This window comes from Heteronotia binoei, chromosome 2 (genome assembly GCF_032191835.1).
Source record: "Heteronotia binoei isolate CCM8104 ecotype False Entrance Well chromosome 2, APGP_CSIRO_Hbin_v1, whole genome shotgun sequence".
In the NCBI taxonomy this organism is placed as follows: Eukaryota; Metazoa; Chordata; class Lepidosauria; order Squamata; family Gekkonidae; genus Heteronotia; species Heteronotia binoei.
In genome coordinates this window covers 54,147,340-54,218,926 of record NC_083224.1, presented here as the reverse complement: position 1 = coordinate 54,218,926, position 71,587 = coordinate 54,147,340, and the positions used below count along the sequence as shown (strand labels likewise).

At 43.2% G+C, this 71,587-nt stretch overlaps 2 protein-coding genes across 4 annotated transcripts; one reads left to right on the top strand and one right to left on the bottom strand.

The window, feature by feature from the left end:
- Window positions 1-6,751: 6,751 nt before the first annotated feature.
- Window positions 6,752-12,784, bottom strand: PXMP4 (peroxisomal membrane protein 4). The gene is made up of 4 exons (XM_060230991.1): window positions 12,530-12,784; window positions 10,580-10,642; window positions 9,374-9,572; window positions 6,752-7,096 (listed from the first exon to the last, which is right to left on the bottom strand). The coding sequence occupies exons 1-4, from the start codon at window positions 12,718-12,720 to the stop codon at window positions 6,833-6,835; spliced, it is 717 nt and encodes a 238-aa protein (XP_060086974.1). The 5' UTR covers window positions 12,721-12,784; the 3' UTR covers window positions 6,752-6,832.
- Window positions 12,785-22,361: 9,577 nt separating this feature from the next.
- On the top strand, window positions 22,362-57,147 carry ZNF341 (zinc finger protein 341). 3 transcript variants are annotated; one of them, XM_060230988.1, is made up of 15 exons: window positions 22,362-22,493; window positions 32,104-32,214; window positions 33,926-34,113; window positions 37,756-37,905; window positions 41,781-42,011; window positions 43,760-43,955; window positions 45,661-45,745; window positions 47,169-47,359; window positions 49,890-50,083; window positions 51,596-51,804; window positions 52,615-52,711; window positions 52,945-53,077; window positions 53,833-53,944; window positions 54,960-55,030; window positions 56,100-57,147. In XM_060230988.1, the coding sequence occupies exons 1-15, from the start codon at window positions 22,463-22,465 to the stop codon at window positions 56,612-56,614; spliced, it is 2,514 nt and encodes an 837-aa protein (XP_060086971.1). In that variant the 5' UTR covers window positions 22,362-22,462; the 3' UTR covers window positions 56,615-57,147. The 3 variants fall into 3 exon arrangements, with proteins under 3 accessions (XP_060086971.1, XP_060086970.1, XP_060086972.1); XM_060230987.1 differs by having other exon boundaries at window positions 37,753-37,905; XM_060230989.1 differs by lacking the exons at window positions 22,362-22,493; window positions 32,104-32,214; window positions 33,926-34,113 and having other exon boundaries at window positions 37,751-37,905; window positions 41,786-42,011.
- The last annotated feature ends 14,440 nt before the right edge of the window (window positions 57,148-71,587 follow it).

Here is a 71,587-nt window from a genome sequence, read left to right as displayed (position 1 = left end):
TTTCTCTTGCCTTTCAAAACAGTGGGCGGGGGAAAGGGGCTATAGTGCTTCTTTTAATGTCTTTTATATATGTCTATGTGTGTTGATGCAGATTTTCCTAACCAGAGGTCCTAGCCTATTTCCCACCCAGAACAGACGCATTGAAACAGCCTTGGGGCGTCTGGGGCTTTGGGGATCTTTAGCTACTTGTGTTCGAACTATACTCACGGATTGGGGCGGCCTGCAATCCTTGTGGAATAGTCGGGGCGTCTTGCTAAAGATCCTTGCAAGAGGTGAAATGGGGAAGCCAACCCACAAAACAGATTTGCTCAACTAGAGCCACTCACTCACATGCATTCACACAGTTTTAATATCAGTCTTTACAGCCAAATTCTGGAGCTATTCCACTGAAAACCTTCCCTCTACGTTCTGAGCGCTGAAAGACACATGTGCACTCGTGTAATTCAGACATTCAGGAAATGCCCACATTTGAACACCAATTTGTTACCAGCAATGCTTTGAGTCTCTTATGTTTAATGGGGAAATTAGCTAAGAGACTTGGTAGAGGGAATTAGGAGTGAAGGATCTTTGCTTTCAATGATACGGAGTTTGGATTTTCAGCCAAGAATAGTCCAAGCAGTTGTATTTTATAATGTTTTACTTAAGTATGTAATAAAAGGATTTACACTAATAGGTACACAAAACAAGCACTCAAGAAACTAGGAAAAATAGAGGTTATCAATAGAGGAATTTAAGAGTCGTTGAAGCAGGTAATATTCACCTGATCCAGAAGAGGAGATGTCCTTTCAGTGGAAAAATGGGGAGAGAGAGAGAGAGATGAGCACGACCAGTGTGGCACACCCTATAGACCCAATTACAGGAGTGACGGGGGGTACAGACTGCAAATGGCACCCTACAGAATGCACACTGAAATGGATTTTGACCCATATTATATAGGGATCCGTCGGATGGGGATTGTTGTTTCTAAGGAGTCATAGATGGCTCAGTGATGGCTTTCTTGAATGGATACTTAATTAAAACAATAGATCGGGAATTCCATGCATTTACTAGAATGATGGGCTGTGATTGAATGATTTGTTACTGATTTTGGCTGACCCTCAGGAATGGAGTTTTTAGGAAAGACAAAGACCTTGAGTGGGAGGATGGGTCTTATCATGAATTTGAATGGAAGTCGCAGAGTGGAGATGATGGGTCAAAGACTGAGGCCATCGACAGGTAGCAGAAGATCAGAGTGAGAAAAACACTTACCAGCAGTTCCCATGTTATTATGCATCCTGTTTGGGTGGAGGCGTTGGGGGGGAATAGGTGAGACTACACTGAGAGGCAGACTTCAGGCGCCAACCAGAACAAGCTCTCTGCTATGTCCACTCCACTTTAGATGGAGTGTTTTCTTGGCCTGTTTCTGATCAGACTCCGTTTTATTTAACAGAACTAGGAGCCCCACTCTCTCTAGGCACTGGGGTACTCCATTTTATCAGGCAGCGCCTCTCAGTAACAACTCCCACTTCTGCTCTCACTCTTCCTCAAGATAGTAGCATCACCTGGACTTAATGCTATCTGGTTTTTGGGAACTGAAATGTTTTTATTGTTATTTAATTTGGTTTTATCTGTTTCTGGAATGCAAATTGCCGTGAACCACCCTGGGCCCAGCTATTAGAAAGGGTGGTCAAAAATTCAAATAAATAAATAAGACATGTCATCTTTTCAAACAATGGTGTATTCCACACATACTGAATTAGGTAGTTAAGGTAATATGATCATTTATTGTTTACTAGTTTGAAGGATCTGGAAAACAGCAATAAAATATAAAGGAGCAAGTTTACCCAAACAAATCTAAACATTTTGGATGTATTTATTAACTGATTTGCAGAAAGGCAAACTGGTATTTTCAAGGCACTTAGCATTGTCAAAGGCTCACTTGTTCCACTTAATTAGTTCATATATATATAACATAGCAATTACCTACCAACCAAGACTTGAAAATATCTGTTGAGAAGCTCATTCTTACTACCTTTACAAAAATACAAAAGGGCAAAAATTATCTTGTAACACTTCAGACTTCTGAAGAGGACCTTAATGAGGAATACGCTCTAAGACTATAAAGGCAGCTATTGGATTTCCCTAAAGCATTATATGGATGCAGTTATTTACTTGGTTAAAATGCCCAACACCAAATTCCTTGAAACAAGTTTGAAGTACTTTGAACAGCATCTTCAGGAGGCTCCTTGCAGTATTCTTTCATTTTGCGGAAACAAATGCTATTCAAGTGCCACAGAGTCATGGCAAATCAGATTGGGGTGAATATTCCCCCCAGCCTTACTGGGAACCAAGATTTCCTGTTGAACAAAACACAAAAGAGCTAAGCACTCAATGAGAAGCCACAGTTGAGCTTCTGTTAACACACAATTCATGTGCGTGTCTCTTTTGCTCTTCAGAGAGGGGATGCTTGGGACTTGCTTAATGTTGACGTGATGGGCTGCTTGGGAGGTGGATTTTCAAACTGTCTTCTTATTCCTGTTTGTATTTCTTTCTTATTAGCATTAGAACCAAACCAAAGACTTAGCTTGCTAAACAATACAATCAGGGAGGGTGAGGAATGGAACCTACGTATCCAAGAGTCTTCAGACATACCCATTATTTCTAGTTCACTTCCCTAGCACACACTGGCATTGTTCAGACACATTAGTGGCAGAAGGGATTCGACCTTGCCTATCAGGCTGTAGGAACATTGGTTGATGTTAAACATTGTCGAAAATTATTCCCGCTACCTCCCTGGGAAATTGACTGACTTTATAGCATAGCATTCTACCCTTACACAGCAGGAAAGCAATCTTTTAAAAGCACAGCTAATTGCCCCAGACAGATATGTAAAGCTCGCTGCTGTGGTGGGATCCCAGTTTGATTTGTTTTATGGCAGATTTGTGCCTGTGAATTGGAGATAGTTACAGTCTCAGACAGTTTGCTTGAAAAGACTGTGTTAATATTCTGAGTAGGAGAACAGCAGACACATGGACATTAAAGGGGAAAAACAGTAGAAGGTTTTATGTTGAATCTCTAGGTGTCAGCAAGTTAAAGGAAGACAGTGCCATTGCATGGAAGCAACTCAGTGAAGTGAGGTAGTGGCAGGGGGGAGCCGAAGGAGAAAGTCACTGCCTTCAAATAACAAGAATGTTTTGATGCAGGATGCTGTACATGTCTGTTCAAATGTATATGGAAGGGAAAGACAGGGAATTTGGTGGTGGGGATGGTGGTTAATAGATTTTGAATCAGGTTTCAGAGGTGCAAGTGAATAGAAAACTGAACTCGAATTCTCAAGGACACAAGGTGATAGACAGGGACCAAATGAAACACTGCAAAAGAACACAAGCAAGCATTTAAACCAGCACTACTATGCCGGGGTGCAAGGGGGGGGGCTTCTTCATCTCCCAGAGATAAATAATATATTAAGAAAACAGGCAAGCAAGGAATGATACACAGTAACAGATCCACAAAGCCCACAAATTAACTTTATTTGTTTTACTTTGTAATCAACATTTTCCCATTACCCTTAGATTTGCTTGAAATTAAGTTCAGTCCTCTTACACAATATATGTTAAAAGTACGTTCCATTAAAATGAATGGAATACTTCAAGTACTGTGGAACTTCCTATGGCAAGAGGCTTTTGTAGATTCCTCCTTCCTTGCTGCTGCAAGCCCCTTTTTCGGCCCTTTTAAATTTTATCTCTTAATGATACTGTGCTTCTCTCCCCAGGCTTTGTGCAAGGCTGGCATATGACAAGCCCAGAGGATTCAGTGGAAGACTTTTACTTTTCTGTTGTTATTTGGCTTGCAGTCTTAAAATTCTGTACGACATGGTGATAAAATGACTGTTCTAAATCCATTTGGCACTTCTGTGAAGGTACTTTAAGGCATCAGGTTGCCAATCAAACTGCATCTTAATCAGAGGCCTTCTTATGCATGCTGTTATTGGACTCTGGACAAACACGGTTGCATATTTTCTTGCAAGAGGAAGAAGATGAGCTTAAGGGTAAAGGCAGATTGCATGTGATCTAATGATTAAGGTGGAGGCCTGGGTTCAAATCCTTGCATAGTCACATCTCTCTCCAGGTAACCTTGGGCCAGTTTGTCTATGTGACAAACTGTGAGGCTATATACCTCATTGTGAGTTCCTTGAAGAAAGGTGGCATAAAAATGTAATAGGTAGACAGGCTCATAGTGCTGCAATCATGCTCTGGGCTTTCCTGAATGCTAACTGGCCTGCCTCTTCAGCTGAATCATCTCTTGTCTGAGGCAACCCATTCTCCCAGTCAGGAAAAAGGGGGCAAAAGAGGTAGTAGTGAATACAGTTCATTGTAGCCAATTGCCTGAAAGCAGGGTAAGAGAGCCCCCTGCGGCCAAACTCTGCCTCTGCTGACTCCACTGCTGCTTTTCCTGGGAGTGGGGCTATAGCATTCAACAGGGGTGGCCAAACTATGGCTCAGGAGCCACATGTGACTCTTTCATACATACTGTGTGGCTCTTGAAGCACCCCCCCAGGCCGGCAGCTGGCTTGGAGAAGGCATTTATCTCTTTAAATCACATCTTCAAGTCAATCCAGCTGCTGACTTGGAGAATGCTTTTAAAGTTAAAGTTGCTTTCTTTCCACATCCCCCCTCTACCTACCTACCTTCCTTCCTTCTCTCAAACATCTGACATTCATGTCTTCCGGTTCTCAAACATCTGACATTTATTCCATGTGCCTCTTCCTTTAAGCAAGTTTGGCCATCCCTTTTATAGAATAAGCCATTCACTGCTATGCTGTAGTAAGAGTGAATAACCTGTCTAGCGGTGGCTCAGCCTCATCAATTTCCCACTAAAAAACCCTTTCTCCCTCTCCCCATACAGTTTTCATTGTCACACACACACATGTGCATGTGTTATGAATGCTCAGGCTCAAGCAAGGCAGCCTGTCTCATAGGTATTCAGAAGTGCATTCTAGCTACACAGCCATGTCAGGTTCTCTCTATGCCTACATGAGATCATAAAATGGCTTACTCTTCTCGGCATTGCCAGTTTTTCAGTCCTTTCTCTCATGAGGTAAATATCTTTTGTATTGTTTTCATTTCTCTAACTCACTGGCTACTTTTAAAATCCTTTCTCTCATCAGCCAAGAAGACATTTCTGCCAATCTTGATTAGGCACACTTTCAGCTCTGTAGAAGGTACAAAATAAGATCTCTATTCTGATTCAGGGAAATTTTCTTCTGCCTGGGAACATCCCAGTTGGAACTGAGTTTGCTTGTGAGATAATCTTCCAGAGTTTGTTGTTCTGGAACTCCATGTAGTCAGGTGCCAAGGGAGCAAGCTGACTGCTCTCACAAGCACTGAAATTCTTGGAAATGGCTTGAAACCCCATGGAAGCTTGAATTTAGCTTGGGCTAAATCATGTCAGATGATACTGGAATCTTGTATTTTTCTAATTTTTTGACTGTAGTTTTCCTTTTAAAAATATTTTCCCTTTTACTCTTAAATACCATATCAACTCTGATTTTCTTAAACGATTTTTTATAACAATGCTAAGCCTTGAAATTTTTACTCCATATGCCATCTCCCAGCTAGGTCCATATTATAAATTTGCTCTCCAGATATCACAGGGAGAGACATTTTTTTTCCTGTAATAATAAGTTTTATAAGAGAAGTTGTGAGGCTTCTCGGAAGACCTGAACATCCAGTATAATGGTGTGAACACATCAAAAGTTTTGACAGTGCTGGGCCAGCAAGATAGGGCAGAAGGTCAGAAATACCTCTGCTCTCTTCCTTCTACCCCCAAACTACTGTCTGATGTACATCTGTCTGCATGCTATAAAAACTATTAATTACTTCCATAAACACAGATAATCTGGTATTTCATACTACTCCTATACTTTCTTTCACCCTGTTTTCTTTTTAAAACCTAGTGCCTTAAACCGTTATGCACCTACTATGTTTATGTCCTACACATGTTGGTGACATATTTAAAAGGAGCCACAGTTGTGCTGAAAACATATCACAATTTAGGAAGACTTTTTCTGTTAGTTTAGTTTTTAAATCTCTTCCCTTGCCAAATACTTTTTTAACTAGCACTATATTGTTATATCTTAAGAGGAACCAGTAAGCCCACGAATATTACAAAGACATTATCTCAAAAGATATCCAAGTATGAGATTTGCACACAAATGTTCTGAACTTAAGCTTTAACATGCCTTGGAAAGAACTAACCAATTTCTTCTGTTGTCAATAAAGGACATGTGACAGTACTCTAGCACAGGGGTGGCCAACGGTAGCTCTCCAGATGTTTTTTGCCTACAACTCCCATGAGCCCCAGCCAGCATGGCCAATGGCTGGGCCTGATGGGAGTTGTAGGCAAAAAAATCTGGAGAGCTACTGTTGGCCACCCCTGCGTCTAGCATATCAATGCATTTGGAGTGTTAACGAAATCATTGGGTTTTCCAACATTATACAAAATATTTTCAGTGTGTTATATAAAATACATCCAGTATTTTCTTTCAGTCTGTTTGAACTTTTTCAGGTCAGTGAATTTACAGCTTGTTTTCCCACCCCAAAGAAATCCCATGGCTGTCAGTGTGGGAAAGTTCCCTTGCAGAAAACAGGGACTTTATAAGAAACTGCAAGATGACAGCTTTCAAGATGGGCTTTCTTAACATTTATCCCACAAAACCCACCAGATTTTAGAATATTTAGGCTGGGACACAAGGAGAGATTTACAAACCATATTAACGACTACAAATTTTTAGTCAAGTGTGTTCAGGAAAAAAAATTAAGCAGTGCTGCTGGAATGTGCCACATTACAAAGACTACTTGCTAGCAGATCTTTTGTTATATATGAGAAAGTCAGAAACATCATGCCAAACATTACTGTCATCATATAGGTAGGTCATGGAGGACTGCAGAGAGGGCTGTAGAGTGTGGCGGTGATACTCAAAGAGCCACAGAACAATGCCCCAGACCAAGGCAGCAAAAAGTGGAAAGGGATCTTGTTTTGGCTGTGGGATGTAACCTTTCTCCACTGCAAGTCGGGACAGGCCAAACAGGATACGAGACAACAGGTACATGTTTATCTAAATGGAGGAAGAGTTGAAGTCATATTAGACAAGAAACATATTCCAAAAGAATGATTATTTCAACTAGTCCTCATGATAAGAGACCACTATGGAAGGAATCCTAAACAGGTCTACTGAGATATAAGTCCCATTTTATTCCATGAGGAAAGAGTTTTTAGGACTGAGAGGGTCCTCCATAATAGGATGATTTTGTACTCTTTCAGCTGCACTGCTTGCATTTTAAGAGGGCTGAGCAACAGGTCACATCTGTTACAAAATGCATTTCCTTCAACGTGAGCAACTTCCTCTCAATTGCTGCTTTACCATACTGACAGCAAGAACAGTCAAGTCCTACTTGGAGTCCAGTCTGTTCCTGATTCCACGCAAACTGAGCCCTTCTATATTTCCCCCCTTTTTCATGTTGCCCATTGGTAAAAAGCATTTGTTGAGGTAGGAACAGGTTGGTTTATGCATGCTTTTTTTATGAGATTAGGATTTTAAATTTTGCTTTTCAATCTGTTCTCTCTGTTCCCCAACTGTGTCTTTTATCGTGAGTGCATGTATGTTATAGATTGTGTTTTATTGAAAAGTGTTCTTTTTTAAAGTACTGCATTTTACAATGTGTGGAAGGTGTAGCTCTCTTGCATTTTTGCAGTGCTCTCTGACTCCTTTAGGGATCAGTTCCAGGGTCATGGGACCTGCATGGAGGACAAGCTGCAAGAGCTGTGTGAGCTGGAGTGAGGAGGAACAACAAGCAGTTGACATTGCTCTTCCTACCCATTTGGCATGCACGGCTTAGAAGAGAGGCAGATTTCATCCCCTTGTTCCTCCTTAGAAGAAGGGTTGGTTTTCATACTCTGCTTTTCTTTATCTTAAGGAGTCTCAATGCAGCTTACAGTCACCTTTCCTTCCTCTCCCCACAACAGTCACCTTGTGAGGTAAGCGGGGCTGAGAGAACAGTGACTGGCCCAAGGTCACCTAGCAGGCTTCATGGGGAGGAATGGGGAATCAAACCCTGGTCTCCAGATTCGAGTCTGCTGCTCTTTACCACTTTACCCTGATGGCTCCTTGCCACAGCTCACCAACCATCATGGGAATGATATTTCTGTGATTTTGGGAATGATCTTTCTGGTGGGCAGAAGGAGTTGCAGTGATGGGGGATAATGTGAGAATAATGTGCACCTATTGCACACAGATAGGATGCTGCCACTTAGAACCACTTTGGGGACTCTAGTAAAAAGATAGGCTTCCAATAGAATGTTGCTCTTCATTCTGTGCAAAAGTAAAGGTAAAAGGTAAAGGCAGTCCCTTGTGCAAGCACCAGTTGTTTCCGACTCTGGGGTGACAGTGCATCACGACGTTTTCATGGCAGACTTTTAATGGGGCGATTTGCCATTGCCTTCCCCAGTCATCTACACTTTACCCCCAGCAAGCTGGGTACTTATTTTACTGACCTTGGAAGGATGGAAGGCTGAGTCAACCTGGAGCCAGTTACCTGCATCCAATTTCTGTTGTGCCAAGGGGCTCCTCATTCTGTGCAAAAACTCAGCTATATAAGAGTGCTCTTATTGCCATATCTATCAGATTCCATGAAATCACACATCTCACTATCATCCTCATCACAAGTGTTTCGGGGGGTTTTATTGTGAGCAATTTAGATATTATAGAGTATTCTCATTAATACAAAAACACAAATTTGGGATCATCCAATGAAATGAATAGGAAGCAAGACTGAAACAAACAACAGAAATACTTCATAGAGTTTCATTGGCCTATGACTGGTAAAGAATCAATATCACAGTACTGGCTAAGTTGTGTTTTGTATTTTCACCAAAAGTAACATCTTGGTCTTTATTTGACTTGTTTAGATATTCTGATCTCATTTGGCTTAGCACTATTCCTCATCATACCATCTTCTTTACAGCTGGCATTTCTACAGGATGTACTAAGATGAATCAGCATAAGGCTTATTGCATGTACCACAGAGAATGCATGGGCTCCCTCACCTGTTTTAAGGAACACAGAGTGTGGCTGCAAGGAAGAGTCCAGAAAACTCTGTACTGTCATAATACTATTCTTTCCCTCTCATCATTTTCTGGAGCACCTCATTGAGTAGAAGTTACAAAAGAACTGGTCTGTAGCTAACACTGGTGCTCCTAAGAGTTTTGCCTATACAGAAAGTCAACAAAAGAGAACCACTATGGAGCAACAAGCATGATTGTCATCACTTCACGTTCTTTATGTATCTCACTGGTACAAACCCAGATTAGTCAGCACACAGACTTTGTTGCTTACCTGACTGTTGATATTATTATTTTCCCCAAACACTAACCAGCCCCCGATACAGGCTGCAAGGAAAGAGTGGAATGGGATCTTCTTTCCCTGTATTCGGGACTGTAGGGCTCTGAGTCCCTTGTATGTAAATACAAAATATGCCAGGTTTCTAGAATGTGTGTACGTTGCCTGGGCAATTGCTTTCAACTTCTCCCTTAAGCTGAAGAAAGAAAATGAAAAAATGCAGATAATTCTTCCCTTCCCAAAAACATGTTCAGTCAAAAACTGATTGCCAAGCCACTGCCCACAATCCACTTCAAGAAATCATAGTGAGAATTCATATCTATCCATGCTCTGCTTACATTCATATGGGCCTGTTGCTACATGCTGTAGGTGGGGCTGTTCTGGAAGATGGTTCAGAAGGTTCAACTAGTTCAAAATACAGTGGCTAAGACAGCTAGCAAGTACAGTACAAGTTACAGAGACCCTGGTGTTTTCCAAACAGGGACAGGATTTTGTGACTTCCCTGCTGCTGGCACACCTGCAGATGAAGCACAATGACAATGGGACTTCCATGTGGCAGGTTTCCCTGAAGTTCCCTTGGTGCAGTCCCCCAACAGAGGCTGCCCTCCTCCCCTTGGCCACCAAGACTTTTCAAGTTTTTTTTAAAAAAACCTTTATCCTATAGGAACCTGCCTGTTTGTTAAGGTCATCATCAGAGGTTCTACTTTGTCCCAACCCCTGGCTATGATTAAAACAAAGTGAGTTTGCACCAGAAACAGGTCTGTCTTGCAGTGGCACTAAGATTGTGGAACTCACTCCCCATGCCAAAATTACAAACCATGTGAAAATGTTTTTATTTCCCCAAGCTTTTAGATAAAATCTTTTTGGGGGGGGGGGGGGGGGCGGGGTTGCTTTATCAGTTGTCCTACTTGAACAATCTGGGGGAGATTTTAACTCTTTTTACGCAGCTGGCATTCATAGAGGGCAGAGGCAATGGAAGTATAGGGAACATTTCTGTCTGGATGCTTTGTTGCCACTGTGAATGTCTCCATGTTTGCAGCAGTAATGGAAACTACACAGAAAATAGGCACTACTGTGTGGAAACAGAGTCTTATATGCTCACATAGCTTTTTAAGAAGCGCAAGAGCTGGAACTTATGAAATCTCATGACTTTATAAAGCAATGATATAAGTAGCTGAGAAAGAGAAATGCCTAGAAATGTACCTTCCACTCTTGAACAGAAAAGTCATCACCAAAGCATGGGGGGCACGAATTTTTGCTCCATACCTGTCACAGAAAAAGAAACAAAGTAATAAAACACATGCAAACTTTTACCTTTGAATCCAGTGTTTGACTCATTTGCCTTATAAGCCATGAAGCAGCCAAAAGAGATTGTAGCCTCTGGCTTATAAAGCACAATACATTCTCAAGTATTACCTACCATCCTCCACTATGTGTGGGAGTTGAACATACAGATTATACAACCTAGCTAGTTTGCCTTGCATGCAACCGTCTCCATAAAGGGAACAAAGTCGACCTGTGCCAACCTAACTTTAAAATGGATGGATTTTAGATGCGTTATTTATTAAAGGTACAAATGAAACTGAGGCTCTATGCCTAGGCACCAAAAAAGCCCACAAGTGATGCTGGGTTTTCCTTCCATTTCTGGTTGCAAATTAGAATGTACTAGCCAAATCTATATTCCAAAAAGTCAGTTGAAATCTTCCAAGGTACAGTAGCTGATAGTCGACATACAGGTCTTTTAAAGATGAATAAACATCCTTACTAGCTTTTGAACCTTCCACTATTATAAATCACTGTAACCAACAGAACAAGCTCTGCCTGTTCGTCCTGCAGCAGAATACCTTGGCTCTCCTGCACAGAAACGAAGGCACCTGATCCAGCCTCACTTTTGCCAGAAGAAAGAGATCTCAGCAGGGCCATAGCCAGAATTTGGAAGAGGGGGTATTTACATTTTTACATTTTCCCCTCTAGTGGGTCCCTCTTTGTCTGCCTCTCTTTCTTCCCACCGCCCTCCCCTCCCCTACAACCAACTTGCTTCCGGGCTGGGAGCAGAAGTAGTCCCCAGCCCCCAGGCAAGTTAAAGGGCCAGCAGATCAGCTGTTTCACGGGCCCTTTAATATGCGTGGGGGGGGGGGGCTGGGGACTGCTTCTGCTGCCGAACCACACGCTGTTTTAGTGGCAGGGAACGGAGGACTGCAGCGAGCTCACCACCACCCTCTCTTCCCCATCAGTAAAATAAAGCATGGACTGGCAGCAGAAGCAGGCCCACGCGGGAGTTAAGGGCCTGTGAAACAGCTGATCCATGGGCCCTTAAAGTACCGGGGTGGGGGGCTGCTTCTGTTGCCAGGAGCAGCTCCAGGGCAAATAGGCCCTAGGCAGGCAACCCCCCCAGTGCCCCCCAGCTCGCCCCCACCTGTCTCCATGGCGCTCAGCTCGCTCACCCCCACCCACCGTGCTCTGCTCGCCCTCCACCACCACGGCGCTCCCCCCGCCATCCTCCCACTCACCGCAACTGCTGCCAGTCTGCACGCTGTTCTGGTGGCAGGGAAGGGTGGGCTATGGCAAGCTCACCACCATAACCCTCCCTTCTCTGCCCCCAAAACAGCGTGTGCGGCGGCAGCAGAAGGGGCCCCCAGCCCTCTCAAGTTAAAGGGCCCATGAAAAGTTGATCGGGGGCCCTTTAACTCAGGCAGGCTGGGACTGCTTATGCTCCCCCTCCCCGCCCCAGAAGCAACCTCTCCACTGCCCTGGAGCCATGGCAGAGACCCCAGGGGCTGGTTGGGGCCCCAGAGTCAGGGGGCCTCTTCCAGAAGTCGGGGGGGGCTGTGTCCCCACAGGCCCCCTCGTAGCTACGGGCCTGGATCTGAGCGACCATATGTTCCTAGCCCCCCATCTTGTAGTACAGTCCTAGAGACTCAGTAGATTTGGAAGGGTGTCAGTGTACAGCTACAACATGCAGAAGCCTGATTCCACCACCCCATCCAAACTTCAAGCGGGAAAGACATCTTATCTTTCTGTTGTTGCCCACACCACTTAGCTCAATTCCCGCCCTGATAGCAAGGAAGCCCCCTAAATCTCAAAGCAGGGTAAGGGATAGGGTGGGAATGCAGATGGGCGAGGCAGAACCCCCTCAACTCCGTCCCGGCTTACACAGCTCCGTTACGGAAGCCCTTGACGACGGCCAGTGCAGCCCTGTATTTCTGCTCCTGCAACAAGGAATTGATGGTGTAGAGCAAGGTCTTCAACATTGCTTCAGCGCTCATAGCTACACAGTGACAGGCTCCAACACCAGCCGGCAGAGGCGATTTAGTTAGAGCACAGAATACATAGAGACGGAGCATGGAGAAATCGCGTCCGGATGGAAAGCGATTCCCCGTAAAATAGTTCCGCTCCTGCTCGAGCAGAGAACGCAGAGCACATCATCCTCTCGCTAGCAATATGCGCCAACAACACGGGACTGTGCCATTGCTTCATTCCCATCCACCCTCAAAGTACAATTTGAGGACAATGGCTATTACTCCCCCAATTCACACAGCAGTTTGTATTTTTAACAAGCCTTTTAAAAAAACACATAGTGGATTGAGTTTAAAGGAGTTTAAACTTGAGTTTAAAGGAGCAAGAAATCTCCTTTTATTGGGCAGGAAGAAATTATGCAACAATTAGGTCTTCAGTCTTTCCGTAATCTTCCTGTAATGGTTGCCACTGTGACCTCCCTCTGGCAAAAAGCTTCAAAATAATTAGGAAGCCTGGTCTGTAGTCAAAGAAAGTCAGTACTGTTTAACACCTATGGTGCTGGTTCAATATACTTTATATTTCACCTAGAGAAGCAGTTCCCAAAGTGGACAGTACAGCTTCCTGGGGCACAGTAGGATTACCTGGAGGGGTGCTAAGAGGCAAGGGAGCTGTTTTTCTGAAATTTTTTTAATCACTATTCTTCACTATGGACAGTTGTTAAGAAGCTTCTTGTTGCATTTTTAAGGCCATATTTGGTGGAAGGAACATGGTTTTACTGCTGGTCATCCAACGTCTAACCAAGCAAAAAAACTGAGTGGATTACTAAACATGGTGATTTAAGACTACTGCTAAGTGACCATTGGAAAACTGTTAGCAGTTCATCAAATCCATCCATTGCTTTGAGAATTTACAGAACAGTGAAGTAGTTACTAAGTGTGTCTAAGTTGCTTGCTAAATGAAAATCAGACTTTGAAAAGCTGGGGCTCAGAGTAGCACAAGAGGCTGCATCAGTTTTATATAATAAATTAAACTAAAAAGTTTTATTTGAATTTTGAATAAATGTGTGATTGTTTCCATTTTGAATTTAATTGCTATTATCTTACTTAGTGGGTTGTGCAGACTGCTATTTTGAATAAGGGTTTTTATATGGCGCAGAGTGGTAAAGCTGCAATACTGCGGTCTGAACTCTCTGCTCGTGACCTGGGTTCGATTCCGGCGGAAGCTGGATTCAGGTAGCCAACTCAAGGTTGTCTCAGCCTTCCATCCTTCCAAGGTCGGTAAAATGAGTATCCAGCTTGCTGGGGCGGAAAGTGTAGATGACTGGAGAAGGCAATGGCAAACCACCCGATAAAAAATCTGCCGTGAAAACATGATGTGACGTCACCCCAGAGTCGGAAACCTTTCCTTTTCCCTTCCTTTATATGGTAGGGTAGGGAATCACTGACCTAGACCATTGCATCTACTTATCTTGTATTCTGCCATTATGCCCATATAATTATAATATATATATTCTGGGAAAGAATATATTGCTATCAGTCATAGATATGCAGGTGGACAATCTGACTTGTGAATTTGAAATGTCTTGTTCTTACAGAGGTGGTAGCAAGCACCATATGCATATTGCTGTTTTACACTAAGTTTTAAAAGGGTGTAATGTTTTGGATTTCATGGTTAGAGTGCCTCCCAGTGGATTATCTGCCAAATTTTATTTTGTAAACTAACAGAGGAGATTAACTCATTTTTTACAAGACCAGATATGACTCTGTCGGGCGGGGCCATGTGTGCCATCATACATGCCAGGGTCTGGAGATACAAACTTTATAAAGTCAAAGTACAGCTGCCTTGTCGGGGAGTGAGAATATGACTGTCCACCTCTCTCTCTACCAAGATATAAGCAGCTGTTTCTACGCATACATGGACGCACCTCTGCTCCCTCCTTTTTCATGGGATAATGAGTGCTTGGACAGATTCATTTATCAACAATTAGGAGGAGTCACTAAGATAATATCAGCAGTTAAGAAATATTATCATTATTTTGCCATTATCCACTCCCCAATCACGTGTTCCACTTTAGGCCAAGCCCACAGGTAGGGTTGCCAATTCTGGGTTGGGAATATCTGAAGATTTTGGAGCAGAGCCTGGGGATAGCGGGGTTTGGGGAGGAAAGGGCCCTTAGCCGGTTTCAGTGCCATAAAATTCACACACCAAAGCCAGAGGAAGTGATTGCTGTAGTATGGAAATCAGTTGCGATGCTGGGAAATCTCCAGGCACCACTTGGAGGTTGGTAAATCTACTCATATAATAGAATCAGTCATTAATATAACTCTTTCCCTCCAAATTCAAGCTGTGCTATAGTGACTTAGCAATACTTAAGATGCAGAAAGTCCTGTTGTGAATTATCCAAGTGGGCAGCTGTGTTGGTCTGAAGCAATTGAACAAAGCAGGAGTCAAGTTCTGTACCTGATCCCCTCGTCTGAAGAAGTGTGTTTTAGCACACGAAAGCTTACGTTCTGAATAAAACTTGGTTGGTCCTAAAGGTGAACTTGATTCCAGCTTTGTTGACAATTATGTCTAACAGCTCATATGCATGCTTACTCAGAGTAATAAGTAAGACTCCCAGGCCCAGGTGCATGTGGACAGGTTGGCAGCCAAACAGTTACTGGTGTTCTCCTTTAATGAAAAACAAAACCAGGGAATCACTAGTCCAGCATAAAAGCACATACTGTTCTGGTGATCTAATTCAGTTACTCTCTTCAAAACTCACAAAGACAAAAGGCCTAGTTCACTAAATGCACACAGTTCTATTTTTTGAAGATTGCAAGGCTTTTGAAATCTCATGACCTCATTCACAATAATTATGTTTACAGCTGACAAAGAAAGATGCTGAGCAACATAAATTCCTTCATGAAAATCATCACCCAAGTGGGAGGTGGGATGCTCAAATTTTTCACCCATAACTGCTGAAGAAAGGAAATGATTAAATACATACAAATGTCTATGTGTAGAATTTTCTAATAGTCTTTCATTCTTTGCATTCAGTCATTTATTGGTTCTTTTGACTCTTTAGCCATGAAGTAGCTGCCTGTGGCACCTGTCGCATCAACCATCACCAGTGGTCTGACCTAGCCTCAGATCGCAAAGCATGGAGGCACACCATCCACCAGGCTGTCTCTTCCTTTGAGAACGCACGTATAGCTGGTCTTGAGGACAAAAGGAGATTGAGGAAGAATCGCACTGCTACAGCACCAACCCCAAATCAGACCTTTCCCTGCAGCCGCTGTGGCCGGACCTGCCTGTCCCGCATTGGTCTTGTCAGCCACCAGCGAGCCTGCAGCAGACGTGGACTACTGCACCCTTCTTAAATCTTCGTTCGCGAAGCCAAGCCGAGAGAGAGCTGCCTGTGGAGTGCAGCTCTTGGGCTACTAATCCCTTCATGTCTTAACTGTGTACAAAGACACAGACACTCACTCAGAAAGTCCCAAGTAAGAGGCCCCCACCAACTTTTCTATGGTAATAGCACCCTACTCCTAAGAGCCTGATAGTGCAAACCTGTACATGTTTATGCAGAAGTAAGTTCCATTTTATTCAATAGGGGCTTACTCCCAGGTAAGTATTTTTAGGATTGTAGCCTAAGGGTGTATAGAAGCCAGACAAAGCAATAGAATGCAAACTTCAAAATGTTGCACCCTTTAAAAGGTGGGCCAAAGGTGAAGGAAGTGGCCAGCAGCTCTACATTTAAGAACATAAGAGAAGCCATGTTGGATCAGGCCAATGGCCCATCCAATCACACAGTGGCAAAAAATTTTATATATACACGCACACACACGCACACTGTGGCTAATAGCCACTGATGGACCTCTGCTCCATATTTTTATCCAATCCCCTCTTGAAGCTGGCTATGCTTGTAGCCGCCACCACCTCCTGCGGCAGTGAATTCCACATGTTAATCACCTTTTAGGTGAAGAAGTACTTCCTTTTATCCGTTTTAACCTGACTGCTCATCAATTTCATCGAATGCCCACGAGTTCTTGTATTGTGAGAAAGGGAGAAAAGGACTTCTTTCTCTACTTTCTCCATCCCATGCATTATCTTGTAAACCTCTATCATGTCACCCCGCAGTCTACGTTTCTCCAAGCTAAAGAGCCCCAAGCGTTTCAACCTTCCTTCATAGGGAAAGTGTTCCAACCCTTTAATCATTGTCGTTGCCCTTTTCTGGACTTTCTCCAATGCTATAATATCCTTTTTGAGGTGCGGTGACCAGAACTGCACACAGTACTCCAAATGAGACTGCACCATCGATTTATACAGGGGCATTATGATACTGGCTGATTTGTTATCAATTCCCTTCCTAATAATTCCCAGCATGGCGTTGGCCTTTTTTATTGCAATCGCACACTGTCTTGACATTTTCAGTGAGTTATCTACCACGACCCCAAGATCTCTCTCTTGGTCAGTCTCTGCCAGTTCACATCCCATCAACTTGTATTTGTAGCTGGGATTCTTGGCCCCAATGTGCATTACTTTGCACTTGGCCACATTGAACCTCATCTGCCACGTTGACGCCCACTCACCCAGCCTCAACAGATCCCTTTGGAGTTCCTCACAATCCTCTCTGGTTCTCACCACCCTGAACAGTGTCATCTGAAAACTTGGCCACTTCACTGCTCACTCCCAACTCCAAATCATTTATGATCAAGTTAAAGAGCATGGGACCCAGTACTGAGCCCTGCGGCACCCCACTGCTTACGGTCCTCCACTGTGAAGACTGCCCATTTATACTCACTCTCTGCTTCCTATTAATTAGCCAGTTTTTGATCCACAAGAGGACCTGTCCTTTTACTCCATGACTCTCAAGCTTTCTAAGGAGCCTTTGATGAGGAACTTTATCAAAAGCTTTCTGGAAGTCAAGGTAAACAACATCTATCGGGTCTCCTTTGTCCACATGTTTGTTCACCCCCTCAAAGAAATGTAACAGGTTAGTGAGGAAAGATCTTCCCTTACAGAACCCATGCTGCGTCTTCCTCAATAACCCGTGTTCATCAATGTGCCTACTCATTCTGTCCTACCCTACAGAGAATGAGAGGGGGAACATAGACAGGTCAGTGTGCTCTCCATCTCAAAGTAGCACAAGAGGCTGCATGAGTAGGAGGAAAAGCTACCAGGATTGTGGGGTAGGGTTGCCAAGTCTAACTCAGAAAATATCTGGGAACTTTGAGGGTGGAGCCAGGAGACTTTGGGGGTGGAGCCAGGAGACTTTAGGGTGGAGTCAAAACTTTCCCTTTCCAAAATAAATACATATTTTCAAAATAAATAAATATTTTCAAACAAGAATTTTTCCATTCCTTGAATGAAGTCTTCACTCCCTCCTCTTTTTTCCTTTCCCCGCTAACTAAAAGTGTCATTTGTTGTATCCCACAACCACAAGCCCCTTGTCAGGCCCTGGTAGCATTTCCAAGCATGCCTTTATTATGGGACACACACACTGCTCCATGCCTGCTTCCCCCGCCCCTTTCCTGTTGCAGATTTTAAGGCGCCTGCATGGCTGGTAGGAAAGAGACTTCTCTCTCTGTCTCTGGTAGTCATTTCCAACTCACGGCAGAGGCAAGAAGATATATCAGCTGCATCCCGGGCTTGTCCTGGCAGGATTGGGGGCTGCTGAGAACTGGGGGGGGGGGGCAGGGCTTAGCTGTCCATGAACAGAGACTCCTGGCTGCTCTAGCCTGCCTGCCCACCCTCCTCTTTGCTTTAAATTTTTTTTTACTAGCTCTCTGCTTTCAAAACGGGATCCTGGGATGCAATAGGTGGGGGGGCAGCTTTGGGAGCTGCAGAGGAGACTTTAAAGAGCCACATGTGGCTCCTGAGCCGCAGTTTGACCACCCCTGCTCTAGTTCTAAAGTGGAAAGGCAGGTGCTAGCTGTGGGAGCGGGTCTTCCCCCCGCCCCCGCCAGCCAGCTGACTGGGGGCCAGAAGGAGCCTTCAAAAGTGGGGAATCCCCCGCTGGGACCTGGAGATTGGCAAGCCTATTATGAGGGCAGGGTAAGCAAGAATGTGGGAAGATTTGCTGAAACACACAGTAAGACAATACATTGCAGCAAATTTAGAAAGTCAATAATAGCTCAGGCCTAAGCAGTCCTGCCCTTCTAAGTCCATTGAAGCCCATTAGAAGGGTGTGACTCTGCTGAGAGTTGTACTGTAAATCTTATTATAAAAGGAATTCAGAAATACATTAAGTATAATTAAGGGAGTTTTTCTCAAAGGTGGATGCTAGTTACTTAATGCCAGTTACTCAAAGCAGGGGTGGCCAATGGTAGCTCCCCAGATTTTTTTTTTGCCTTCAACTCCCATCAGCCCCAGCCAGCAAGGCCAATGGCTGGGGCTGATGGGAGTTGTAGGCAAAAACATCTGGAGAGCTACCGTGGGCCACCCCTGACTTAAAGAATAACCAAGTTTGTATGTGAAAGATAATTTGGAAATAAAGATATGTAAAATGGCAAGAACTATCATGTAATGACCACATAGATTTTTTAAAAAATCATGTGAAGAATGTCAAAAACACGAAAAACATCAGCTGTATGCTATACTAGTACAGAGACCATGATCAAAAACAACAATAATTTGAATATTAGATGCATAACTATGTGGGTATTTCATCATTATTTGAATAATCTAGTTTATTATTCTACATAACACTATTGCATATTTTGTTTTGTTCATTTACTTCCATTTGCATAGCCTTGTGATGGTAGTATTTCTTATGGCAAGTCCTATTTAATCTCTAATTAACGTATTTGTTAGATTTTGGAAACTGAATGTTTGACTTAGATTCTTTAACAATGTGAAGTTGTAAGTATTTCATATTCTCTGATATCACTCATGAAAATCATAGATTTTCTATATAATATAATATATAATAATTTTATATAATTATATAATTTTCTGACTCATTTCACACTAAGGAGAAAGTTGAAACTGTTCCTTTTAAAAATTCAAACAATAAACATGTTATTTTTATCCTGAAAGATGCTAGCACACACAAAAAATGAGCCTGTCAGGGGAGGGCGGAATATAAAATAAATAAATAAAATGTTCACACTTAAGGTATGTATTTTTAGTAATAGCAGATTTAATTGGAGGGTAGCTTCTGGACTATTTCCTGTTCGGAAAGTTTTCCTTTTCAGTCTACTAGGGATCAATTGACAGGGGTTCACAATTTATCTAGTTCTGGCAATAAGGTAGAATTTGTGCTGTTTTTCTTGTTAGATGAAGTTGTGCCTGTGAGATCACACTAATAAACTTTGGAGATCCTCCAAAGCCCTCCTCTGCTCTGACTGAAGGAGATGGAGCTGAACCTTTTCTCACTGAATTACAGAGCACACTTCTTCCCAAACCATAGCAACAGGGGGAATCCCCACTTCTCCAAGTGATTTCCCCCACCCAGGCAAACTGATGACTGTTTATGCACACCAAGAAACTCCAGATTAATGGAGTCTACACTGCTATCCAGATGTTATTTTTTACTTTCTTAATTAAGAAAGTGTTGTTTTTGAAAAGGGAGATGATGCGAACCTTCTATGTGTAATCTGGGAAGGTCAGATTCATACATGCAAAATCATCACAGTGCTGTAGTCATGATGGAAAAGACATGTATGAACCCACACAATATACACTAGCACTACATGTTTCCAACAGGAGCTAGGCTGACAGTGAAGAATTTGAAATTGTCAGAATTTCTATTCCTTGGCTCAATCATCAACCAATACGGAGACTGAAATCAATAAATCAGAAGGAGACTGGGACTGGAAAGTGTAGCCATGAAGGAACTAAAAAAGATCCTTAGGTGTAAGTGCCACTGGAGACCAAGATCAAGATAATTTATACTGTAGTATTTCCCCATTGCTATACATGGATGAGAAAGCTGAAGGAGTCTGAAAGGAAGGAAATCGACTCAATTTTATTTATTTATTTGATTTTAAGACTACCCTCCCCTGTGCACAGGGCTCAGGTTGGTGTACATAATATCAATAAATACATTCATGAATCAGGCATAAATCAATTTAAGAGTCAAAACAATTAAAACAGTAATAAAACTAAACTATTTCAGAATGGCATTTTAAGGACACTTTATGTCTTTTCCCATAATGGGAGGGGAGAGATGGAGGCCAACTGAAATGTGATCTTGTTTAACAGATACCATGGACTGCCCAAAAGACAGCTGAGTGGATTTTAGATTAAATCAAACCTGAATTCTCCCTAGAACCTAACTAAACTAAGGCTATCATCATTTGATCATATCATGGGAAGACATAACTAACTGAAGAAGACAATATTGCTAGGGAAAGCTGAAGGCAGCAGAATAAGAGGAAGACCCAATATAAGATGGCTTGACTCAATAAGGAAGCCACAGCCTTTAGTTTGAAAGACCTGAGCAATACTGTTAATGATTAATGATAGGTTGTTTTGGAGGTCATTAATTCAAAGGGTTGCCATAACTCAAAAGCAACTTGATAGCACGTAACACACACGCACACTGGTATGACGTTGTTACATTATCACAACTGTGATAAGCAATTTATAAAAGCTATGAGTCCTGCGCAGAACCTCATCTTCATGAGTGGCACTTGCTTCTTATATTCGAGTTTACTCACAAATAGGTTCCATTAAATCCAATGAGATTTACTCCCTCATAAACAGGAACAGGACAGCAGCTTTTGTTTCTTACAGCCAGACTAATGGTAAAGGTTTCTCAGTTTTGTGATTCCTGATGTCAGATTTGTGTTTATTTATCCTTTGGTGTAGGGTTTGTTCTGTTTGTCCTGTATTCTGCACAAGACCTAGAAACCTGTAGAACACTTCAACCTTCTAGGACATTCAAGTGACCTCAAAGTAGCAGTTTTACTGCAAAAGAACTTCAGGAACAGACTGGAAAGGGAAACTGCTGAACTACAAGTTATTATAACTCAGAACCTCCCCTGGGACTTAACAGGGATATTGGTTTCATATCTCATTACATATGCTAAACTCATTCAGTCCTTACATATCTATTCTGGTCAAAAAGGGCTACATATCATCTGTATTTTGGTGTATTTCTTTTTTTGAAAAGTATATTGGAACAGCGAATGTAATGTATGTAATGGAATAAATATTGGAATGTGTTCTCCTGACAACACAGCACCCCACCTCAAAGAAAAGGATGTTGTCAGCTAACTCCATGCTTCACAGGAGACAAACGGAACACAACAGAGTCTCAATTACTCTTAATGGTTAAGAAAGCTACTTTTACACATTAGTCTCCTACGCTAACGTATTTATTGCTCCACTGGTTTCTCCCCATAATTAAATACTATGACCTATAAACTTAGCTTATTACTATTTAGTGTTTTCATATGTCAAAAAATCTTCATTAAGTTGTATACTAATTTGCTGTTCACCATTTCTATGTATCTGAAAAACTGTGCCTGCACACGAAAGCTCATATCTTAATAATAAACTTTTGTTGGTCTTAAAGGTGCCACTGGGATAAATATTTGTTCTTTCCATAACTGTGACTCACAAAAGCTTATACTCCACAAACATTTTTGTTAGTTTTCAAGATGCTCTTGGATTCTTGCTCTTTTCTACTGTGCCCGGGTATTAAAGATGGCTTTTGGGGCACAACGCGCGCGCACAAACCCGGCACCAATTACATTCTCCCACAAACAGGACCGCACGCATTTTTCCACAGAGAGGCTCTTCCCTCAGCCAGCCTCTCCCCCCCGATTCGCCGGCGCGAGCTCCCCCTGGCGGCCGAGCCAGCCTCCCTTCCCACAATGCCCGTTTAGGCTGCTCCACCGCGGCTGCCTCGGCTTCAAAATGGCGCAGACGATATTCGAGGCTTTGGAAGGTAGATATCGGGTAGTCGGGCGGGTTGAGGCCCAATGCGCGAGAGCTGAGGCGCGACAATCAGAGCCGTGGCTGTTCTGCGCCGGGTGCCTCCCCTCCCGCCGCTGCGGACGGGATAGGGGCTGAGAATGATCCGGGGCCGCCCCAGGGGCCGAGGGAGGGTTCCCAGAACAGCCGGTGAGGCGGGCAGCAGCCTTCTGTCACCAGCCCGGCTGCAAGGCGCGCCTTTTTGCCTTGCTGATAGTCTTTTTAGGCGACAGACCGGGGCTTATAGATCCTCCTGGAAGGCTTCCCCCAACCCTAAGGAGAGCTACCCGCCAAGTCTCCATTGACTCGGCCATCGTTGTTGGCTCCTCTTGTCCTACTAGGGGGTTTGAGGCAGGATGCTAAAAAGAGGAGATTTCATCAATCATACCTTTAGTTGGCCATGGCAAGCTCAGACCTAGCCCTTGTTTAAATGCAGTTTTGACAGGTGTTCTCAGTCCCAGGTGTGTGTTTGCATTATAGCATTAGGTGAGAAGTTATGCATTTGGCGGTGCTGGGTGATCGAAAAAAAAAGAAGGAAAGGGGGGGGGGTTAGGAATATGGCCCTGCATGTCCTGAGGGTGAATTCCTGCCCATTCCTTTAGAGTCCAGTCGCACTTTAAGTACTAACAACTTATTCTTATGTATATTTTGGTGAATCAGAACCCCTATTTTTCACATCTATTGAGTCTATTAGGTTGATGTTTTTATAAACACATTTTTCCCCTGAAAGTTTATACTGGAATAAATCCTGTTAGTCTTAAAGGTAACTGGTTTTACTTTGCTGCTACAAACATGTGGAAATATTAATTCCTTAGTAAATTAGTCTGCTGCCCCCTCCCATTTTAAGGTATACAAGTCAGATTTTGTGCTCTTTGTCATTCAAATACCCATATTTAAAAATGGTTATGGATTAAGATAAGTGTTATAATATCATCTGAAAGTTCCCTATGATGGGCTGAAGATTGTTAGCTTATCTGAAAGAAAACCCAACTGAATATGAAAACCAATCTTGCAGCACTTTGAAGACTACCAGTTATACTGAACACAACGTGACTTGGTTTGGGATAAACATGCAAAGGGCCAGTCAGGATGTGCTTTGTAAGTCGTTAATGCAAAGTTGTGATAAGTTGCCATCTTGAAATGTGTATCCTGACTTGTGTATCTCCTTATCATAGTTATGTGCAGGACTGTTTGTGATGGGGAAGAATTCTGCCACATGGTCGCATCAATTTTATTATGTGTTCTATAGCTGTGCTAACACATGCTTTTGTTAAGCTAGGACATTAGGACCCCACCTTTAAAGTGCTCCCCATTATGATCTCTAATACAGGGCATTAATGCTCTGTTGGTCCAAGAGAATGAATCGTAAGTGGTAAATAAGTTGGGATCTCTTACGAAAACATCTTTTGGTGTAAGAATGGTTGATTTAGAATATTCTTATTATACAAAGCCCTTCATCAGGGAGAATACTAAGATACCTGATTTGGTCAAGAATTGGTAGTGTCACTGCAGATCTTCCCCCTTTCTACTATTTTTCTTGAACATTGCTGATAATAGGATATGGGATACAGATATTCCAGAGGACAAGCAAGAACTTCTGGTTTTAGTTTGTGATTAACATTCAAATGATCACTAAATTTGGACTCAAGAACATGTTTTCCCCAATTCAGAATGAATAGTGATTTGTTCTCCCCTAACAAAAGTTTATATATTTATAATTTTTCTATAACCACTTTTCCTTATTTCTCAACGTATTTTACAATAAAACAAAGCTGACCAGAAACTTCACATATTAAAACAAACGCAATTAAAGACCTTTAGGATGAGTCTGCCATAGAAAACATTTTTGTTCTGGCAACTGGAGATCTGACCTCCTTTATAGTGAGAAAATGGAGCAAACCTTGTGAGGATATTAAGGTCCATCCAGGCTTATGTGGGTAGAGGTGGTCCTTTAAGTATTAGGGACTCAGACCGTAAAGGACTTTAAATGTCAAACCCAGACTTTGATCACTTTAAATTAGATCTGGAAGCTTAATTTAAGATAATTGTCTGGTTTATTTTATTAAGCCACTAGGAATAAGGCCTGTTGTGGAAAAAAATACAACAGGTTCTAGAAAGAGGCTCGGGTGAGTGCCCCCCACCCTTGCTGTCTTCCCTCCCACCCACGTGAAGGCATTATCCCCCCCCCCCCTCAAGGGGAGAAGCAAGGTTGGTTGCCTTTTACTGACAGAATCAGCTTGGCTGGCTAACAGCAGCCACTTGGATGAGACACAGGAGTGGAGTCAACTAATGAGTTTTTCCTCAAAGGCCCAAATAGGACTTGAAAGGGTTTCACTTGCTGCTTTTTACTGAGAGAAACAATGTTAGTTGCCTAGCAGCAGCCACTGCTAGCCGTTTCCCCAGAGGGCCAATCCTCATCTGTCCTGAGGCCAGTAGTGGGTGGGGGAGAGCAGATTCAGCCAATGTGACACAAGAACAGTTGATTGATGGTTTGATGGGCCAAAGGTTGATGCACAGTCTCAACCAATGAGGGTGCTCTGTTTTGCCTTTTATTATATAAAGGATGCATTATACGCTATACTACGAAGAGTAAAATCCTCTACACTCTTCCTAAGCGGTCTGTTTTGATTGAAAACATGCTTACTGTTTTCACCCAAAGAAATTGGTCAAATATGTTTCTTTTCCATTTTTTTGTGTGCTAGTGGACTTGTGTAAAAGAACTGTTACACTTTCTTTAATGAACTTGGTAGAGTCTTGCTTGTGTATAAAGAAACAGATAATTAAATATTTACTTCAGGTTTTTTGCCATCAAATCGCTTCTGACTTATGGCCACTCTGTAGGGTTTTTAAGGCAAGAGACATCCAGAGGTGGTTTACCATTGCCTGCCTCCATGTTGTGACCCTGGTATTCCATGGAGGTTTCTCATTGAAATACTAACCAGGGCTGACAAAGTACTATAGGGATAAATATTTTGAACAAGCGGATGATTCAGATAAAGCAGAATCTTTGACCTCAAGAATTTCTTCAAATATATGTCCTGTAGTATCCAACAATACTGTAATTAAGTTTATAAGCATTTATTTTTGCCAGCATTACAACGTTATGCTGCCATTTCACCTCTCTGAAGTATTTACAGCTCTGGCATTCTCAGATATATGTTCTGGATTGCTTTTTGATGGATGAAGTGCAACATCGAGAAAGGGAAAGAAGTGGTTCTTTTAGTGGAGGATTTTTACATTTTCCACCCTTGGGGTCAACAAGCCTCCCTCCAGCACCTGTTGAGGATCTTAGGACATGTGTGTAGTCAGCAGTGGATGCTAAGTCTTGCTGTTGCTGCAGCCGTGCAGAATTTGACCTAGGACACAACACTTTCTGTTGATTGCATGTTGCAAGGGAAGGTTGTGATATCAAGGTATTCTGCTTTGCTACAGTTTTCAGGTCCATCAACACAGCAGCCATTGACAAGATAAAGTACCTGATTCTAGTGAAACTTCAAAATTGGTGTAATGGTAACAGAAACAGCACTGGAATGGTTTGTCTTTTCTACCTTATGGAGAAAAGGCTGTATCCTGTGACCATGCTGCTTTTCTACTTGTGTTCCCACCATTATTTTAAAGGCTGTATGATGCAAGCTATGGCACAAGGGTGAGGAATAAGTCATCAAAGAGAGGCTGGCATGGAAGCTTTGACCACCTATGAGCATCAACTAGGCCTCAGTAATGACTTCTGGAATACTTGCCTACCCCTCCACTTGTAAGTAGAGATTGTCCACCAAAACAGTCTCTGGTTCTTAACTAGGCCTGAAGCTAGAATGGAATGGGCCAAGGTCAGATGAGTAATCCAAGGAGCGCTACTGTTGCTCTGCCACTGTCCTTTATAACCTTACTCAAAGGCATGTTTGAAGCCTTCCTGTACATGGTCACAATATTTTAATCTGAAAAGGATTCCTTAATAGAGAAGGTATTAGTGCCTCCTTTAATGCCCTTGGGGAAAAACACCTTTGGATAATGAAATGTTAATGATTTTCTTTAGAAGCTCCTTCATCTTATTCTGGCAAATACGTTGTAAATACTATCCAGGCAAGTCAAGGAACAAGGGAGTGGCAAATACTACCACTACAAAAAGTGGTTTGTGTTAGTGTTTGGCGTTCGCAACATGCAGCAGCCTGTTTAGCCTGAGTTTGTCAGCGTTTGAGAGCTCAGAAGAGTTGGCTATGGTCAGTACTTGGATGGGAAACCTCCAGGGAAAACGGGTTGCTATGCAGGAGGAGACAATTCTGTTTTCTTGCCTCGAATGCCCCATGGTTAGGGTGTCATGAGATTGTTGAGACTCGATGGCACCTTCTTCACAACACTTCCCCCCACCATCCCCCCAAAATTATTTGGGTGCCATCAGAAGAGCATAAATCCCAAGCACATTAATTAGGAACCAAGTCTCATGGAACCCAGTGAGAGTGATGAGAACTGTAAGGTTGTTTAAAGCCTACTGTAGCAATCAATCCAGAGGAATTAGCTGTGTTATTCTATTGCTGCAAAATAGTAGAGTTCAGTAGCATCTTTAGGACTAACAAATTTTATTGTAGGATAAACCTTTGAGAAACACACCTCTCTTCATGATGAAGACAGCTGTGTTTCTCGAAAGCTTATACTATAATAAAATTTGTCTTAAAAATGCTATTGGACTCTTTGGTACTTTGTAGTAATCAAGATATGTATATATGACTTTCTCTGGATTGCTTTCACAATTAGTCTGAAGACTTAAGGGAAAATTCAAACACTACAAAGTCCATGAGGACTTTGTGTCAGATTAATTCTGGGAGTTCTGTAGGTCTCTGGTGTTTACAGGACTGATTCAGAGCTGGACCTCAGGGAGAGAGGGGGGTTAAGCCTCCCCATCCATGCTGTTTTCGTGGCCTGAAATGACTCCAGGGAGCTGCTATGTACTCCATTGGGTAAACTTACATGTAGTCTTCAACTTAGTACATGAAGGTTTCCCCTGTGAGGCAAATAGTGACTTTCTGGGGTTGTTTCAGTTCAAGACAATGGAAGGGGGAGTATTTAAGCCCCCCCTTTCTATGTATGATTGATTCCAGTCTCAATTGGGTATATTCACATATAGAAAACGTGAACTCTGAGCACTCATCTGATCCACAGTCCTTACAACAGTCACAATTTCTTTGTGATGTATAAACTGGCCCCCACTGGAACTATGTGAGTAAGAAGAGAAAATTGGGTCCAGAGAGTCATAAATCACAAAGCTAACTTCTCCCATGTTTTGGGAATATTGGAGATAGTGCAGTGGTTGTTTGCCCATCTTATTATTTGCTCACTACAGTGTCATGAGGTTTTCACAGTAGCTGTATGTGTTTGGAATACTGTTATGGAACAGCATTTGGGAATAAGAGTGGCAAGCAATGAGGTAAATAGAGAAAAAGTTCAGGGTGATTTCAAACAGTCCTGAAAGTAAAGTTGTAATTGTGGATTGTACAAACTTAAGTAGGGCTTAGAGCAAAGTTGGAGTTCAGTAGCACCTTTATGACCAACAGTTTTATTGAGAATGTAAGCTTTTATGTGCTAAAAGCACACTTCATCAGACTTACATTCTGAATAAACCACTTCGTTGGTCTTAAAGGTGCTCCTGGACTCCAACTGTTCTGTTGCTTCAGACCAACACAGCTGCCCACCTGGATCTATGTACGTAGGTAGGGGTTGGACATGCAATGAAGTGGTCACATGATTGTTTTGCACCTGCCAAATCCAAGGAATCTAAGTGGGATTGCTTTGCAAAGCTAAAACCCACTCTAGTGGTAGCAGCACTGTTTTTGAACATGCAGTTTGCAGGCATTTCACAGTGCCAGTGGCACTGAAGAAGTCCAAGGTAGCATTTAAAAACTATCTCAATCCATACAGATACTGTGGAAACCTCTCAGTTTTCTCATCAGCGCATTGCATTTCAGGACTCTGGAATATTCTAGCTCTTCTGGACCCAGCTTCTTGTCAGCAACTCTAGTGTCTGTTTAGTTTACCTCTCTGGTAGTGAAGTCCCACATCTGTAATTATGTGAATGGTATGATAAGAATGGTATTTTTCCATGCAAAGTTGCAGCTTGCCCTAGTATTGTTTTATTTATTTATTTAGAAGTAGGTGCTTATCTTGCATCGTGGTTGCTGTGGTTGGTGGCAAAGACTCACTGCAATTCTAGCATTTTCTTTTGATTGTAAAAACGGGGGGTTTAACCAGACATGCACATTTCCTAGGGTTGCCAAGTCCAATTCAAGAAATATCTGGGGACTTTGGGGGTGGAGCCAGGAAACTTCGGGGGTGGAGTCAGGAGACATTGGGGTGGAGCCAAGATCCAGGCTGTGACAAGCATAATTGACCTCCAAAGGGAGTTCTGGCCATCACATTTAAAGGGACAGCACACCTTTTCAATTCCTTCCTTCCATAGGAAATCATGAAGGATAGGGGCACCTCCTTTTGGGGCTCATAGAATTGGACCCCCTGGTCCCATCATTTTGAAACTTGGGGGGTATTTGTGTGAGAGGCACTAGATGCTATACTGAAAATTTGGTGCATCTACCCCAAAATACAGCCCCCCCAGATACCCGTGGATCAATTCTCCATGATTTTCTACGGGAAGAAATCGCCATAGGGAATAACAGAGTTTCCAGCAGACATTTCCCTCCCCTCCCCTCCCCCCGCTTTCTGACGACCCTGAAGCGGGGGGAGGGTCTCTAAACCGGGGGATCCCCTGCCCCCACCTGGGGATTGGCAACCCTAACATTTCCATAGCTCCTAGCTTTTTTTTTTTTGCTCCCCCCACCCTCCCCAGACTAAATTATTAGATGTGCAGAGGCCCAGTTCAGACTAAGACCTAGGTGTGAAGGGTTTAATCCCTGGATTGCATCATTTTCCTACTATTTGCCCCATTATGTGTGTGTGATTGTGTGTGTAAAGTGCTGCCAAGTTGCATTCAACTCACAGTGACCCAGCAAAGGACATTCAGAGCAAGTGTGTATGCCTTCCTCTGCAGAGTCTTCCTTGGTGGTCTCCCTTCCAAGTACTGACCCTGCTTGGCTGTACTGGCACTATGGTGTGTGGCTAAGAGTGGGTATTGGACAAGTATGATGGTCCATTGTAGAACCAATGTTCCCTCTAAGCTATGGGGTCCTGTGAGCAAAAATTCTACCTTATGAGCTACTGGCATTAAAATTGTGAGCTACTGCATAAATTAGTGAGCTACTGGTATTAAAGTTGTGAGCTACTGCATACATTAGTTTGCTCTGTGGCCATCTTTCCTGAGCTAAGACAAAAATGTGTGAGCTGGAGGCCAAAAAACTGAGCTAACTCACACTAACTCAGCTTAGAGGGAACACTGTAGAACAGATGAGAGCTTAATAGAGAAGTAAAGAGGGATTGCCTTGTGCTTTGCAAAATAATGTGTATATGATATGTTTAGTGCAATTATATTTTACAGCGATTTACAGTTTTGAGTAAATGAACGCAATTGCAATTATATAGTTAAATCTCAACACACGAAACTGCTTTATGTTCAGACTATTGGTCCATTATCGTCAGCATTGTCTACTCTGACCGGCAGTGGATAGAGGTCTCAGCTAGAGGTCTTTCACATCATCTTTTTCCTGGTCATTTTAACTGGAGATGCTGGAAGTGAAACCTGGGACCTTTGTTACCCAAACTAGACCCAAAGAAGGGCAAATTAGCTTTAAAAGGGTTTCAGAAAGAAATAATGCAGGATCTTGGTCTGTGTATGCCAGGGTAGATCTCAGTAGGAGTACCCCACAATAAAATTATGAAGAAAGAGAGTGAAGAAGAAGATTGCAGATTTATACCCTGCCCTTCTCTCTGAATCAGAGACTCAGAACGGCTTACAATCTCCTATATCTTCTCCCCCCACAACAGACACCCTGTGAGGTGGGTGGGGCTGAGAGGGCTCTCACAGCAGCTGTTCTTTCAAGGACAACTCCTGCGGGAGCTATGACGAACCCAAGGCCAAAGTAGAGGAGTGGGGAATCAAACCCAGTTCTCTCAGATAAGAGTAGGGTTGCCAAGTCCAACCCCAGAAATATCTGGGGACTTTGGGGGTGGAGCCAGGAGACTTTGGGGGTGGAGCCAGGAGACACTGGGGTGGAGCTTGGGGGAGGGGGGGAAATGGCGCCAGGGAGTGGGATGGCTGCGCAGCTGTGGTGTGTGGGATGGCTGTGGGACCTGCGGTGGGAGCTGTGGGAGCCGGGCGGCTGTGCAGCTGCGGTGGGCGGGGAGGGTGCGGTGGGACGGTCTCGCCTGCTCCGCTTGTCTCCTGGCTCCGCTTGTCTCCTGGCCGTCGTGCCGCCCCCTCCCCGCCCACCGCAGCTGCTCCTCCGAGATGGGCTCAGGCTGAGCCCATCTCGGAAGAGCAGCTGGGGGGGCGGGGGGGGGGCGGCAGTGGCGCGGCGGCCTCGCCGGCTCCGCTCCGCCTCTGGGGTGGAATGGGAGGGTGGAGGCAGCCTGGGGGCGTGGCGAGCTGTGAGTCCGGGTCCTAGAAGGGCCCGGATTCACAGCTCGCCATGCTCCTGGCCTGCCTCCGCCCTCCCCTGGTTTTGCCTGCGCTGCTGCCTCTTGGCTGCTCCTCCGAGATGGGCTCAGCCTGGGCCCATCTCGGAGGAGCAGCTGCGGTGGGCGGGGAGGGGGCGGGGGCGGCGGCGGCCTCGCCCGCTCCGAGATGGGGCGGCTCTCCATGCTCCCCAGCACCGTTTCCCCCCTCCCCCCGCTTCCGTTTTTTTGGGGAGCGGGGGAAGAGGGTGGAAATTCTGGGGTCCCAAGCCAGGGCGGGAGGGTTGGGAAGCCTAGATAAGTGATGGTCTTTTTATGGGGAAGAGTCCCACAGATGAACATGGGAACCCATTTTCCCAAGAACCTGATTAGTCCAAGATGTGAATTTTAAATCTCACTGGCTGGTTTAAAGTTAGCTGCTGTCAAACTTTGGTGGGAGAAAGTGATGAGAATACTTCAATTAGACTATTGTGAGCCAAATCTAGCTCCTGAAACAGGATGGAGTGTAAATTAACAACTTGAGTGCCCTTCTTGATTGAGTAAAAGAAAAGGGGGAAAGGTGAAGCAGTTGTTGGTTAATGAAATAGCAGCTTCTTTGGGCTGGGTAGTCACCTTCGGAATATGACAGGATATTCAAAGATTGTTACTGGGAATAAAGTCTTATTGTTATTGAGAACCCTGAGGTGGAGGAGATTGCACTTAATTAGTTTGTAATGCTAGCATACCCTATCTATTTCCTTGGCTTTCATGTCTGTACCCAGGTACTTTTATGAGACTCGCCAGGTTTCAGGTCCCCTGGCACTTAGGCTCTAAAAGGTGGTGCCTCTTAATTAAATCCAAAATAAGCTTGGGACCCCACTAAACAAAAAGCTCTCAATTGGAGGAGGGAGTAGGGCCCTCACGGAAAGCAGATGTTCTACCACTGAGGCACAGCCCCAATTCCTCAAACAACCTCCTTTGCCTCTCTAACCTCTTGTGGATGTTTCAGAAAGCAGCCCCTCCCTACCACTGCCATTTCTCTGTCCTTTCAGGAATGGATAATCAGACTGTGCTGGCTGTGCAGTCCTTACTAGATGGCCAAGGAGCAGTGGCAGATCCATCAGCACAAAGTGTTAACACATCTACCACCATCCAGTCCATGGGTGAGTCCTTGTTTGTATTTGAAAGCCGGAAAGGAGAAGGAGCTAGGCTCCCCATTAGTTGCCTTATTGATGTATTCATTTTATTTATGGATTTGTTGCCTGTTGCAGTGTTGATCAGTATCACATTACTAGAGCCCTGTGAGATGAAGATACTTATGTACCTCCCTCAAAGGAATGAAATCTTATTTTGCTCTTCTAGCCCATTCCACAGATACTTTCCCAGTAATATACACCAAGTGACTTAGGGTCAGTGTTATGAGAGTTGCATCTACTTGCTGTATAGGAAAATGGCAAAATGAATTTTCCTTTACAGCAACCCAGAGTGAACATTTGAAAAGAAAAATCTAAAAATGATGTTGCTATAAGGAAGTCATAATTAGATATATGTGAAACAAAATTATCTCTTAGTGTTCTATAGAGTAAAAAGCATCAGCTGATTGCCATTTTAAAATAAAATATAAGCAAACACTTCCAAGTTGCTGTTTCTTCCCATAACAAGAATGATTGTGGTATTTATGAACTGTTTTCTCTTAAACTGCACTTTGCTGCGTGCATGTTATATTCTTTTTGGATGTGATGCTCATTTGTGATGGAGATCGTATGCATCTGATTATGGAGAAAGGGCCTTTTGTGAGAAAGCACCACCTAGCCCTCAAAACCATTACAACCCTGGGTGAACATATGGGAAGTACAATATCAACTAGACTGTTCAAAGGGAATAAGAAAGAAGCATGTTACTTTTCACTGAAAGTCATATGAGTTGCCATAACAGGAAATATTGTTTATTCCTTTTGTGGTTCCTTATAGCAGGGGTGGCCAACGGTAGCTCTCCAGATGTTTTTGTCTACAACTCCCATCAGCCCCAGCCAGCATGGCCAATGGCTGGGGCTGATGGGAGTTGTAGGCAAAAAACATCTGGAGAGCTACCGTTGACCACCCCTGCATAGCACTGCCTATAAAATGGCAGACAGGGAGGGGACTGGAAAGCTCTTCTGCTTGCAGGAGGCTTTGTACAGTTGTCTTGCTTTTTAGAACTGGTTTATCCTTTGGCTTTGGCTTCTTGCACCCAAAGCATAAAGGGAAATGTGTGTCTCCAGATATGTAGAGGACAAGCGGTGGTGTATATTGACCATGTGTGTGTTAGTGTTCAAAATATGCTTTTCTTCATCACAACTTAGATGTATAGGCAAAAAAAATATAGTCCCATGATTGCCAGGTACAGCATGAATTGGGCTTCTAACAGGGACTGCTATCAGGTGTTACCATTCATTAGGTTCTTCCTAAAACTTCCTGTTCTGGTCAAGGAGCCATTTTTAAATTTTTCTTTTGTTGAAACTCCTAGGGCGTTTTTGCACTTACCTTAAGCCGGAGCGACGTCCCTCTTCACCGCGCAGCGTCTGCACGGTTTTCGCACTAATTGCTCCGGAGCACCTGGAAGAGCTGCAAAGTCCCGCGGCTTTTGCGGCGCAAATGTAAACCGCCAAAAACCGGTTTACATTTGCGCCGCAAAAGCCGCGGGACTTTGCGGCTCTTCCAGGTGCTCCGGAGCAATTAGTGCGAAAACCGTGCAGACGCTGCGCGGTGAAGAGGGACGTCGCTCCGGCTTAAGGTAAGTGCGAAAACACCCCTAGTTATTCTCAAATTCTACTCAAAAGGATTTTAGGGCTAGATCAGTCATTTTTAATTTTTTTTTTAATTTTCCTGACTGCAGATGATGAGGATGTGTTCCTTTGCGGGAAATGTAAGAAGCAGTTCAACTCGCTGCCTGCATTCATGACCCATAAGCGGGAGCAGTGTCAAGGCAATACCCCCTCCCTGGCTACAGTCTCGCTGGCCACCAACAGTGTATATACTCCATCCATTACATCCGTGCAGCAGGCTCAGACCACCAACAGACAGGTAGATATGCCTATTAAGGATAAGATCCTTATCCTAACTCAGTTTGGTTTTATTGCTTAATCAACAAGGATATCACAGTGCTCAGGTAAAATGCAACAGTAATACAGATTTCCTACTTATAACAGAAACATAATTCAGTTGCATGAGACAGTCTGGACAATTCATTAAGTGAGTTCCCACAAAGCCCCTTCTGACTTTCTGGGTAACTAAAACAGGTTTAGCAGTTTTATATATCAGATCACTTGTAAGGCCGAGGCATGTGTTGTTGCCACAGGAGCTAGATTTCTAGGGTTGCCAAGTCCAATTCAAGAAATATCTGGGGACTTGGGGGGTGAAGCCAGGAGACATTGGGGTGGAGCCAGGAACAAGGGTGTGACAAGTATAACTGAACTCCAAGGGAGTGCTGGCCAGCACATTTAAAGGGACAGCACACCTTTTACAATGCCTTCCTTTCATAGGAAATAATGAAGGATAGGGGCACCTTCTTTTGGGGCTCGTAGAATTGGACCCCCTGGTCCAATCGTTTAGAAACTTGGGGGGGTATTTTGGGGAGAGGCACTAGATGCTATACTGAAATTTTGGTGCCTCTCTCTCAAAAACAGCCCCCCAGAGCCCCTGATACCTGCGGATCAATTCCCCATTATTCCCTATGGGAATCATTCTCCATAGGGAATAACAGAGTGCCCAGTGGACATTTCCCTCCCTACCCCCCGCTTTCTGATGACCCTAAAGTGGGGGGAGGGCCTCCAAACCTGGGGATTGGCAACCCTTTCTCTCTCACACACACACTTACTGGGTCTGGTTCCTCTACAATGACATCTGAAAAGAACAGAGAACCAGTTTGGTGTAGTGGTTAAGTGTGTGGATTCTGTCGGTGCGGGAGTTAGCAGAGTGAGCTTGGTGACCTGCCCGACACAGGGCTCCAGGAAAGAAATCAGCCAGACACCTGCAACTAGTGCCAAAATAGTGTATTTACAGATACATACAATAAGTGCTCACTAGTGCAGTCCAATACCTTACTCCAACAGACAAAATGCTCCGCCTACACACCAACTCTCAAAGAGAGACCTGTGTGGTCCACACACAGTCTTCTTATAGTCCTACTAGCCAATCCTGGCTGTGCACTGTCATGCTGACTCAGCAGGTTTCTTCTCTTGGCTTCTGCCGGCTCAAACCGGCCTGCTGATAAGGTCATTGTGACCTAGCATGCCTGCTAGATCACCAGCTGTCAAAACATAGCTGTCAGACTGGGTTTACATAGATTCATTACACCAACAGATTCTTATCTGGAAGAACTGGGTTTGATTCTCCACTCCTCCACTTGCACCTGCTGTAATGGTCTTGGGTTAGCCATTAGCTCTGGCAGAGGTTGTCCTTGAAAGGTAGGGTTGCCAAGTCCAACCCCAGAAATATCTGGGGACTTTGGGGGTGGAGCCAGGAGACACTGGGGTGGAGCTACGGAGGAAGGGGGGGGAAACGGCACCGGGGAGCGTGGCGAGCCGCCCCGTCTTGGAGCGGGCAACGCCGCTGCGCAGCTGCCGCCTCTTCTCCGCTCGCCTGAGCCCATCTCGGAGGAGCAGCCACGGCGAGCGGAGAAGAGGCGGCAGCAGCGCGGCGGCCTCGCCCGCTCCGCCTCTGGGGTGGAATCGGAGGGGGGGGTGGAGGCGGGCCGGGGGTGTGGCGAGCTGCGAGTCCAGGTCCTAGAAGGGCCTGGATTTGCGGCTCGCCATGCTCCTGGCCTGCCTCGCCCTCCCCTTCTCTGGTTTTGCCTGCGCTGCTCTTGGCTGCTCCTCCGAGATGGGCTCAGCCTGGGCCCATCTCGGAGGAGCAGCTGCGGTGGGCGGGGAGGGGGCGGCAGCAGCGCGGCGGCCTCGCTCGCTCCAGGATCGGGCAGCTCGCCATGCTCCCCGGCGCCGTTTCCCCCCTCCCCCCGCTTCCGTTTTTTTTGGGGAGCGGGGGAAGAGGGTGGAAATCCTGGGGTCCCCTGCCAGGGCGGGAGGGTTGGGAAGCCTATTGAAAGGGCAGCTGCTGTGAGAGCCCTCTCAGCCCCACTCACCTCACAGGATGTCTGTTGTGGGGGGAGAAGATATAGGAGATTGTAAGCTGCTCTGAGTCTCTGATTCAGAGAGAAGGGCAGGGTATAAATCTGCAATTCTTCTTCTACTCTGCTCTCTCTCTCTCACACACACACTCTTAATTGCTCTGAAACGAAAGCAAAACAAATGGAGGGACTGTGCTGCTGACCCTTCCCCATGAAGTACTAACTGCTTCCTGTTCTTATTTAAAGGCACACACACACAAACACACATACATTTTGAAACGGGACCAGTTTGCAGGTTTCTAAACCTGCCAGAGATCTAGAGGTGCATGGTGGCTGTGGGGGTGGGGCTTCCCCTGCCGGCCAGCTGACTGGGGGCGGGGAGAAGCCTGTAAAACCGGGGGATCCCCTGCTGGGACATGGGGATTGGGAAGCCTATTAAGTCTTCAGTCCTGAATTAGTCACTTCTACAGTTTACCTCTACATCAGAACCAGTCAAGAACAGTTTGTATTTCTCTTTTGAACGAGTGTTGTGAACCCGTTTAAGATTGTGGCTTGCCCCTCAGTCAAGGGCAAAGTAGACATTCAGGGTTTTAAAGAGATGGGTCTGTGTTCCCTGTAGCCATACAGCAGCTGTAGGGAATGGCTTTTAAAAAATAAAAAAGAGCCTCAAATGGTTCGAAATGTTATTTTCTGCACAGAAATAGCATGGGAGGGGAGTTAGTTCCTGATTTTTTTCTTTTCCACATGTGTATGTGGGGCAGCAAAAATTGGTAAATAACTCTCCCCTCCCCCAGCAATGTCTTAGCACAGGAAAATGGCTAGGGGGAAGCAGGAGCCTTTTCCCTCCCCCCCCATGGTAGCATTTAGAGCCCTTTGGGGGAATCCCTTAATTTTAAAAAAGCCATTCCCTGCAGCTTCTGCATGGCTGTAGGAATCCCAGACCCAGCTCTTAAAAAAAACAAAATGTCTAGTTTGACCCTCAGAAGTCACTAATTATTTCTTAACTTTGTGGGAAGGAGAGAGCACGCAAACACATGATTTGTTCTCATAGTACCAAACGAAAGTTCAATATTTTGTGTGAGCTGAGCCTATATGAAACAAACCAAATCTGAATGAAAGGAAAAGATAAGATCTTTGATACATCATCAGCATTCAAGCTGTCTTGTGCTGCTGTCTTTTTCAGTAGCCTGCAGGGCCTCTCTTCTTCTGAAGCCCAGATGAAATATAGATCTTGCAAATAAGCACAAAGGGTTCTTGCAAACTAATCTATCTCCAGAGTTCTGAATTACTAGGGTCTTGAAACAAAAATAACGAGCTCTTATGTTTCTGTATAGTTTTGTTTTGTTGTTATTGTGAGGTGATCTACCTTACAGGAATGTTGTAAAAATTACTGAGATGGGGTTTGTGAAGCACTTTTAAGTACAATATAAATCTTAAATGTTGTATTTCTCCAAGGCAAGGATTTATTGTAGCATTCTATGGATCGTTCAGGCAGTCAGTTGGAGAGGTTCCATTTTCTTACAGCCCTGTTTTATACATTGTTTGCAAGAACAAACATGGTACTTCTATGCTGACATCCAATTTTCCCCCCCTCCTAGCAGATCTCAACATATATTACTGTGCCACCCTCTCCTCTGATCCCGACACTAGTACAGGGTAACATCTTAGTGAGTGATGAAGTATTGATGTCTGCTATGTCAGCTTTTACAACTCTGGACCAGCCTATGTCCGCAGTACAGCCTTCTGTGCAGGTAAATAGACTCTTTTTCCTGTCTTTTAAGATTTGCAAAAGTGCTGGAAAATTGCACACATAAAACTGGATTAAAAGCAAGGTAATTTAAAATGGATAAGTTGCTGTAAAGACACACAGATGCAAGAAGAAGAAAGCCTGTGAAACTGAAAGCCTGTCAGAACATAACTGCCTTTTTTGAGTCAGTTAACTATTTGATAACATGGTGAACACTGCAGTCTCTACAAATGACTGGTTTCACTTTGACTGGAATGTATATGACTGTTCAGGGCTAAATTAGGGGCTAATTGTTCACAGCGATGAGAGATGTTGCTGTCATTGTGAAATTTCATGTTTTCCAGTGGCCAAAATGACAAAAAGAGCATTAGAAGCCTTTGGGACCATCTGGTGTTATTGCCAGCGATGGGGTTAAATGCAGATTTCCACCTATGATTTCCCCCTTCCCCCTCCTGCTTTCCAAAAGGCTCCTGAAATCCTGTTCCCTGGAAACAGGGTTTCAGGCAGCCATAGGAAGGGGGATACAAGAAAATCACACATGGAAACAATATTAGCCTAGATCCAAGCCAAGGAGTATATATGTGGTGATCTCATCTCTTCCACCCTCAAAAGAAATGGTGGTGCTGGTGGGGGAGAGAAACCTTTGGGAGAGGCATGAAAAATAATGGCAAACTGTCTGTGGAAAGCTGTGGTATACCATTAACATTTGTATTTTTATTTTCTCCTTCTAAAAGTCAGGCTAAAATACATGAAGGGCAAACAATGTGTGGTGCCTGATAACTGAACAAATGTATTGCAGCTTCAGCAGTTGAAAGTAGAGTTGTATTGTCAGAGGTGCCTACTTCATCAGATGATACTGTTCTGTCCGACTCTGGCTCTTGAAAGCTTAAGTCACACTGCCTTCGATGGCTCACTAGGTGCTGGAAGAATCTTTGATGGTTTTGCTGCCAGGCAGCTGACCCTCTGGAACATGAAAAAAGAGAGTGCATGATTAATAAGACTGTGTACAAGTTGGAAGTCTTTGATTGCAGTTATCATATGGCCTGCTTTCCTGTATCAATCGCAGTGCCATCCTAAGCAGAGTTATACCTTTCTAAGTCCATCAGAACATAAGAACATAAGAGAAGCCATTTTGGATCAGGCCAGTGGGCCATCCAGTCCAACACTGTGTGATGCAGTGGCCAAAACCAGGTGCCATCAGGAGGTCCACAGCAGAGCCAGAATTTCAGAAGCCCTCCCACCATTGCCGCACAGCCACCAGAGCATTACTGCCCAGACATAGTGTTCCATCTATACTTTGTGGCTAATAGCAACTGATAGATCTCTGCTCCATACGTTTATCCAGTCCCCTCTTGAAGCTTTCTATGTTTGTAGCTGCCACCACTTCTTGCGGCAGTGTTAATTACTCTATGGGTGAAGAAGTACTTCCTTTTATCAATTCTAAGCTTACTGTGCATTAATTTCATTGAGCGCCCATGAGTTCTTGTATTGTGAGAAAGACAGAAAAGTACTTTAACTTCTCTATCCCATGCATAACTTCATAAACCTCTATCATGTCTCCCCTCAATAGTCATTTCTCCAAGCTAAAGAGCCCTAATTTCTTTAATCTCTCTTCGTAAGGAAGGTGTTCCATCTCTTTAATCATTTAAGTTGCCTTTTCCTGCACTTTTTCCAATGCTATAACATCTTTTTTGAGGTGCAGTGACCAGAACTATACACAACATTCAAAATGAGGCTGCACCATCGATTTATACATAGGACATTATAATACTGGCTAATTTGTTTTCAATCATCTTCCGAATATCCAGTATAGCACTTACCTTTTTAATTGCAGTTGTACACTTGAGTTAACATTTTCAGTGAGTTTTCTACCACAATGAGATCTCTCTTGATCAGTTACCACCAGTTCAGACCCCATTAATCTTATAGTTAGGATTTTTGGCTATCCAAGGGCCTCACTGCCTCTCTGGCTGTGTTTTCCAGGAAGCTCTCCAAGCTTCCTTAAGGGACTTTCCTTTCCTTTCCTTTCCTTTCCTTTCCTTTCCTTTCCTTTCCTTTCCTTTCCTTTCCTTTCCTTTCCTTTCCTTTCCTTTCCTTTCCTTTCCTTTCCTTTCCTTTCCTTTCCTTTCCTTTCCTTTCCTTTCCTTTCCTTTCCTTTCCTTTCCTTTCCTTTCCTTTCCACTTTCCACTTTCCACTTTCCACTTTCCTCTCCTTTCTCCTTTCTCCCCTCTCCTCTCCTTTCCTTTCCTTTCCTTTCCTTTCCTTTCCTTTCCTTTCCTTTCCTTTCCTTTCCTTTCCTTTCCTTTCCTTTCCTTTCCTTTCCTTTCCTTTCCTTTCCTTTCCTTTCCTTTCCTTTCCTTTCTTTCCTTTCCTTTCCTCACAATCCCCCCTCGTTCAAGAGAAGTTACCCTTTCTAAAGTTAAATGAGGTTGTGTTGGTCTTTCGGGGCAACTTCCTTTTCACATAAATGCTAAACTTAATAGCATTATGGTCACTGTTCCCAACATTTCTCAGCAGGTTTTGAGCATTACTTAGAATCAAGTCCAGGATCACCTCCCCCCAGTAGGTTCTGTAACCATCTGCTCCATGGCACAGTCACTGGGAGTATCTAGAAACTCAATCTATTTCTCCTGACTTGAACACATACTGACCCAATCAATGTGTAGCTAGTTAAAATTACCTGTTATGACACAGTTATTTTGTCTTGCTGCATTTTAAAGTTCTTTTGCTGTTTTTGAATAATCTTCTAACCTTTGATCTGGTGGGCGATAACAAACTCCCAGTGTTAAGATTACTTTTGGGCACACTTATTTCCACCCATAGTGTTACTGTAAGCAAACCTGTTTCTCCTAGATTGTCAGTTTTATTGGACTGTATACCCTCTCTGACACCCTTCCCTCCCTGTCCTTCCAGTATAATTTATATTCAGGAATAACTGTATCCTGCTTATTATCCTCATCCCACCAAGTTCCTAAAATGTTCTTCTCTGACACTAAGCACTCCTGCTCCCCCATTTTACCTCAGACACTTCTAGCATTTACATATAAACATCTGTAATTCCCCAGACACATTAGGCCTGCAACTCTCTTTCTGTGGCCTCTAGACCTTGTCAGGCAGTCAGTATTGGTTGTCCTAATCAATTTCCCACTAGAACAGCTAGAGATGAGCCATCTTAGAGATGAGCCATCCCAAACCAGAGACATTCCATCTCCTGTCAGCTTCCCCCAAGATTTAGTTTAAAAACTGCTCTGCCACCTTTTTGATTTTCAGCACCAGCAGTTTGATACAGTGGTTATGTGCACAGACTCTTATCTGGGAGAACTGGGTTTGATTCCCCACTCCTCCACCTGCACCTATTGATGTGACCTCAGGTTCTCTGAAGGCTGTTCTGTTCAAGAGCAGTTCTGGGAGAGCTTTCTCAGCCCCACCTAGCTCACAGGGTGTCTGTTGTGGGGAAGGAAAGGGAAAGGAGACTGTAAGCCATTCTGAGACTCCTTTGGATAGTAAAGGGTAGGGTATAAATCCCATCTCTTCTTGGGACAAGTGGAAGCTGTCTCTTTTGTACAGGTCCTGCTTGTTCCAAAAAGCGTCCCAATGCCTAACAAACATAAAGTTTCCCTCCCTACACCATTGTCTCATCCATGCATTGAGACTCCAAATTTGTGCCTTTCTAGCTGGTCCTGAGCTTGGAACAGTGAAGACAGTGGGCTTAGAAGGATGTAGCTTTGCTTACTATGGCACAAGCTAGCAGTGTTCACTGAAGAGGAAGCCTTGTAGGGTCAGTTGTTTTACGTCAGGTCAGCATTAAATCAGAGTGCGTAAGCCTTTCGTGACATTTTCTTTCCAATTATTTGCTCATTTCTTCTTTTGCCTTTTAGAGCAGCCTGAGTATGCACACGGGAACTGGATATCTTCCTCAGCCACCACCTCCACTGCCGCCACCACCACCTCAGCCACCCCCTCCTCCCCCTCAAACTCTTGGCACACCAGGTCGGACGAATGCAGGTAGCAGTGGAGTGGTGGAAGTGTACAGCGCACCTGTTCCCATGGCTGGGAATGGTACAGTAGAGATGCAGAGTCTGGGGATGCAGCCCTACCCTCCTATGGAGGTAAAAATGGATGGGTGGCTGCAAAGTGCATTGGGGTCTCTATCCCCCTCCCCAATCAAATGCTGCTTCTACCGCTGGTTTCTTTTGTTTCTGATGAGTTAGTGGCTTCCTGGCACCAACCAGGCAGTGAGAAAATGCTGCTTCTGATTCACTCAGCCCTGAAAACCCTATTTATCAAAGAAATTAGGGGACGTGACAAGATGCATTAGGTTGTCTTACAATCAATGATTATTTCCTCTGTGGGCAAAGTAGCAATCAGAAGGATGTCAGCCAGCTGCAGGGATTTGGAATAACAATGCAAACGATTAACGGGCCACAGGGACTGATTGATGTGGAGAGATTATGGAACTGAAACACATGTAGCAGAGCTAAATGTGATTAAGGGAAAACATCACACCACTGCCTGCAGGTACTGGAATGCTTCGCTCAGTAGGGTGGCTGGGGATTTGTTTAGAAAGCTACCAGGAGATGGAGCTGAAGTGGTGATAGAACAACACCAAGTATAGGAAGCCTGGTCTGAGTACTGATGCGGTCTTCCAACAGGGAGATTTGGCAGACTCCTTAGCATCTTCTCCTCATTGTTTAAGATCTTGCACCTTAAAGAGCACACCATGTTTGAGGTGTTTTCACATTTATTTTGTGACAAAATTGTTCATTGGGAACCATGAGCAAAGCCTCTTTTTGCCATCAGGTCACAGCTGATTTATGGAAACCCCAGGGGTTTTTTAAACTTGAGACATTCAGAGGTGGTTTGCCACTGCCTGCCACTGCATAGTGAGCCTAGACTTCTTTGGTGGTCTCCCATTCAAGTACTAATAAGGATTGACCCTGCTTAGATTCCAGGATCTGGTGAGATTGGCCTAGCCTGGGCTATTCAGGTCAGGTAATGCCATGCAGATGGATGAATCCATTGTTTCATTTGGTTCTGGTTCTAATGTGGCTGAAGTATTTCTGGTTGGGTTACAGGCCAAGTTGATCCAAAGCTTAGAACAAGTTCAGCCTCTGGTGCCATTTTAGTTGCCACTTACATGGGAAAGCTTGAAGCTGATGCACACTGCAAAGTGGGGTGGAGGACAATGATGGGACTAAGTTATAGAATTAAGCATCTGCTATAACCCATCAGGATCAAAACGGGAACAGTCAATACAAAATCTGCAGTATGCTTTTAGTTATATATATTTATCAAATGCATTTGGTTAGGAAACAATAAATATTTGGGTTTTGATTCAGGGTTGGGTTGACTATCTTCATCTAAGACAATTTCTGCAGTAGTGAAATTAGCCATGTTGAACTTTTAAAAACTGTGCGTTATAGGAAATTTTCCACAGTGGATTTTTCCTCACCTGGCACAAACCTGAAGTTTTCTGCTTCTTACCCTGCTTTTTTGGAAACCCTGGTTTTAGAGAGTTCTGAAAATGCAAGGTAAGGAGGAGAAAATTTTGGGTTTGGACCTTGTGAGGAAAAATCTACTGTGGAAAATTTCACATAACACGCAGTTTTTAAAACATCAATGTGGGGAATTTCACTACTGCGGAAATGACCTAAGTGTTGTCATTTGTATCTCTGAGCTGGTAATCACATTTTTTAAATTAGCAAAAGCTTTGTCAGAACACATGATCTTGTGATTGCTCATTAACATAGATGGTATTGGATTGGAGAACACCTATGGTTGTTAAGGCTTCACATGTGCCCTGTTGATGCTTGCACTGAGATCAGGTATGTTTTCAGTGGTAACTTCTATCTTTTAGGTGCCCAGCCAATGTGTCGAAAGCCCTGTGTACCCCTCACCTCCAGTATACAGTCCAGGCAAACAAGGTTTTAATTCCAAAAGCTCCAGTGCTGCTGCTCCTTTGAACAATACATGTGGTGGAAATGTGACCAATTTTGATTCAACTTCCAGTTGCAAAAATCGTCGTTCCAAAACAGATGGCAGCCTGCTAGAAGGTAAGGTTCTTTGCTATCAGCCCTTACCTGGTCTCGTGCATAGGTGGGTAGCACAACACTTTGTGAATTGCCTTGTGGCAAGCCTTGAGAATCTATTTTTATAAAATTATATGCCTCATTATTAAGTTAAATGTCTTGTTTCCTTTAATTTCTCTTTAACTTATGAAATAAAACACTCATGTGGAGATGTGCAAGCTGTTCCCTTCTCAGGAGTTCACACATTTTCAAAACCAACAACAACAACAACAAAAACCTGGGATGGGAAATATAGAAGTTTTGTTTCAGATAAGATGGAGAAACCCTCCCCATTTCTTATCTCTTTCTGTCTACTTGTGACAATTACTAGGCTGGGTACAGGGTGGCTGCTGCTGACCAGGCTTGGAGTGGAGATGCTATCTGGCTAGGCAGGCCAATGGCTGGTCAACCAGCCTTGGTGCACCATAGGAAACGTAGCCATTGATGCACTGAAGCACAATATTTTGGAAGCGACGGAAATCTCATCTAAGGTGCCTGAGAGAGTTGAGACAGAGAGAATCTTGTCTTACCTGCCTTTTAACTTGTTGGCTGGCCACTACCACAGCAAGCCTTGTCAGCCTCTCAGCTGATTGGCAGAACAATAGGTGTGGAAGAGAATAGGGACAATGAATGAAAAAAAAAAACATGTTTGTTCATGTATGGCTTTTCCCTTCATTTTTGTTGCCGTAACCAGTGAAACGGAAAGGGATCTTTGGTTTGCTTTTTCAATTTGGCAACAAATACACATCCTTATTTCTAATTTACCAAGGCTAGGATATGTGGCATGGGACCTGAGGGAATGCTATTCCTTCTCATGCAGCAAGGTAATGAGACAGAACTCAGATCATGTGAGAGGAGCCCATGGTTCTTTTTTTATACTGCCATTAACCCTGTTATCAGATGGATAACCAAGGAGCTACATCCAACCTGTCCTGAGACTTTTCATGCTAGCCCATTAGCCTGTTGTTCAGAAATTAAAAACACTGCAGCAGTTCATGTAATGATGGGACAGTATATAATACATTCTTCTCCATAATGATTCTACTTCTGTTAAATTGGAAGCATTTTGGTGAATCTGTGAAGCCTTAAGCCCAGGATGCTGTCAGCATCCTATAGCTTTAAGGCATATTGCCAAAGGATTGTGTAACCCTTGCATACAGGTGTTTAAGTGTTAGCATGTGATAGCATGTGAATGTCATTAACCAATGAAGAATGTGATTGGTTAAGGGGAATACAAATACAGTAGCCTAACGTCTGTTCAGTGTGGAGTAGAACAGACGGATAGAGCGTGGCATGCTGTTGGACTGATAAGGGATTGATGATTAAGGACTGTGACTTGACTATTCTATTTGGACTGTGTATCTGTACCTTTGCCTGGCTAGACTGATTGTAAGTGTATGATTCTTGGACTGATTCTTGACTATGATATCTGCCTGACCCTAATACAACGTTGTTGAACCGGCTGTCTTTATGAGTGTCTTCATTAGAGCAACAACTGAGACTGGTCTGACCAGAGTGGCCCTGAGGGACGCTTCCACTACTACTCTGTCAGATGCCAGCTTTGCTACTGCCCCATACTATCTATTCTTTGCCTTGATCCTAAACATGATTGCCTTATGCCAGAGAGTAAGGAATCAACATTACATGCCTAACACGAGGTTGTTCTTCTTTCCCTCTGTTTATATTTCAGGAAAGCCTAAGTCTCCCAAACTGAAATGTACTTATTGTGATAAGGCCTTCACCAAGAACTTTGACCTGCAGCAACATATCCGGAGGTAATTTTGAACTTTGAAATTGGACATAGAGGAAGCACCGATTGGTTGGAGGTGGGGAGAGCTGAACTGGATACTTCACGCAATTATTTCACTTTTGTTGGAGCCTTCCTTGCTAAGACTTTGAAAACTGAATCCTTCTTTCTGCAAGTTCAGTGGGTTAACCAAAATTTTCAGCACTAATCTTACTGTTCAATGTATTCACTCAGTACAGGTGTCACATGAAACCATGGTTTAATTAAACTAATTACAGATAGTATTATTGTCCAAATGTGGGCCACTTTACTAATTATAGGTAGCTAGAATCAATCGAACTAGGATCAGAAACCATTTATTTATTCATTTAGAATATTTATGTACCCCAGCTTTCTGCTGGCACAGTTAGGATCCAAGGAGGATGAACAGGATACAAACAATGCAAACATAACTTATATATTACACTAATTAAAGCACATTATTTAAACCAAGTAATTAAAAGATAATAAAAACAGAAAACCCAGAGTCCATCCCATAGTATAAAGTTGGTTTATTTATTCTCAACCTATCATTAGTTGTTTACAAATATCTAATCTAAAAAAACCCCACTAGATTGTGCTAGAAGAGGAAAGGAAGGAAAGTGTCTTGCATTGCTAGTGATACCAAGAATACCCTTCAGTTCTTATGACATTTGCAGCTGTCTCAGAAAATAGTAGTAGAGCTGATAGCAGAGCCATTCCTATTTTGTAATGGTACTCCATGTAATAGGCAATGAATGATTCTCTTGACATCCTAGTTAGGACCGGGTTTATATCTTTCCACAAATAACAATTTTGCAGCTTGAAGACTCTAGGAAAATGAATTCCTCGCTACAAAGCAGACATTTGGATTCCCTTGCAATGGATGTGGGATACAGAACAACACTGTCATTTATTAATCATGAGAGATAACTGTTTTCTGAAACATACTGGTATGAACAACCTTTAAGAATGTAGCCAGGTCCACTAAGTTATCTTTACATTACATTTTTCTACTGCCTTTTCTCCAAGGTGCTCAGGATGGTGTATGAATGGTTCTGTACTCCCCCATTTTATCCTCATTACTAACCTGTGAGGTGAGTTAGGTTGAGTGACCAGCTCAAGGCCACCCAGCAGACTTCATGGCTGAGTGATAATTTGAACCCAGATCTCCACTGACCTGGTCTGACAATAGTCATTACACTGGCCCATTTATCACACTGGTGCCAAAACAGAAAAGGAACTATCTTTGATGCTCATCCACTTCCCTTTTGGTGGGGTATCAGACATAACAAGGCCTCAGAAGAAGACCTTTACTGGCAGGCAGGTATGTGAAAGGCGATTATCCTGTAATAATGCCTAGTTGTGTGGCTGCTCTCCTGTGGAATCAATTTGTCTTTTATCCTCTGATGCATTATCCTCTTTTTTTTCAGTCACACAGGGGAGAAACCATTCCAGTGCATTGTGTGTGGCCGTGCCTTTGCACAAAAATCCAATGTGAAGAAGCACATGCAGACACATAAGGTGTGGCCACCAGGAATTGGGTGTACCATCTCACGGAGCTCTGTCACTGTGCAAGTCATGGCACTCAACCCCAACCAGCAGGAGGATGAGGAAAATGCAGGTGCCTTTCTTACTAGTGGGATGGCCAGTTGGCTGATGACCTGCTTCCTCTGGCATCTGCTTTTCTTTCATTTGCATGGTCCCCAGACTAAGAGGGAGAGTTAATTTCTGTGTAGTGGTGTCTTTGTAATTTATTAGTATATGAGTGCACTGCTCTGATGTGTTGGGACAACATGTTTCTGTTCAATTCCTCATCTACATTTTCCATCCATGTTAGTTTATCTCAGTTTTTAGAACACTCCTGCTCTGAAGGCTTTGCACAGTAGTTGTGGTATTTGGCCAACACTGAATTATTTCTCAGGCAGGTTTGGTTAGAATATTGGTATGTCTGGATAGCAAATATCCAAATCCGGCCAGGAGAATAGAAAATGAGATGCTGCCATGGAACATGTGTATATCACTAATACTGCTCAACTTGGTTCTTAAAATTTAGTTGCCATGCATTAAAACTGCCCACAGAACAGGGCTTGTGTAGCCTATGACTTAAGAGTACTTTTATACTGTGATGTTATCCTGATTCAAATCTGTTTCTCAGCCGATTCTTTTGTAAGCATAGTGGAATCTTTTCAGACAGCAAATAAAGCCATATGTTGGAACAGTTAATGTATTTGGATGGTGCCACAGTGTTTCACAGAGCCCACTTTAAAAAAAAAAACATTTTCAAATGATTAACTGCTTGTTCAGTTTTTCTCTCTCTTAGTACCATACCCTGCAATACTGCAAAACTGCAATACAGTGACACAGTGATTAATTGTACCTTTAAAAAGGTGGAAGAATATAGGAAATACAGGCATGGAAATTAAAAGGCATTGCTTTCAGATGTGCTACAGACATTTCAAGTAATAACCTGATGCAATTTAGAAGTGCTCCAGCCTTAAAACTCAGGGGGGAAGTGGTTTTTAAAAACAGTGCAATCCTTCATTAAAAATGGGATATCACTCACCATTTAAAGGTGTTTAAAATGAGGGGGGGGGACTCGTTTAAAGAGGCAGTCTGAAAGCACCTTTAGTATAATGTAGCTGACTTCCTGTTATTCTCACATGTAGCCATAGTGATCTTAAGGAACCACAAGTATGCATCAAACTGGTTGCCCACCTTGCTTTACATTGCCATTCAATTCTGTCTGACTCTTTTTCATGTTTCAAACTCATGATGATAACTTAGACTTCACTTTTTTAAAAGCGGTGGATCCAGCTTCTGCAGCTGGAGTAGAAAAATGGGAAAATAACTCCCCCAACTCTCCAAAGCACTGTTTTGGTGTGGAAATAGCCCTTCCTCCCCTGTGGCAGCATTCCAAGTCCAAACAAACTTTGCTTTATTTTTTTAATAGCCATTCCACGCAGCTGCCGTATGGCTTAAGGGAGCCTGAGTTAGGTCCAGGGAATCAGCTCTTAAAAAGAGCAAATATCTAGTTTGGCTTGTGTCTGCTTGCCAGGCCAAGTCCTTTTCCTGAGCTATACACACCTAGCCCTCTTCACCTAAAAACAGGATGAGAAGGACACATCCATTCCATTAGTTCAGGAACGAATTAAAAGTTAAGTGGCGCCTGTACCAAATTAGACTAGAAGAAGAAGACAACTGCAGATTTATACCCCGCTCTTCTCTCTGAATCAGAGACTCAAAGTGGCTTATAATCTCCTATATCTTCTTCCCCCACAACAGACACCTGTGAGGTGGGTGGGGCTGAGAGAGCTCTCACAGCAGCTGCCCTTTCAAGGACAACCTCTATGAGAGCTATGGTTGACCCAAGGCCATTCCAGCAGCTATAAGTGAAGGCGTGAGGAATCAAACTCAGTTCTCCCAGATAAGAGTCCGCACACTTAACCTCTACACCAAACTGGCTCTCCTTTCTAGAGAAAACAAAAATTCTGAAAATGCAGGATGAATCACGCTGATCACACTGAGATTAACTGGGTAGGGAACAGAGACTAATATTAGGTGTTGCCACAGTCTTAATGTTGTCCTCATTAGGCATTGTCCCTTCCTAAGGTCATAAGTGCAAGGCAGATTACTGCATCACTAAAATTGTAAAGCTGCACCACTTCAGATTGCAGGTGGGATTCCTGTCACTGAATATACCTTAACACATGGTAAAAAAAATCTGTATACACAAAAATATAGCAGTTGAGAAGAAGGTTAAATTACAGTCTTTCATCCTGACATCTATTTTTCCTGCAGAGACTTTTTATATGGAATTGCATATAATCACATGAACCTGCCAAAGCATAGAGCCAACTACAGGTTTATTAACCTCAATGGGAACTAGGTCTTTTACACAAACCATAGCTCCACTTTTAAACTTCCAAAAGAGAGGCCTAATTCCTCAATGATAGCCCAAATTTTAAAAATTGAAATGCAAAGTAAGGAAAATAATTTCCCTAGGTTTTCATTTTGGAGGCAGAGTCAGCAGGCTGTGATTTTAAATTACTTTTAAGATCATACATGCAAGGTTGGTTTTGACTGGTCATTTATGCTGTAAACCACTCTGGGTAACTTTCCAAACTGAGATTCTAACATTTATTTTCCTCCAGGCTTAAACCCAGCAGCTAGAAACAGTCCACCTCAGCCCCAGGCTATGCCTGCTGCAGAAGAGAATGAAACCAGCAAGCTGGAAGCTAAACAAGTAGTCTTGATTGACAGTTCATATCAGTGCCAGTTCTGCCCCAACAAATTCAGTACCTACTTCCAGCTGAAATCACACATGACTCAGCACAAACACGAGCAGGTGGGTGCCAAGTCAGCTCCCTTGGTCCTGCTTAGCTCTTCACCTCCCTTCATGATTTAACAGAAGTAGAATAAGTTATGCAGAATAAACTGATAAATGTATATGTATAATTGAAGTGGGTCATGTAATCCAGTTTTTCTTGTTGTAAAATCTAGGCTACTTTGGTTCAGGGTTTTGATTTCTTAAAGCAGAGCATAGGGAACAGAACTGTGCATGTACTGAGTCAGACCGATGATAAGACTATCTAGTTCTGTCTTCTACAACTTCCAGCATCTCTCTGGCATCTTTTAACAGGAGATGCCAGAGATGGACACTGAGACACTATGTGTGCCAAGCTTATTAATTTAATTTAATTTAGTTTTTATTACTGACTCCTGCTGCAGTGCAGACTGAATTATGTGCTCTAGAACGTACTTCATTCATTGGTAAAGTAAACATGTTGAGTCTTTCCTAAGGTTCTGGAGAGAAACAGCATAGTAAAGCCAAACCAAATCCACCAAGGTCGAATCCAGTTTCCAAACCTCCTCTGAGCTAAACTGGGAGGTATGCTTCACTTGTACACTTCCACAGGTTTATTTTACTATGTGTGAGAGGAAGAACTGTCTGCCCACAAATGATTCCCCCCCCCCGTGTATCTGTGAAAGACACTGTTCTATAAATTGGTTTGAATGGACAGATGCATATATAAAGTAACTAATGCACAGACACAGTGATTATTAAAAAATAACATTTATACAATTATAAATACTAAACAAACCCTCAGTATTAAAATATGCGTCCTCTGTTAAGGGGCAAATGATTATCTGTATGTTTACATCAGGAATTACTGATCCATTACTTGATCTCAGTGAATGCTGACTGGAAGGAGAAAAGGCTAGAGCAGTGATTCATGCAGAGATAGTTTTAGAGGGAAGTTGTGTTGGTCTGCAGTAGAAGGGATAGGTTCAGGTCCCGTAGCACCTTAGAGACCAGCAAGGTATTCAGGATATAAGTTTTCAAGAATTAAGGTTTTGTCAAAGGGAGGTTTGACTCTCAAAAGTTTTTATACCTGAAAATCTTGTTCTCTTAAGGTGCTACAGGACTTGAATTTAGCTCATGAAGAGATGTACAGGCAGTATCTTCACTTAATTTGTATGTTGCTTTTTGCCTCCTTGAGGCACTTACAAAAGATTGAATGCTGATGGTGTAGCTATTAAAAATATCATAAAGCTTAACCAAATTTCTTCATGTAAACAACAACCACCACTTCTGTTAATTCATTCAGAAGTCTTCTGGAGGAAAAATGTCTTTAGCCTATTCTGGAAGGGCTGTAAAAATGGTGCCCAATGTACTCCCTGCGAAAGGCATTCCATATCTTGAGAGTGGCAACCCTACTGGCCCTCTGAGGCAGGGCATTTGGAGCTGACAGAAGTCTTTGCTTATTTGATTAACTTATTTACTTCAGAACAATAGTGATTCTTCCACAGCACTGGTTTCAAATGATCACTTCTCATCTGTCCTGCTTCACATCAGGTTTACAAATGTGTTGTGAAAAGCTGTGCCCAGACATTCCAGAAGCTGGACTCTTTTCTTGAACATATCAAGAATCACCAGGAAGAGCTGAGCTACCGCTGCCACCTCTGCAGCAAGGACTTCCCCTCCCTTTATGAACTGGGTGTCCACCAGTATTCCCACAACCTGCTGCCTCAACACAGTCCCAAGAAGGACATGGCTGTCTACAAGTATGACAACAAGGGAAACAGTGATTTTCCATTTTGTGTTTGGAGAGCCATCTCTTATGGTTTCAAGTCTGAATTTGTTAAGTTCATCAAGGCTCATATTAACAATGCAGTTAGGAAAACAACCGATGCTTTGCTTGTTTTCATCCTCTGTAGAAACTATTTTTGATCAAATGGTTTAGGTAATGATATTGGTCACTTTTATCACAGGTTGGTGAATATTTTCATGATAAAATGTTGGCTTCAGATTTTGAAGGGATGTGGGCTAATTATAAAACACAATCAGGCTTTACTCGTACATTTAAGGGGTCTCTGGTATCCATGACAAATTTGAGGATTCCATTTTTCCTCTGCTCCACTAGTCACAAATTCCACTTTTGTTGTTTCCTTTCCTTTAAAAGAAATGCTCTTTAGTTGGCCAGTTTGAAAAGAGGTCATACCCTGAACATTTGAAGGAAATAGATAATTTATATATTGCATTTTAACTCAGCTGTTTTTTTAGAAACTGAAAGTTGGGCACATACTTCTCCCCTGCCTCCCAGTTTTATCCTCTGAAGTAGGTTCCACTGAAACTTAGTGATTGGTGTAAGGTCACCTCACTGAGCTTCATGGCCACGTTGATAATTGAATTCCAGTCTGCCATGTCCAAGCCCAACACTCTAACTTCTCTGACAGACTGGCTCACATGGGTATGTCTGCTTTTCCTTTCTGAAACTGTTCTTCACAGAAGCTAAGATAATACAAAATTGGGTTGTATTAGCCATAGCCTCTGTCAAATTAATAACACTTTCCCCCCTTTCCATCCTGCTTCAGATGTATCAAGTGTGTAAATAAGTATTCCACCCCAGAAGCCCTGGAACATCACTTACAGACAGCAACACATAACTTCCCCTGCCCTCATTGTCAGAAGGTAGGCAGATGGTCTGATTCAGCAGACTCTACAGTTTGGGGGGGGTGGTCGTGGGTGGTTTTCATCACCCATTCTTCTCTATACCTAGTCTGCTTTATTATTATTTACATTAGATAGGTGTTGCACAGCTTTATTATGGAGAATTTCCTTAAGAAAAATATGTAACAACTTAGCTGGGACAAGTCCCTTCCTCGTGATCCTATTCTTAACTGTCTCCTGTCTTCTTTCCACAGGTGTTCCCCTGTGAAAGGTATTTGCGACGGCACCTCCCTACACATGGGGGTGGGGGCAAGTTTAAGTGTCAGATCTGCAAGAAGTTCTTCCGTCGAGAACACTACCTCAAGCTACATGCTCACATTCATTCAGGTAGGAGTTTGCTTAAAGCTCCTTTCCAGTGAATGGAGCACTTTTATGTTCTGAAGGACCTAATTCCCATTTTTATGTTAGAACATGTGAAGCTGTCATGTACTGAGTCAAACGATTGGTTCATCTAGCTTGGTATTATCTATGGATTATTGTTCAGGGTCTAATGCAGAGAACCGTCTTGAGATCTTTTAACTGGAGATACTGGGACTGAACTTGGGGTGAATCAGGTGCTCTTAGTTTGAAGCATAGTCCCTTTCCTTAAAATAAATATGAAGTTGCTTTATATCAGATCACTGCCTATCTAGCTTGATTGTCTAGTCTGATAGGGCTCTTCAAAACCTCAGATGGAGAAGGTGCTTCCCCAAAACTGCTACCTGAGCTAATTTAACTGGATATCCCAAGGATTGGATCTGGGATCTTCTGAATTCAAAGTAGGTCCTTTCCCTCTAACAGGGCAATCCTAAAAACATTTATACCCTTCTAATGCCATTTACTTCAGCAGGCTTAGGACAGTGTAACTGTTTCGGATTGCACTGTGAGACACAGCTGGCTCATCTTGTGGCCTAGTTTCTCTCCTTACTGGGCATATAATTCTGTAGCACTGTGATGAATCAAAGGAGATGAGATCTTGGAGAACTGCATCATTTTCTATGGCTAAGTTAAAGAAAGTAGTTGTTTTATTAGAATATTTATCAGTCTTGAAGCCATGCTCAGCCTGTAACTCCTTTGCTATGCTATATCTTTTTCCTGTGCAGGTGAAAAGCCTTTTAAATGCTCAGTATGTGACTCAGCCTTCAACAGAAAAGATAAACTCAAACGACATATGCTGATCCATGAACCTTTCAAGAAATACAAATGTCCCTTCTCGTAAGTATCAAGTGGCCCACAGTAGCTAAGAATGGCACTGACTTTATGGGTAACATTGGGAATAATTTAAGCTCTGGGAAGCAAGGTTCCTCTTGGTCTGCTGTATAACAATTAGGGCCTTTAGAGTTTGTTTCTTTGTACATAAAATGTAGCATTCTATGTGAGACAAAAAAATTGCAGCCTTTGAAATGTGTACACAGGAGACAGGGAGTTGTCTTCTAATCTGCATTGGCTCTGGGATTTTAAGCAAGTCTCTTTTTTTCCTTTGTGCCAGTTATTGCTTTTGAATAATCAGGTAGTCATATTTTCTGTCCTAATTGTTAATTAAAGAATGCTTTCCAAATGAAAGAACTAGGCAGATGATAAGTGGTTGTGACTGTAATGACTTCCAGTTCTAAAGACACTTTCAGATCAGGTCCTTAATTACAGATATGTGTTTTTTCCCATATTTTCAGTTCACTCCATTTGGCACCTTCCTTGCTTCTGTCTTTGCTCTTGTTCAGCTATTACTTTTGCATCAGCAGGATTTCATTTTTTATCTACCTCTGCTGTACATGGCATTGCTTACTTGCCTGAGTTATTTGCTGTGCGGGCCAGGCACTTCACTCAGTAATGTGGCATGCTGTGCTATAGACCGACAGGTTGAGGATAATCTTCCTTTGCTTGGATAAATAAATTGGTGTCTTTTCCAAATACTGAATTAAGTATAAAGTTTCATCTCCTTTTGGCTGACTTTTTAAATCAATTTTTCAATAGGACAATTTTTGAAATAGCTCTGCAGAAGGATAACAGATTTTCCATAGGCAGTCAAATGGCATCTGCATTGCTGATCTATTTTCATTTTTTTTCCCATGCAAAGAACTGCTCTCAAGAACTGCCCTTCCATTTAAATTGGGAGATACACTCATCAATCACCAGTTTGCTATTAGGAAGGGAAACTACATCCAAGACTCTTACTTATGTTGTTCTGCCACTGTCCTTATTCTACGTCTGACTATTTTATCCTGTTTTGCAGAAATCATACTGGCTGCAATAAAGAGTTCAACAGACCAGATAAGTTAAAAGCTCACATTCTCTCCCATTCAGGTAAATGAGCTTGTGGTTTTGGCTCTGTCCTCTAGTGGGAACGAACAGTGGATCACCTAATTATTGAACTGCAAGAGACAATTGATTCTCTTGGTTTTATTTCTCAACTGCAGAAAAGGTGGGGTATATACGTAGCTGAAGCCATGAGGATTTATTACTTCCGTTTTGAGCTGTGATTAAGATAAATCTCTTTCTACCTGCTTGTGGGATTGAATAGCCCACCTGAATCACCTGTAGTTAGTACATTGAATTGCTAACCTAAAGTCAATATACAGAAGCTACGGGCGACAAAAGCTTAGTAAATCATGCCTGTTGCCTCTTTCTGCAATACTTGTACTTTTGTCTAGGAATGATTCAGAGCAGTGAAGTTTCAGGATTCCCCATGAAAAGCTATTGCATGTGTCCTACAGATTGGGTAGGAGGCTGGAAGATGGTTGTGTAGAGTTGATGGGGAATGATGGCTAGGAGTAGGAAGATAGTTTCTGGTGGGTAGTAGTGTTGGTTTTCAGCAGAAGAGTAAGTTTCAAGTCTGTTCTGCCAAGAATACACCAGCATTGCTGTCCTAAGGAAAATTGCACTCTTCTACATCCACTGAAGTCAATGACCTTAGAATGGTGTTACTCTGTCTAGGATAGCGCTGTAGGTAGCCTTAAAAAGCCTGTTTCTCATTGAGGTCCTGGGTTTTTTAGGAGTAGCAAAGATTGGACGAATTCTTTCCAAAAATACACAACCCCTGATGTCATTAGAGTGATCCTTATAGACCACTGCAAAAACCTGTTTAGTTGAAACACATTTGGTCCTATGTGGCTTTCCATGGGAATATTATCTATGAACAATTTGTGTATCTATTAAAAGACAGCTGTTTTATGTGAATTGGGTATGTTTCTGGAAAAGACCTGATCTGCTTCTCAACCTTTTTGGTTTACTGTCCTTGAAAAGGAATCCATATGATGTCTTGTTGGTTAAGCTCTGAAAACTAGTTTTTTGCTCCAGGATCATAACTCTGGGCTCCATAACTGCTGCCAGTGAGCCTTTTATAACGAAGCTTGTTTGCTGTGTTCTTGTTTAGGGATGAAGATTCACAAGTGCCAATACTGTAACAAGGCCTTCAGCCGGCGAGCCCATATGGTGGAACATCAGCGCTCCCACACTGGCAACTACAAGTACCGCTGCCCTACTTGCAGCAAAGGCTTTACACGCCAAAAGTACATGAAGGACCATAAATGTCGGCTGACTTTGCCTAAGGACAAAGACCTTCCAATCAGAAAATCCCAGAAGAAGTGGGGGACTCGTGGGCGGAAAGTGGGACTTCCTCTTTCTGCTCAATTGGCCTTGACAGACCTGAAAGAAGGTCCAGGCGGAGAGACTCTTCAAAAAGGGACCTCCAATAAAGAACAGTTTCCAGAGTCTGACACAGTCCTGTCCATTGTGGTTGGCAGAACAGCAGCAGCAGAGCCAGATCTTGGCAACCCCAACCAGCGCAATGGCATGCCATCCAATCTTGCCCTGGCTGAGTTGCAGTCTGGCATGGAGAGTCCATGCACCATGCTGGCAGTCCCTGTTTATATTCAGGCTACTGAATAACTGAGGAATTCTGTGTCTTGTGTCTGTTTAATGGAGAGGGGAGAGATGAGTTCCTCTGTTCCTTGATAGAGATGTCCTGCTGCAAGGGATCCAGGGGAGGAGTGGCGTAAAAGGGCTGCAATGATGCAGCATTCTTACAGAAGGTGTTAGTAAGGAGGACAATGACATTTACAGTCACCTCCACTTTTTCCCACATGAATATTTGTCTAGTATAGCTGCTAACAAACAGCAGGAAGTGAAAGGAATATCTGTGTTTTCCATGTGCTGCCCTGGTAGGGTGCTCAGTAGTTCATGGGGGTCTTGGTGGAACTACAGTCCAAATCACTGAAATAATATGCAAATATCTCCAAAACCAGAAGGATTTTTTTTGAATAATTGTACTTCATCTCATTTGTGATTCCATTCTAAAATTTGTATTGCCTTCTCTTTCGATGGTTGGCCTCCTCAACTGCAAGCAACAGTCCTTCCTACTGGAAGAGAATTCATTATGTGATCCTTTGGGAACATCATTCATAAATATTCTCATAGACACATCCTATGACTCTCCCTTTCTGATGTGTATCAAAAAGGAAAATTGTGTAGAAATGCAATGGAGCAAGTTAAACATCATTTCTCCCATAGTAAGTCCCTGGGATGTATAGATGGATGCAGTAGCCTTACATGAAAGATAACGTGTGTTTGAGTACATATTTGGAAGTGTATGGGGAATGTGTAGGCAGGGAGTGCATGGGTTATGAAGACAGGCAAAGGCATATCCCAAGAACACAGGATGAATACTAAATAATATGAAGCACAATCTGTCTGTAGCCAGTGTGGTACAGTGGTTAAGAGTGTCCAACTAGTATCTATCAGACCCAGGTTTGAATCTCCATTTGTGCCATGAAAGCCTGCTGGGTGACCTTCGGCCAGTTATACTCTCTCAGCCTCATCTACCTTACAGGGTTGTTGTGAATATAAAATGGAAAAGAGGAGAATGATGTGAGTCACTTTGGGTCCCCACTGGGGAGAAAGGTGGGGCGCCAATGAATTAAATATATTTTTAAAAAAATCTTAGCCTTGTTTCAGCCTTTTGAGCTCTTTAATAGGGCCATCATGCTGTCATTGCCAATTTGTAACCATCCCCATCTTGATTACTTGAACAAGTTAAACTATCGTCTCTTAGGTAAGAGTCAGTCTCAAACCTCCAGCTCCTCAGGGGTTAATTAAAAAACAGCTCTGCTTTCTTTCAGTTGTAGCCCATCTTTTTGTGTTTTGGATCATCTTGTCCCTGGTGCCTGACAAATCTAAGCCTTCCCTCATGGCACCATCACATCATCCACATATTGAAATCGTTAAGACCTGTCTGTCTAGCTGTCCCTGTATATGGAATAGGCAACATTTTAGAAAGTTGTTATTTTGAAGGGTCTGGGCTTCAACTTATTACCTAGCAGCCTAATAGTTTCTTCCAAAGCCCACAAACTACATTTCTCAACATAGTTGGTCCAGATGTGAACCATGATTGCTGACTACTCCCCCACAAAATCTAGTAGCCTCTCTGGACAGTAAGAGATGTTTGTGACCTTTGACAGGGCAGGCAAGTCTCTACATGGTTTAAACACTTGTCCTAAACCCATTCCACTGCATTCCTAATGATTACATCTTTGCTACCACAAGCCCTCATAGGGACACACAGTTTTAGAGGTTATCCGTTCATCATCTGAGGAATGGCTCCTTTCTAAGTGATCATTCCCTCTCATCGACCTCACATCCTCTAACCCAAGAACCTTGCTCCCAGTGAGTGCAGAGAAACTGTCAGTAGGAAGCAGGAAATCTTTGGTAGGTTCCAGAAGGTTTTGTCTATTTCCCTCTGCCTCTCAGTGTCCCCTGATCGGGAGTCTTAGGCTCAAGGATGCAAGATCGTTCCAAGAACAAAGAAATTATTGCACCAAGTACAAACCTCATGATCTTTGGGGTAGGCAGGCAGTCATACATGTGGCCAGGACTCCCCCCCCCCCGGTGATAGCACTCAACAGAACTGGCAACTTTTTTTGGGGGAGGGGGCCCTCGTGCTGGCCTGCCTCACTCAGCCAGAGAGAGTGGACCCTCAGGAACAGCCTAGTGAGGATCTACAGAGGCAGGCGGGAATTGGTGGAAATTGGCATGATCTTATATAAGAACTGGCTCATTAAAAATTAAAAAAGCACTGGCTAGCCCCCATTTCCTTGCCAGATTTCTGCCTTTTTCATTGCTTTTGCCATATAAATCGTTTTAGTGTAAAGTTGCTGTTGATTGAAACAAGGGGCTGGGCCCAAAGGTGCTCTTCTGCTGGCATTATGGCACTTTATTAGCATGGCACTTCCATTGGCAGAGGAGTGGGGTGATTTTTTCTGCTGATTCTTTCCTCTGTAGATCCCTCCTCCTTCCAACAAGGAGGCTGGCTTCTTTGAAGCAATCAATGTTATATAACTACTTGGAAAGGGGGGTGTTGTTAGGTGGCCAGGTATAGCTTGATCTCATCAGGTCCCAGAAACCTAGCAGGGTTGGTACTTGGATGGGAAACTACCAGGAAGGCACTGCATCGGAAAGCAGTGGCAAACCACCTCTGCTTCTCACTTGCCTTGAAAGCCCCTTGCTGGGGTCGCCATAAGTTGGCTGTGACACACACTACTTGGAAGTTAGATTCAGGTGGGTAGCTGAAAAGCAGAACAAAGTTTGAGTCCTATTGAAGTGACTCCCTTTTCTTTGTGAGCCTTGAAAGCTGTTGGTCATCCTTTACCAAAAGAAGATAGTGAAAATGTCATTTTGCCATGTAATCTCAATTGATAAATTTAGATTTTCACATTTGTACTCTAGCAATAATCAGGGATTCTTTCTTATTCCTTAAATTTATTTGTGTCCTACTTGCAATTTGTGATACATCAAGATAATGTGTTTATGTATTTTAACAGCTCAAGCATGTTTGTGTGTGTGTGTGTGTGGGGGGGGAGATTGTTCATGCATGAGCTCATAAGGTTTTGTCAATGATTCCCTTCTCTGGCCATCATTACCTCCCAACTGCTGTTTGCCACATAATTTAAAAGCTCTTCCCATTTGGTAAATGTGTATGCACATTCTCACGGCCTCACTGAAATGATAGCTCTTCCTTTCTCCCCAGCTGTCTGTCAAATATTTTTAAAACTCGCTTTACCATTTGGCTAAGTCTTGGAGTTTGTTTAGTATCCTGAGCACACCACACACTCAGGTTCTGGTGTCTTATCAGTAGAAATAAGTTGTAATTTGCAGATCTCACAAATGCAGGGCTTTTTTTGAGCAAGAATGCATAGGAACACAGTTCCGGCTGGCTTGGCATCAGGGGGTGTGGCCTACGAGAAACAATGGTGACATCAAGGGGTGTGGCCTAACATGCAAATGAGTTCCTGCTGGGCTTTTGCTGCAAAAAAAAGCATTGCACAAATGGTTTTACACATGTCCCAACATGATACATGCTAATAACTATGCAGATACAAAAAGCATGTACCCTTTAGGTCATTTAGGTGTTGTATTTGAACAGCTGCTAAGAGAAGGTAAAATGCTAGTGATTCTGTGCTCAACAATGACCCAAGTGTGATCTTGAGGAAATACATGCCTTCCTCTTCAGCGATCAAGAAAACGTGGTCCATAAACTATGCAGGTATAAAAGCTGCTGCAAGCTACAATGCATCACTTTTTATTTAATAAAGGCATGACCTGACAATGACCCACACAAGTAACTCTTGCACAGACATAGGACTGATTAGTATGGCATTTAAATCAAGTGGAGAGCCAAAATGTTAAGGTAATCCAGTGAGAGTGACTTGACTACTAGCATATAAATGAGTTTGTCATGGTACATTTGAATGCTGATTGCATTTGTGCTGAATTTCTCAGCATGCCTGGTAATGACTGTATGCTGCTGATATGGCATAAAAGGACTCAAGATACCTGTCAGATTTCATTAATGATGGACAAAGATCCCCCATCCACGACTGTTTTTGCACACAGCTTACCACGTAGTCACAATCCTGTTCCCTCTGCAGTGTCCGGTTGGATTTCCCACCATCTGCGCCAGAGTTACAGGAAGTGCCGCGGCTTTTGCGTAGCAAATGTAAACCGCTAAAACCCAGTTTACATTTAGATTTTTGCAAGCATCCTCATTAAACACTCAGACACTCAAAGGGTGTTTGTTGAGTGTTCAGGAACACTTGCAAAATGTGCATGTGTATGCACGTATCAATAGGAACCTTTTCCCTTCCCTATGACAGTTTCTCCAAATTACAAGCCTTACCTTTCATTAACTGGCCATGGGAAATGGCTCTTTACAGAGAGGATAGGCCCTGGCCAGGAGCTAAGTTTCCTGCAAATTATTCTTTGCCAGCTTTTCTAGCATCCTGCAATCATTGATAGGAATAATAATTATGGCCTCCCAGAATGAATTGCAATACTGAGGGCACTGCAGTACCAGTGGTGGGCTATGCATAGGGTTGCCAACCCAGCAGGAGAATGTGGGGAGTAGAGACCTTTCTGATGATCATGCCAACATGGTGACATCAGTTGTGTTGCAAACTGGAAGTGACATAATCACATCAGCGCAATACTTCAGGGTTCAACAAAAACACTTGTTTAATCACAGTGTTCTGAATGAATTCTGAATGAGTGCTGTGCTGACATGATGACATTACTCCTGATCTGTTGTTATGACATTGGACTGACACTGAATTGCTGCCCCCCATTTAGGTAATCATGGACCCAGAGAGAGAGATCTCCCACTAGCAAGATATGTGGCACTAACTGGGCAGCAGAAACTTGCATTTTGTGAATCAATTTGAAGTAGGGAAGTTCAAACACCTTTAGTTTGGCTAATCATTTGCTAGTTGTTAACAGGGACCTGATTGTTGATGTTTGCTGTAAAGTAGCAAGTTTGATCTTACTCACTGGATTACTTTGCAAGTATTAAAACAGCACAGTACAATACAGAAAAATCGGCAGTTTCACACATGAGCATTCACAGTCCCTTTCTTCCCCCATAGACCTATTGTCACTCCATTCTACTGGGCATTCAATGGTATACATAAACATTGAACAAATTATGATACTTATTATAAGTGGTATTGTGGCAGCCATGTGGATGGGAAAATGTAGATCTTTCTAAGTGCCACAAACATTGGTGTCATTTTCCCTGCCCTAGACCTTTGTTGCACCAATTTCCATGCTCCCTGCCATTGCAAGGCTTCAACCCCCTCCTCCCCCAACAACAATTTAATATTGTGGTATAACATAACAATGTCAGGTTCTGTCAGGAGAGCCAATTTGGTGTAGTGGTTAAGTGTGCGGACTCTTATCTGGGAGAACTGGGTTTGATTCCCCACTCCTCCACTTGCACCTGCTAGCATGGCCTTGGGTCAGCCATAGCCCTGGCAGAGGTTGTCCTTGAAAGGGCAGCTGCTGTGAGAGCCCTCTCCAGCCCCACCCACCTCACAGGGTGTCTGTTGTGGGGGAGGAAGGTAAAGGAGATTGTGAGCCGCTTTGAGACTCTTCGGAGTGGAGGGAGGGATATAAATCCAATATCATCATCATCATCATCTGTGATGTGGATTCAGAGAACCAGACAGAAACACTTATACCATTACATTGCCGATTTTTTTTAAAGAAGGAAGAAGCCCTGAATGCTATGGATGGAGAATGGTCACTGCTGAGGGACTGGAAGCAGGATAAATGAGAAATTTGCTATGTATAAGTCCCATTACTTCTATGCTGGTCATCCCACCAGGAACAAGGAAAACACCCCTGTCAGTTTTTCTAGTTATCTTGTATATGGAGATCCATCACAATAGCTGACAGTTTCAAGATTGAAAAATGAAGTTGCTGCAGACAAGGGCCAGAGTGTTGTGAATGGTCTTCATAAAGAGCAAACAGATTCTTTATATACCGTATTTGCCGGCGTACAAGACGACTGGGCGTATAAGACGACCCCCCCACTTGGAGGCATGTTTTTCAAGGCAAAAAAGTCATCTTATACGCCGGCAAATACGGTATCAACATTCACCAAGTTTCTGATATTTACTTCCAACAGCGTGACTTCCCACACAGATGTCACAACTGTCCAAAGTAAAACAGTCCCATCCGAGGGGGGCTTCGCTGGCGACGAGAAGGCAGGAGCCAGCCAGGCTCTGCCCCCCGTGTGAATCTGCCTCTCGCCGGCGGGGGAGGGAATCCGACGCCATTTCTGGTGGAGCGCAGCAGCAGCAAGCAGCCGGCTTTGGCGCTCTCTCCCTCTCTCCAACCGCCAGGGCTTGGGGGGGGGGGAAGGGGTTTCTCTCCCCCCCAGCAGGCTGCGCTGTGATCAGCAGCAGCGAGTTGGGAATCGCTGCTCTCTCCCCCCCTCCCCATAGCCGCCTTCCCCCGTTTTCTTCTCCTCCCCTCGAAGCCCCCCTGAGCCGGGAGCTGCTACCGAGAGCGCTTCTCCGCTCGGCACCAGACCCGCTTTGCGCGCCGGGAAGGGGAGAGCAAACTGTGGCGGCAGCGAGCGAAGGCAGCGCAGCACTGGGCTTCTTCCACCCCCCCCCAATGGATACCTTATGCAGAAAGGCAACGGGGGAGCTCCAGAGCTGATCCCCCTCCCGGCGGCTTGGAAGGGTGCATGGTTTGAGAAGCTCGCGTCCCCCACCCCCTTTTCCCGGGGGGCAACGCGAAAGCGTCTCTTTCTCTCTCGCTCACTTTCTCTCTCTCCCTGCAACGTGGAGGCTTTTTTTTTTGTGCGTGTCTGTTTGAATTGCTTTGGGGCAAGTTGCGAAAGTTCATGCTCGCCCACCTGGCCTTCTGCGATTGAACTCGCCTTCTTCTCGTGTGCCCTCCTCCCTTAAAAACACACCGTTGCTGGGGGCGAGCTAGCAACTCGCGCCTTGGGTTTGTGGTTTTTTTTATACCGGCGTATAAAATGACTGGTCGTATAAGACGACCCCCCCACTTGGAGGCATGTTTTTCAGGGCAAAAAAGTCGTCTTATACGCCGGCAAATACGGTAGGTTTATTGACTATTAAAACAATCACATTCCAATTCTGTAAAATGGTCAGTTGTAGCCGTACGGACTGATAGGGGGCTTTTCCCCCTAGGAGAATAAATCCAAGGTTTTAATCCACACAGGTAGTCCAATTATGCAGGTATCTATCAGCACTATATTAATCCCTGTCATCTTTATTGTTATGTGCATGACACACACAGATTCACTGCCAAGTTCAGGCTCAACTAGCACCCTATAATGTCCATAAACAAATGGTGTCATTCGGATAGCTTTTGCCCCAACCCTGTTATTTCTCCCAAAGCCGCCTTTTATGTGTGCATTGAAAGACTGCGATGGCAACAGCATTGATGTTACATCCACATAATCACCTCAGAACCATCTTCTAAATCTGATAACTCCATCCATAGTATCATAACTTATATCCATCACAGATATTGCTTTACTCCACAATGGTAAAATGTTTCATCAGTTACTGATGTATATGGAGCAGCATTGACCAGAAGCTTGATGACAATGTCTTGCATACTTACCAAATTAATAAGGGACAAAATAAGCTTGTAAGATACATAATTAATTCACCATATAAAGTTGTGAAGACATTTCAATTTTTAACCCTCCCAAATGATTTGAAAAATATGTTTTGCTTGTACCTTTGCTTGTTCCTATTTTGAAAAATGAAATAGTTATATTCAGTTGGTACAATGTTACTTCAGAATGTCATGTGACCCACTAGTGATTTTTTTTTCAAATGAATAGCCAGTTTCTAGTACTTTATCTAAATCATATAACATTTTTGCCATAGTTATCAAAATAGTGCAAAAGTGTCCCATGTGATGATTAGCCAATAAAAGTGATCACCTAGAGCAAGGATGTCAAACATGACACCCGGGGGCCAAATCAGGCCCCCAGAGGGCTTCTATCAGTCCCCTGAGCAACTCACTGTCATCTGCTTCCTTCTCCATCACAGCTTGCCTTGCCAGGTTTGCTCAACAGCACAGCAGCTACAGAGCAAAGCCTCTATTTTCTCTATTGGCTGAGGCTCCTCCCTTGGGGAGGAAGGGGGGGCAGAGCTTGCTTCGTCAGGCTCTTTCAATTGCACAGGTTTATTTTAAATTGTGTTTGTGTCTTTTATAAAGCTTACATCTCTGCTACCTAATCTTAAATAGGCACACACATGGCCCTGCCCAACAAGTTCTCATTAATGTCAGATCCAGCCCTCATAACAAATCCATTTGACCCCCCCTGACCTAGAGATTATAACTTCCATAATACAGGTTCTCAAGAACTTAAGTTTCTTTCTGATGATTTCTTTGGGTGGTGTTTTACTGGATGCTTTTGACAGGGTAAGAAAAAGTTTGTTAAATATGTCTTTGCGGCTTTCTCTGCCTGCCTCTATTGAAGATGCAATTATATGGTTGCTACATTGCAGTCAGTTCTATTTTGAGTGTTGTGAATGGAAGACTTGATTGTTTCCACATGCCAGAGTGCACTGCCTTTTATACTTGCTTTTCTAACCAACGTTTTCACTAAGTTGTGATCAAAGGGTAGCTACTCTTGTGTCAGAGAAAGATGATAAATACAGCTATCTCAAAATAACTAGAATTGAGTGTAATCCTCATGAGTTAGATATTCTTCATGATGGTATCAGGTCATCAATGGCAGTTCATAGAGCCATGATTTGGCTTGTGGGCAATCACTCAAATCCAAGCATGCTTTGACAAATGCTAGTTTCATTTCACTCCACTCTGGCTAGGCATCTCTGAAGCTGCGGAATTAGTGAGGGCAATACTGGAGACTAAGCCATGATTAAGGCAAGATTGAACTGGGATGTCTATGCTCATATTTTATGAGAAACCACAGGTAAGATTAACTGTGGTCAATAACCCAACTTCAAACTATGGTATCAAATTCTTGCTTTGTCAGTCCCCAACTAAGAATTATGAGTGGAGTAGCCAGTGTTCAGACAATCACACACACTAGTTAATTTAATTACACCATTGTTTTATAGTATGTCTAACCTGAGGTGGTACACTGCAAACCAACTTGACTTTATTACCTTTCTAATAACAAAATCCAGTCTAATGATGTGGTGGAAAAAGCTTTATCAGATGAAGAAATTCAGAACCTTGAATCTCAACCTGTGGGTTCTATCACTGTTTACAGAGATAAAGATTTGCTGTCTGTTTTGGAGCAGTAGCCATTGCTCCACTCCTTCTCCAGTTACCTCCTTGTCAGTAAAGCCCAATTCATAAGTTACAGTGAATGAATGTACAATTCCTGCACAGTGTACACTTGATTTTTGTTTATATATGTGTTGAGTGATTCTCATGTAACATTCAACACATGTACTGCTCAATGTGTGATTGAAATCTCACAATTATCCAGGTTCTGGTCTCTGATTTAATTTGTAAAGTGAAGGTGCATTGGCTTTCTTACAGAAGATGTACATGCATTCATTGTAACATATAAACAAGGTTACTGTCAACTGGCATTAGAATGTCTTGCTGAAGCTGCTCAAAAGTTCACCTAATTCAGCATCCCATTTCACAAACATCCTGGAAAGCTCATAATCACAAAATGATGAAGATACCCATCCAACAGCTGGTAATGGGAGCTATCCAGAGGTATATCCTCCTCCACAAATTGATCTATGTTCTTTTTAAAAGCTGTTTTAGCTAGTAGCTTTCTTCTGGCAATTAACTAATAAATGTTCATTGTGAAAAGAAAATACTTTCTTTTGTTCTTCATGAATGGGTTGCAAATCAATTTTGTTTGATATCCCAATTCTTTCTTGTGCTTTGAGAGACAGAATAATTTCTCTCTGTTCTACATTGTTCATATTCTCTAGGCTTCTGTCATGTTTCCTGCCCTTAATCAACTTTTTTCCCCAAGCTTAAAAGCTCTAATTTCACAGTTTTCTTTGTTGGAAAGAACCCCGAATCCTTATTACTTGTACTTTTCTGTATCTTCTTTGGCAGATGTTTTCAGATGACGAACAAGAACTACACATACAAGATGCTATTTTATTTCATTCATTTTATATTGCAGCAACTGGACAAAATTTCTCAATAACAATTCCAGTGTTCCCAAATTAATCTTGATTACCACCATATTTGATTGCTTTTGTGTATATTCAAGCAGTAAGAGTTTCTTAGTTACGTATCACTTTGCATTTACTTATAAATCTCCTCTGCCGTTCTGTTACCTAGTCTTGATTTAAATGTGATGCTGGTGAAGAAGAACAACTTACCAGTGTGACTGGCCCAAGTCACTCAGCAAGCTTCCATGCCATAGTGGGGGGATCTGAACCTGGGTGTGACACAGTGCAATACCAACCCTCATGCTATGTTAAACAGAGCCACTGTGGTGTAGTGGTTGAAGTGTGGACTAGAATCTGGGAGATCCAGATTCAGATCCCCCCACTATGGCAAGGAAGCTTGCTGAGGGACTTGGGCCAATCACATACTTTCAGCCCAACTTGACTTTTGGGGCATCCATATGCACATATGCCACATATATAACTCAATTATTTATGTACCTTATTCATATCCCATCTTTCTCCTTTGTGTGGCTTGCATCATTCTCTCTTCTCCTTCCTCCAGCTACAGCTTTCTCTCCAGAGAGAACCTTTTCCCCTGCAGCCTTTTCCGGAGATAACAAACCTCCTTTCCAGCCAGGCCTATTTATGCTTTCCTCCCAGGTCCCACCCCTCTTGGGCCAGTTTTCCCTCCAAAGCCTCTTCATCCAATCAGAGGGACAGCAGGGATCCTGGGAAATGTAGGCCCCTGTATCTACTCCTAGGCAGACTTCTCCCTGCCCTCTAGGCCTCAGATCATGACACAATGGCATACTGATGCTACATGCATTGATGCTTTGTATGGTTAACAGTTCAGTTTAAAAGAGAAGCTGGGTAAAAATGGCACTCTCATGAATGGGTGGTTTAGCCAAGCAGGGGAGAAGATGCTGAATGGAGGTTAGCTTAGCAGCAGCAGAAAGAATCTGATTCACTAGGGACCTGGGTAAGATCTGATGTGCTTTTATCACCTTGTAGAAGAGCTGTGTTTTTCAAGTTGCTTATGATTTACCTTGGTGGTTTTGATGACAATTTGGACTTGGCTCACTACAAAGTTTTGCAAGCAAGCACCAATTCTTTAATTGAAACCAGAGAACCATCTGTGTATGTTTCACTGTTACACCCATATAGTTTGTTGTATGACTTTGTTGTATTATTTTATAAGGTGAAAGGTCTTGAAGTAAAGCAATTCAGTTTAAATTCATTTGTCTTGGAAATGTTATTCTTGATTTACCCCCATTAAAAACCTGCATGGGCACAAGCAAAGTCAAGTGGCCAAGTTCCTTACTTTTGTCACTGTCATATTTAAGTCACACCCTAGACAAAGTGTGAAGAAATTCTTTCCAAACTCCACAGATACACTTGATGTAGATTGCACATTTCACAACCTCACTGCTAACTATTGACCCAGATGATCTGTGAATAAGGCAATCGAATGAGCATGGGGGTATTGAACTTTGCACTGAATTGTGTATGTTAAAGAGATCACTGGGGACCTCACACTTTAAGGCTGTTGATCTCAAAATCTGATGTGACTGCATCAATTTAAACTGGCAAGTGAACAGGATCCTAAATATATCTAAAACATAAAGGACATTTCAGACAAACGCATGTCAGATCGCTAAACTTTAGTTCATTCACAAATTTAGAACAATGGACCGCCCCCCCCCCCCCCAAGAATAGAGACACAGGAGTCTTACCTTGCTACAGATGCTATTTTTCTGCGCCTAAGCATTTCTTCCCTGTTTTAATCAAGCTAAATTTTTTTTATTGTACCCCTAGATCCTGACTCTTTTCTTTGCAACATCCATCCCACCTCAGACTGGGATATATAGACTCAGGGATTTCCATTCCTACTTGTATCTGATGAAAATAGCTTTGACTCTCAAAGGCTAAGGTGCTCATGGACTGGAATCCAGCTGTTCTACTGCAGACCAACATGGCTACCCTCAGAAACTATTCTAGACTCTATTGCATACCATGGAATTCACCATCTGAAGCTGCCATTTCCTCTGAGAAAGTGATCTCTGTAATATGGAAATCAGTAGTATTCTGGGAGAATGCCAGGCCCCACCTGCAGGTTAGTTAACCCTACTAGCCATGCAGAATTTATTGGTTGATTGTGATAACAGATATACATGGATAAGTAATTCAGAATTTTTAAAATTAGACAAAACATTCTGCAAGTGTTTTGCTCCTTTCTGTGACCCCTTATATGTAACAATGTAAAGGCACCACTCTGTAATATTGTGAGGCAAAGTATGTTATGCTGTCTCCTTGCCTTACTTGGCATTTCTTACTGATTTTCACTGCCATCAAAGGCTCTTGCCTTAGAATTCATAGTTGGACTTAGTTATATTTGGAAGGATGAAAGGATGGTCAGTGTGTGTGGGTGGCTCTGAGGTAAAAGGGTACTATAATAAGACAGTTTTTTTCACTTAAATATAGTTTACGTAGAAGTAAAACCACATAGCAGTTTCTGCTTAGTTCATAAACTAACTGGTTTCAGGTATAGTTCTTCTTTCTCTGAAGTTCCTTAACAGACCTAGCCAAAAAAGGGTTATCTTCTCACTTCCCATTCATGTTAATAACTTCCACAAAACTTAATTTCCTAACTTGCCACTTAGGCTAATAACTTCCATACTGATTCCTCTCACATTCTTCACCTGCTCAAGCCTCTTCTCATAAAAAGTCTCTCAGAACAAACCAGGCCTCTAGGGTACCACTATCATTCAATCATAACACACCTCAATCACTCATCCACTTCCTGCTTTCTTGCTTTAGAGGCATGCTTTTTAAATCCACAGCTATAAAATTCTACATTGAAACACAGAAATACAACACACACAATATTTACATATCAAAACATCACACAGTTTTGGTCGCCCTAGTGGATGACCTCCAGCGACATCTGGATCGAGGCGGCTCGGCAGTACTGATGCTGTTAAACCTGTCAGCTGCGTTCGACATGGTCGACTATCAGTTACTACCCCACCACTTCACTGACACAGGGATTCAGGGGCTAGCCTTACAGTAGCTTTCCTCTTTCCTTTGCGGTCGGGGACAAAGGGTGTCAATTGGGGGAAGAGTCGTCCCGGAGACACCTGCTTAATTGCGGTGTGCCTCAGGAGGCAGTTCTATCTTTAATGTTGTTTAACATCTACATGTGACCCCTTGCACAGATTGTCCAGAGGTATGGGCTGGTTGCCATCAGTATGCTGATGACACCCAGTTCTATCTACTGATGGACAGCCGATCTGATGATGTCCCAGAAAGCCTAGATCAGGTGCTGAAAGTCGTGGCTGGTTGGCTTAAACTGAGCCAACTGAAGCTGAACCCGACGAAGACAGAGGTCCTTTGCCTGAGTCGCAGCGGCCTGGGCAAGGAAATCCCCCTGCCAACTTTTGACGGAGCGCCACTGACACTGGCATCCAAGGTCAGAAGTTTGGGGGTGCTATTGGAGGCCTCCCTGATGATGGAGGCCCAGATAGTAGCAACTGCGAAATCTGCCTTCTTTCACCTTAGGCAGGCAAAACAGTTGGTTCCTTTCCTTGACCGTGACGACCTGGCAACTGTGATTCATGCAACTGTCACCTCGAGACTGGACTACTGTAATGCCCTCTACTTGGGGCTGCCTTTGGCGTGAACCTGGAAACTTCAGCTAGTGCAGAACGCGGCTGATAGGCTGCTACTTGGGCGGCCCAAGTGGGAGCACATACAGCCAGTGCTGCAGAAACTGCACTGGCTGCCAATAGTGTACCGGAATTGTTACAAAGTGCTGGTTATTACCTTTAAAGCCCTATATGGCCAAGGACCCATTTACTTGAGGGACCGTCTGTCCCCACATGTTCCCCAGAGAGTGCTGAGATCTGGATCCCAACATCTCCTAGTGATCACCGGGCTGAAGAAGGCGAGACTGTCAACCACTAGGGATCGAGCCTTTTCAGTGGCAGCTCCCTCCTGGTGGAACCAATTGTTGGAAGAGATTAGAGCTTTGCGGGACATCATTCAGTTCCGCAAGGCCTGTAAGACCGTTCTCTTCTGGCAAGCCTATAGTTGACTGGAAGAATCCTGGAACAACTGTTGTCTTGAGCAACATCTAATCTAGCACCAACTGTATACTGTTTTTCATTTATATTGTTTAATGATTTTACTGATTTTATGATTGTGATCATTGTTCTATGATCTGATGTAAGCCGCCCTGAGCCCGCCTTGGCAGAGAGGGCGGGGTATAATTCAAATTAAACATAAACATCCCTATTCTGAACGTCTGTTGACTGCATATTTTCTTGAAGAAACAGCTTAACTATTCAGTGCAAATAAAGAAGGCATTTGGAACCACATATATGGTTGCTAACTCTGGATTGGGAAAGTCCTGAAGAGTTTGGGGACAGAGCTTGGAGAAGGCAGGGTCTGGACAGGAATGGGAGCTCAGCAGAGTAAAACGCCCTCCAAAACAGCTATTTTCTCCTGGAGAGTTGATCAGCTGTAATTCCAGATCTCCACCCGGAGACTGGCAACTGTAAAGTACAAGGATAATGAATGCCCCCTTTTATTTTAATTGAACCAACTGTGAAATAATAATTTTAATCCAATTGGACCCTAGAAACCAAACTGATTTTTGGGGCATGTTTCTGAGAATCAAGCTCCCTCCATCAGATACAAGACTTATATCATGGAGCTTTTGATTCTCAAAAACTTTAAGTCCCTGAAAATCTTGTTCCTGCATGAAGTGCTACTGGACTCGAACCTAGCTCTACTACTGCAGAACAACTCTCTGAAACTAAAGATGAAATAATGACACGATAAGCGCATTTTTTTTAAAAAAAATTCCTATTAAGTTAACTGAGATTTCTTCCTACATTAGGACTGCATGCATTCTAAA

Bases quoted from the DNA above. Each gene is read 5' to 3' on its own strand.
- PXMP4 (XM_060230991.1), bottom strand. From the start codon at position 12,720: ATGCTCCGTCTCTATGTATTCTGTGCTCTAACTAAATCGCCTCTGCCG. The intron at 10,643-12,529 runs GTAAGCCGGGAC...TTTCTGTGACAG, and splicing joins GGCTTCCGTAACGGAGCTGT to GTATGGAGCAAAAATTCGTG. The intron at 9,573-10,579 runs GTACATTTCTAG...TTCTTTCTTCAG, and splicing joins TTTCTGTTCAAGAGTGGAAG to CTTAAGGGAGAAGTTGAAAG.
- ZNF341 (XM_060230987.1), top strand. From the start codon at position 22,463: ATGGCGCAGACGATATTCGAGGCTTTGGAAG. The intron at 52,712-52,944 runs GTAGGCAGATGG...TTCTTTCCACAG, and splicing joins CCTGCCCTCATTGTCAGAAG to GTGTTCCCCTGTGAAAGGTA. The intron at 53,945-54,959 runs GTAAGTATCAAG...CCTGTTTTGCAG, and splicing joins AAATACAAATGTCCCTTCTC to AAATCATACTGGCTGCAATA.